Raw genomic sequence first — 60948 nt, forward strand, 5'->3', positions numbered from 1 at the left:
AGAATATATGGATGAGAATATATGGATGGTTGTTATATGAAAGGCATCAGACTTTGTCTGGACAGTTCTAGAATTCTAGTCAACTAAGGTCCTGGGGCCCACAGGTGGAATTTGCAGAGAAGCAGGAAAGGGTTCTCAGAATTCTGGTAATAGAAAAGAGTTTGATGGCTGAACGTTCCCAAGGTGGAGAACAGCTGATGAGGGGAGTGGCAGAGACTCTAGTGCAAGCTAGGAGGGGCATATGGTGGTGTAAAACCTCACCCGCCCAAACGGAGAGGAGGAGGTGCCCCAACTCAATTTGTGAGAGGGCAGGTTTCGCCTGGAAAGTGATGGAAGCTGAGTTCTATGTTTCTTACTCTTCAGCGTGCATCAGAATTACCTCGAGGGCTGCCCTGAGCGTTTGCTTTAGTGTGCTGAGCCCCTGGGGCTTGTATTTTAAGGTCTTCTTGGGGTGATTTGTACCAACAGTGACTAAAGCACTCCACTGAGAAACTCGGGCTGACCACAATATTTGGTCTCCACCCTTTAGACCCTTGGCAACCAGAGAGGGAGAAGATGAAGTAACTGGACCTCCCAAGCTGCAACAGGAAATACAGCAGAGCTGTTCCCCAAAATGCATGCAACAATCAAAAATCACATTATTGAGGGCTCTCTGACCGCAGAGAGAAAAATGTTTATGCTTCATAAAAAAGCAAACAAACAAAAAGAAAAAAACCCTAGATAATTGCCATTATATTTTACTATTATCTACATTAACATCATATGTAAGGAAACAGAGAAAGGATATTGAAAAGGTCTATCTGAAAATGTTGAAATGGCTCACCTTTGATGAAAAGGAAACAAATCTTTTATTGCCTTTGTGCTTGCCTCTACTACCATATTTTGAGCAACACATATGTATACTCATTTGAGTCTTCCCCCTGTTGGTTAGGCAAAACAAATTCAAGATATGCAAGGCTTCTGGAATTTCCAGTGTCCCTCATCTGCATTATAAATGCACTTCAGGCATGTGAGTTTTGTAACTTATCAAGGGAACAGATTTCATTTAGGCTGCTTTTTGGCTGCAAGTTAGAGAAAATGGTAATGAATTATTGTCTTATGTAACAGCAAATACCACAGTCAGCAGTTCTGGGTTTGGCCATTTGGACTTGGCCCATTCGGTGGCTCTGTGTTTAACCAAAAGGATAGCTTCTTTCTGTTTTGGCAGTTTACCCTGGGCTGGCTCCTCTCACTACCCCAAGGTGGCTGCCACAGGTCCAGGTATCACATACCTACATGACAACCTCCAGCAGCAGAGAACTATGGACTCCTCATGCAGCTTATGTCCTGACAGTGAGGAAACCTTCATCAGGGGACTTCAACACCTCTCCATGGCCAGGAGGGGATCATATGCATTTTCTAAGCTGGTCACTGGCAAAGGAATGGTATGACTGACTTAGACAAGTCAGAATTTACTAGAATGACATGGAGGAGGACTGGACAGGAACAAAACCGAAGGTTTGCTCGAAGGAAGATGGCTTCGTGTCAGGCAACCCATCGGCTTTCCTACATAATGCTTCTTCATTTGGTCCACTTGAGTGTGAGAGATGAAAAGTCAAGGTCTTAAGTTTATTCAGCCTCTCTACTCATTCATTCATTCGTCCATTATTTACCGAGTGCCTCTTATAGATCAGAGACTGTGTTAGGAGGAAGGTATACAGTTGTAAATAAGATAAGGAAGACCCTATCCAGGATGCTTGGGTGGCTCGGTGGGTTAAACCCTCTGCGTTCAGTTCAGGTCATGATCTCAGGGTCCTGGGATCAAGTCCTGCATCAGGCTCTCTGCTCAGCAGGGAGCCTGCTTCCCCCTCTCTCTGCCTACTTGCAATTTCTGTCAAATAAATAAATAAATATCTTTTTAAAAAATTAAAAAAGATAAGGAAGACCCCCTTTCCACACAATGCATATATTTTAGCGTGTGGTTTTTGACTTTCAGAGGGGAAGAAAAGTGATATTTTAAAAAGGTGGTCCATGTGGGCGGGAAATAGACCAGAGATAAGCCACAAATGAGAAGTGGGTTGTGGTTCCGGGCTCTGGTTTCAGAGGCAAAGCCAACAGCCAGTCCCCCAATGAAAGACAATTGTGAATGAGTTTAACTTGGTTGGAGGGAACATAGTAACAATCTAGCAAAACTTGCAAAGACCCCAGCAGCCAAAATATGTGCTTGTAAGAGAATTCCCACAGACATAGTCACACTGGCCCACAAATCCCTTTGCACAATGATACTATCGGCGGTATAGTTTGTCACAGCAAGAACAGAACTAATCTAAATGTCCATCAAGAGATGACCCGTCACACAAACAATGAATCCACATAATGGAATAGTCTGCAGTCATTCAGACAGGGCAGATCTGCACCCTGAGCGTGCTGATGTGAAACCAACTCCAAGGTCAAGTTTTTGTTATTGTTGTTTTAACATTCATAGGCAACTCTTGAATGAGCCTCATTTGCAGACAGGGAGGTGAAGTTGGCCAGCTGTCCTTTATGTGATTTTTTGCAGTTCAGTCCTTCAAAGAATGGATAGTGAAATCAAGTCATTTCTCCTTCTGATATTTCTCCTTCTTATTTTTCTTTGTTGTAACGTTATATATAAATGTATGCATATATGGACATTATCAAAGAGAAGGGATATCCTGTGAAGGAAGAAATCAGACAATAAATTTTTTTAAAAGACTATGGAAATTAAAAATCTGAATTTAGGGGAGGGTGGCAGGGAACACATTCTTTTCACAGAGCTGAGACACAGCAGACAACCGTCTTCAAAATCGGGAATGGAAAAAAACCAGACACTTAGCTGCAGAAGAAAGCCCGGGGTCTTGGCTTTATAGCTTTTGATGTCTTTGGAATTGGGCTTGGGCATCAAGTGCCTTTTCCAGAAGAGGCCAGAGAAGATCAGTCCCATTTGGTTTTTAAGGCCTTAGTCAGCCCAGTGGCCACAGATGCTGGAGGGACACATCGTGGTGGGAGTACACCAAGTTCTTCCCCATCCAGTCCTAAGTGTAGCCCCCCCACCCCGCCAAAGTGAACATAACCAGATTTGCTTGTTTGGGGTCTGCTTGTTGATCCCATAGGTTCCTGGATCTCCACTCAGTTTAACTGTTAAAACGCCACTCCCAGACAAGACCTCACAGTCTTTGATTATGAAAGGTTTTTCCACGAGGTCTTCAACAAACTCTCCTAAGGAGTCCAGAGTCTTCTCTGCCAGCCTTTTATGGGTGGTCTCATCCAGAGAGCCAGGATCCCCCGAAGTTCCCGCTGTCCACACAGTCATCAAACAAACACCTGCTTTTTGACATTCACAATGTGATGGAGGCCATGAAGGCTCAAACCAGCAGGCCTGGGTGTGCAGGCTGCTGCAGTCCCCATGTGCAGGCTACCGTGGCGTAAGGCGGGCGTCCTCCATCACCCTGGGAGGTGCCCCGTGGGGCAGGAGTGGGGCAGCTGCAGGGCGCCGAGTGACCACATGCTGTTCACAGTCTGCGGCCACTGCGCCCTCCCTCCAAGTTCAAAGACATGTGGATGTAGAGGACTCGTGTTACCATGTGCGCTTCTGTTGTCACAAAGGACTTCTGCAAAGATGAGAAAGACACTGCCTCTGGGACAGAAACCTGGAGGCCTGGAAACAGTAGTGAAAGGAAGAGATGTTATCACCCTTTTATACCATTTGTACTGTTTTTATCATGAACAGATATTGTCTATAAGGATATTGTGTAAACAGTGGTGCCTGGGTGGCTCAGCTTGGTCCGGGTCATGAGATCAAGCCCCACTGGGGCTCTGAGCTCAGCACCAAGTCTGCTTAGGGTTCTCTCTCTCTCTCTCCCTCCCCTTTTGTCCCTCCCCCTGCTCACACCCTGTGCACACACACTCTCTCTCTCTCAAATAAATAAACAAATAACTTTTAAAAAATGTTTTGTAAGCAGTAAGCTAGAGCTTCAGCTCAGTTCTGGAAGAAGGTGAGGGGTGGGATTGAGTCTGGATAAAGGACTAATAACAGACACAATATCTTTGATGCAGGTCAAGGTCTGTGCAGGCCTGCGGTGCACCCAACAGAGAGTTCAAGTGGTCCCACCATGGGGGAGAAGAAAAATGCCAAGGCTGGGCCACCCTTGGGTATTCACAGAATGGCATGCACTCCTTATCTTTGGAAGAAGAGGGATTTCGGTGGTGGCCACTGAGGAGACCAGTCCCAGGACGAGGTGGCAGAGGGCACACTAAGTCAGATGGGTACAGGATGCCTGGGAGGTTCCGATGAAGAGGTAGTGTCCGTGAATGTGTCAAAGGCACGCCGTCAGCACAGAGCTTGTGTGGGGCTAAAACCCTGGAGTTCTGATGCATGAACTTCCAATTCACTGGACATGACCTCAAGTTTTGGCCAAAGGAGAAGTGAAAGCCACAATTAAGAGGTCTTCTTTACTGCTGGTTTTGCATCTCTGGCAAGATGAGATGTCTCAGGAGGTCAGCTTGGGGGATGGTCCCCAATGCATTCGACCTCTCTGCCTAGGCTCAGCAGGTTCCAGACACCCTACTGCATTCCCAAATGTTATTTAATCTCCACAGAAATCCTGCAAGCTTGGTAACATTATGCCCATTTGGGGGATGGGATAGAGGCTTATGGAGGGACAGTCATGTAGGTCCTTGATGCAAATTCTAGCATCCCCAAGACTTGAACTGCTATCCTCACTCCTTACAGCTGATGGGACACTGTTATGAGCTGGATTACCCCCGGCAAATTCATATGTTGAAATTGTAGCCCCCAATACCTCAGAATGTGATGCTATTGCAAAATAGGGTCATTGCAGAGGTAATTGATTAAGATGGGTCATTAAGGTGGGCTTCTAATCCAACAGGACTGGTGTCTTTATTGAAAGAGAGAAATTTGGAGACAGCCACATGCCCAGGGAGAACTCCATGGACAAGGAAGGCAGAAGCTACAAAATGACAATGATTGGCAGAGAGCCCCAGAAGTGAGGGGACTGGAGTGAATCTCCCTCGCAGCCCTGAGAAGACTCGAAGATTCCTCGATCTCAGACGTCAAAGCCCTGGAACTGTGAGAAAATAAATTTTTATTATTGAATCCTGCCAGCTTGCTCACCCTGTCACATAGGCTCAGGAAACTGACATGGGCAGTCTGAGTCTGTTCTGTCTCCCAGACTACCCTGAAGTCCAAGCCCATGGGCCCTCTTCATGTAGATCTCCATCCTCCGGCTGCTGCTGGAGCTCTGGGCAGAACCCAGACCTGAGCTGGCCAGGCTCCTGATTAAACTCTTTCCAGGAGGATGTCAACAAAGACCCTCTACTATCCCTTCTCCAGACCATCTGACAGGAGAGAGGAAAAGATTCTTGACTGTTCCCCTAAACAAAACTGAGACAAAGGGGCCTCCAGAAGAATGGGGATGTCCTAGAGACGTAAGCACTGCGACAAGCAAAGAAAAGGCAACGACCACCCCCCTGATGTCTCATCTTCCAAAGGGAAGTGAAACTAGACTCAACTCTGGCCACAGGCCTAAGATCAAGGACAGTTTTCCCAAAGGTCGGTTCTTGCCTGGAACAACTGTTTGGAATTAAGCGCCTCAGTAACAGGGCCCCCGGGGGCCTCAGTCTACCCACCCTGAGTTGATGGATATCAAGTTTGGTCGATGCTGAGAAGCCTCAGCATGGGCCACTCACCACCCCTGAGATACACAGAGAGGACTTCCAGCGCCCCCTGGTAGCCCCTCCCTCCTACCTTACAGGTCAGAGTAGGGGAGAGGGAGGGAGGGTTGCATGAAGAGACAACCAGCCCCCCCCCACATACACACGTGCACACATGCATGCCCATGTAAGCACACATGCACGGATACACATATGCACACGGATACACTCACGTGCAAACATGCTCACATACCATTGCACATGGACATACGTGTACACGCAAGGGCACATACATGCTTGTTTGCTCCAAGCCGTGAGAGCCTCCAGATGCCTGCACGGGGCAGAGAGAAAACATTGAGTGGTGGAATAGGAGATTCAGGTTTACAAGCACAAGACCAAGTCGTAAATTAAACTGAACGTGATGGAAATGTTTGAATCAGGACCAAGAGGTCACGAAAGGAGCCACCATCCAGGGGAAAAGGAAAATGTAACACAACATAGAGATGATCAATGACGGGAAAATGAAAACTCTTCCTTGTTCATACTTCAACCAGGCTATCCAGGCCCTTCAAGAGGAGATTCTGTCCACGTTTAAGCCTGGTCTTCGGCCAAGCTCTCGTTCATTCCCGCCTCTCACCCTACAGTTCCCTGTGCTTTCCAGGATGTGCAGTGCTGCCTCAGGCTTCCGTGTCTTGGCTCATTCTGTTCCCTCTGTCCAGGATACCTTTCCTCTCTGTGACTACTTACCAAACTCCTACACATACTTCGAAACCCAGACCAAGTGCCTCTCCTGTCTTGATTGCTCCCTCTCTGGGCTCCCACGGGCCCTAGGATGTAAGGTGTCAAGTCACCTTCAATGTCTTACCCCAGTGGCGTTTCATGTTGTTTTGTTGCAAAGGCGATAGGAGCCGATGGGATGCAGAATAGGGTTGAGAGCCAGACCCCTCGCTGTCCGTCTTGTTATACGGATTGACTGCTGAGCCATGTGGATGTATTTCCTATGTGAAGAAAATTAAAGATACGATACAATAAAAAAAGGATTGGTCCGGTGGCTGTGTGCACTGTTCTACAATAAACGGGAGTGAAGTACTGACAAATGAAACACCCGGGATTCCTCTCAAAGATGTAACGCTGCGCGAAAGAAGGCAGTCAGCACAGTTGGGATGCAGACTGCTCGGTTCCATTTGCACAAAGCTCTGGAACAGGCAAAATGAATGGACAGTCTCAGAAAGCAGGTCCATGGTTTTCAGGGGTAAGAGGTGGGATCAGAGATTGGCTGGGAAGAGGCACAAGGGAGGTCCTTGGGGTGATGCAAGTGTTTTTATCTTGATGACGATGTGGGTACACGGATATACACATGTGTCAAAACTCATTGAACTGTACACTTAAAATGTCTGCATTTATTGCATATACATTATACCTTAATAAAGTTGATTTAAAACAATGTAAGCAAGAGGAAAAAAAAAATGCGAAGCCGTCGGGAGCCTAGAACTGAAGAATCCATTTGTTGTATGTGTAGCCTGGCTGGCGATGGTCTCCCGTGGTTATCAGTGGGGACCGCAGGGCCCCGGGGGAGCCAGAGTGCAGGCTCGGCAGGAAGCTGGTGGAAGGTCCAGTTGGAGAAATCAGAGCCAGGCTGTGAGCCTCCGCTGCCACGCTGGATGTTTACGTTTCAATCCGTAGATAATGAATGGGGAATGACTGGAGGTGTGCCGCTAGACAGAGGTGTTGCAGGGAGGGTCCTCAGGCAGCACTGGGCAACAGAGCTTGGAAGAGGAAGAGGCTGGAGGCGGTGGCCCTACTTTGGCCAGAAATAAACCTCAAACAATTTCACAAGCAAACTTCTCCCCATCTCGACTTGCTGAAAATTGGGCTGCCACAAAGCCTTGAACATTCCCTGCCCTCTCTCCCAACAGGCTCAGTTCCTCATCTGGCTGCTGGCCTTATAAGCACTCCGGCCCCGCTGTCACCTTCGGGAAGGGAGGCTCCTACAGAGAGACTCTGACCAACCCCCGCCTGGGTCCTTGCTAAGGACAGGATGATGGCCAGATCGTTCTTTGTGGTAGTGGCGCTACTGTTGCTGGCAGAGGTCTCTGGCTTCGAAGAAGGGACATCTAATCCTGGGTTCGTGGCCAGAATCACCAGGAAAGGCCTGGAATATGGTAAGGGTGGGGGAGGGTCAGCCATTTTTCTGGTGCCCACTGTTGCCCACCAGAGTGGCGTGGACAGGGGTACTCTGGACAAGGGTCCACAAGCTGGGGCTCTTCCCCTACCTGGCTCAGAAACCTTGGATAGTCTCTCTCTGGGCTTCCGTTTCCAGGTCTTGAGTATCACAGGTGAAGGATGAGACTAGACCCGCATTTTCCCGAAGCGGGGATCAATTCCGGATCAAATCCGGAATTTCTGGAACCTATGTTAAAATACAGATTCCAAATATCCGTCTCTGGGGCAACTGAAGCTAGGCCTGGGAATCTGCATTGTGAACCTATGGCCCCCGGGGCAACTGAAAAACCTGAAGGTTTGACCACGCATCAGTAAGTCCTCAAAAGCCCCACTGTATCACATCATTGCTTCCACGATCTTGTTGAGGAGATAAATAACATTTACCTGGCACTTTGAGTTCACAATCTAATTTAATTCTCACACTCCGGTGGGCATCATCACTATGACCATTCTACAGATGGGGAGAAGTGAGGCTCAAGGAATTTAAGAGACTTGCCTGGGAGCACAGGGAGAAGAAATGGCAAGTCCTACATTCCGTCCCAGCCCGTGTGATTTCAGAGCCCAGCCACTCGACCGTGGGGCTTGGCTGCCTCCCACGGAAGGAGCTGACTCCCACTACTTCCCCTCAGCCCGCCGATTCGGAGTAGCCATCCTGAAGAAGGAGCTGTCTACGATCAAGTTGCCTGATTTCTCCGGAAGCTTCAAAGTCGGCTGGATCAAAAGCGTGGCCTATGACTTTTACAGGTGAGGTCTCCATTCTCCACCGTAGGGGTAGGTGAGGAGGTAAAATGGGGGCCTAGATTTTTGGGAGAAGGGGATAAACACAGAATCATCACTTGGATTAAAGGCAAAATGATCATGACCAGCTCTTGTGACACTTCTGGAAGGTGCTGTATGTTTCTTGAATCATCAGGATGGGAGGGAGAGCCTTGAAAAACATTCACAGACCCTGAGGTCAGTCCTGCAGAAACTAGCCCTAGATTTTTTTCTCTGCCAGAGACCTCGGGCTACTCTCCTGAGTGCCTAAATGAGAGACCTCCTTGAGATACGCTATCCATTCCTCTGAAGACTTTGGAGCTGTAATGGGTCTGTAATGAAGGACTTTAAGTTGTTCTGGAAAATGTGTGCATTTTATTTGCATACTACTTCTTGAAGATGGCATCCACAACTAACCCTAGTGAGGAATAAAACAGGTGGCCTCCGGGTCCAGGTGAACCAGCCCCCGTTCCTCATCTCCCTCCCCATAAGGCTTAACTGACCTTGACCTCCCTGTAGCTGTTAGACAGTCAATCTTAGAGTCTTCACACTTTACTCTTTCTTTAAGCCATTCCTTGATTGCATGGACTTTTCTTCCCCAGGCCCCTAAGTGTCCATAATAGGTTCTTGGGGATCATTTATTCATCCCTGATAGAAAAGGCTGCCTCTTGGAATCCTCCCCAAGTCTCCCAGGACAATTTCCTGAAGGCAGTGAGCAAAAAGGAAGTACTTTAAATTTGCATGTACACACACACACACACACACACACACACACACACACACAATACTGAGGCCACTCCACTTAGAGGTCAAGGGCCTTTCCCACAGCCCTAGAGCACCTCTCGCATCTGGTTTTCACAATAGGCCATTATGGTTTGTTAACATGTCTAGATCTGCCACCAACTGTGAGCTCTTCAAGGGCAGGATCTCAGTGGATGTTTGTTGAGTGAATTCATGAGTGTTGCTGCAACAAGAGCCACAAACTCAAATGGCCACAGGGAGGGGGTGACATAAAGGAGTGTACCATGCAGGGGGACTATCCTCATCACAGACCTGCCCAAAAAAGCAGAATCCACACGAGGAACTTCAGTGGAGGGACTCTAATACAGGGAATTTTCTAGAAAGGTGTTAGAACAACCAAAAAGCCCAAGAGGGAAGAGTGAAGCAGCCCAGAAATTAGCAACAACAGGAAGTCACTAACAACTCCAGAGCCGGAGAGCCTCACACGGAGGACTGGGATGCGCCTGGCTTTCCTGGGTTTGATATTCTGCCTTCCTTCCCCAGACTGAAGATCCATCACTTTGAGCTCAGGAACTCGGATCTGAGGCTACGCCCAAGACAGGGGGTCAGAGCTACCCTGTCCAATAACTACGTGTTTATCAGTGGGAACTGGAAGGTGAAAAAGGCTTTCGTGTGAGTAGTACTCGGGTCAGAATGTGTCTCAGACAACCAGTCTACAAAGAAACAAATCTGACCCTCTCCAAGCCTCCAACCCCATCTGTAAAATTTGGATTAGTAATATCCCACTTCTGGGGCACCTGGGTGGCTCAGTGGGGTAAGCCTCTGCCTTTGACTCAGGTCATTATCCTGGGGTCCTAGGATTGAGCCCCACAATGGGCTCTCTGCTCAGCAGGGAGCCTGCTTCCCCCTCTCATTCTGCCTTGTCTCTGCCTACTTGTGATCTCTGTCTGTCAAATAAATAAGTAAAACCCTTAAATAATAATTATAATAATAATAATAGCCTACCTCACTGATAAAGCTGTGGATTAAGTAAAATAACAGATGGAATGCACTTAGCAGTTTGCCTTTCCGGCACACAGCAGATGCTTAATAAATGCTGGCCGCAAAGTAAAGGCTCAGTTAGGGTACACAGCTAGGTAGGAAGGACCTGGGGACTGGTCTTTTGCCTCCTCTTCCTGGAGGTGACTGATCATACACCGTTTGCTTCCTATAACTCCCGACCAGCACCTTAGATGGGACTTTCGATGTGAGTGTGGATGACATTTCCATCTCAGTTTCTCTGAACTTGGGCAAGGACCCGTCCGGACGGCCCACTGCCTCCGTGGCCCGCTGCCGCAACTCCATCGGCCACATGAGTGTTGACATTTCCGGACAACTAAGGTAAGTGAGTCCACGCCCTTGCTGGCGGTTGTCCGAGACGCCTCGGCATCCAGTCCACCCAGGGACGCTCCTGATGGGGCATAGAGAACAATTTCAGGCGCATCAGGATCAGAGGCTGGCAAACTAAGAGCCTGCAGGCCGATCCAGTCTGCACCATGTTTTCGTACATAAAGTCATCAGTGCACAGCCACGCTCATCTGCTCACATCGGGTCTGTGGCTGCTTTAGGGTTACAACAGCGGAGTAGCTGCAACAGAGACCATGTGGCCTGCGGTGCCCAAAATATTGACTGTCTGGCCCTTTAAGAAAAAGTCTGCTGGGGCACCTGGGTGGCTCAGTCTGCTGAGCATCAGCAGGTCCTGATCTCGTGTTTTCCCCCAGGTCGTGATCTCAGGGCTGTGGGACTGAGCCCCAGAGGGAGCCCCATGTCAGGCTCAGCGCAGAGTCTGTGGGAGAGGCTCTCTCTCTCTCCCTCGGCCCCTTCCCACTACTCACACTCTCTCTAAATAAAGTCTGAAGGAAAGAGAGGGAGAGAACGAGGGAAGGAAGGAGGGAGGAAAGAAAGATGGAGAGAGACAGTCTGCTGACACCTGAGCAAGTGGCCTTGAATGGCAATCCAGCATTCTGAAGTGACTTGCTGGGAGGAGAGACTCAGGGCGTAGCGAAGGAATGAGGCCAGTCCCCAGAGTGACTGCCTTCCCACTCGGTCTGGGTTGGCACTGCCTCCCTCAGATCCTGGCAGGACCCAGAGGCAGCTCAAAAGGCCTCACTGACAAGGACCTGATGACAAGAATCCTCCCAGGAGTGTAAGCGGGGTTAAGGGGTGTGTTCCGCAAGGGATGTTAAACAGCCTGGAGGGACAGTAGGGAGCTATTCCTGCCCCTAGGGCGGAAGGTGAGAGGGGACAGAAGAGTGTCACCAGAGCCCAGAAAGAGCCAGAATCTTGGAGAAGGGGCATGGGGCAGGTGTGTAGTGCACAGCAGGGGCACACGTGGGCATAAGGGCCCCAGCTCCTCCCTCTGCTTGATGCCTGTGCCCCCCATTAGCCAGACAGCAAAAGGGCTTGAGAGAGGAATCTACACATGTCAGCCCCCCAGGACACAGAGAGGAGACAGAGGGCACTGGCGACTGGCGGGCGGGGGGGGCGGTAGATGGCAAACAGAACGAATGGCCAATTGCCTCTTAGCTGGACATGTATTGGCTGGGTGACCATGTTGGGGGGGACAAATGTCAGCAGAAAAGTGGGGTCCTCTATCCCTCTCAGTTTTAGGGGAATTTATATTTTAGAGAACCCAGAGACTTCGCTGGGCATTCATTCAACGGACAGATGTTTTCTGCACAAATACTAAAGCCTTTGAACTCAAGGCTGCCATTTGGAAAAGGAAACTTTGAGTGGAGACTGAATAGCTTGAAACCACTGTGTTGTTTGAACTGGGTGGGCGTAATACCCCATTTCTCAGGAGCAAAGCTGTGAAATCCTGTGTGGTTTACATGCACACACACACACACAGTGGGGGTGGGCACAGTGGGGGCCAGAAAAACATTTTTGTTCATTTGTTAGGGGGGTGATAGCTGCATAGTTGGGTGCTATTGATAGGGACACAGAACCATGAGCACCCAGGTTTTGACCAAAATGGGGAGCTGCTAGATTTCCTCAGCCATTCAGTTAACAAATATTTATTGATGCCCTATTATTCGCCAGATCCTGAGCTAAATGTTAGGAATATAAGATGATGCAAAAGAGACAGGGTCTCCACCCTGGTGCAATGTATAGTCTAGTGGGGGGAAGGAGACATAAAATATTTTAGCATACATTGAATATTGTGATAACGTGTTTAAAAGGAGAGAGTCCAGATGCTATGAATGTAGAGGACTTAGCTAACATCTGGAGCAGAGGCAGTTTCTTCAAGGAAAGGATATCTGAAATGAGCCTTGAATTTTATTATATGTGCTGCCGAAGCGAGTACGAGCCTTGAATTTTAGCCAAAGAGGAGAGGAGAACTTCTGTGGTGGAGGAAGAAGCATGTGCAAAGATCCTGAGGCATGAAAAGCCTAAGCTTCCCAGGAAGCAAGCAGGCATCAGTGTACCTGAAGGGGTGGTGATTGATTAGAAGAAGAGAAGAGAATAAGCAGTAGCCAAACTCGAGTCTCTATCCTGAAGTAAGGCAGTGGGAAGCCACTGGAGGATTTTAAGAAAGGCAGGGATATAATCAGATTGGCCCTTTTGAAAGGTCACTTCCTGGGGCACCTAGGTGGCTCAGTTGGTTAAGCGACTGCCTAGAGTTCACGGCAGTACCTGTGGCAGATTTACGAGATTGGACCAAATTTGGGTGACAAGAGGAGGAATGGAGCCAGGATGACTTTAGGTAGCCTGTGATCCTTGGAAATTTTCTTACTGCTTCAATCTGTTTTTCTTCCACCTCATGTTGGAGGGGTAGCCAGAGATGTTGGAGAGGACAGACTTTTCTAGAAGTAACACCCTCACCCACAGCTATCAGGGACTCCAGCCAGCTTCTCTACACCTGGCATCATTCAGACCCACAGAGGGTCCAACGTTCAGCCAGTCTATGTCCTGGGCTGGCTCAGGGGACAGAATCCTGGAAAGGTCAAGATGCTTTCTGCAGAACCCCCAGAAAATACTTGTGTCCCATTTTACTGCATGAATTGATACATACAGTTATAATACATACAGTTATAATACACACCACTCAATCAGCAAGTATGCAATGGTAAGGGAAAATGTGTGGGAGAAAAACATTTTATCAGACATAATTCCACTAACTTAGTTCACTGATGTCCCACAATCTCTTACCTTCACTCCAGCTGAGAACACGGCGTGCAATGTCTGTTCTAGGCCATGATTCTCACCGAGCACGATCTGTGGTGGGGAAGGGTCTCTCGGGGCAACTTTACCTGAAGCGGGTTAGACTCAAATCACGTGCTCCATGAACGTATTCACCAGTGTCCCCTCAACAGCTAACTCAGGGCTGAGCTGGTAGGAGGAGCTCTGTCAAGGTTTGTTGAATGAATGAGTGAGTGACTACTTGCTAAACTGCCAGGTAAGTGGTTCTGTGGATTTTTTAGGGTATAAAGAATAGGCCTGAATGTCCCCCTTCTTTCTCTTTTATTGAGGTACAAATGACATAGTACTTTCAGGTATACGAGACAATGATGCGATCCTTGTCAATACTGTGAAATGATCAACCACAAGAAGTCTCGTTAACATCTGTCACCGCGCATAGTTACAAAATTTTTTTATTGTGATGGAAACTTTTTAAGATCTACTCTTAGCAGCTTTCAAATATGCAACCCAGTATTATGAACTCTAGTCCCCCGTTTGTGTGTCACATACCCAGGACCTAGTTATAGATAACTGGAAATTTTTTTATTATAACTTATTTATACATGGAAGTTTGTACCTTTTGACCTCCTTCACCCATTTCGGCCTCTGCTCCTGAAGAGCCCAGTGTGTTCTCTGTATCTGTGAGCTTGGCCGTGGTTGGGTTTTTTTGGATTCCGTGTATAAGTGAGATCGTGTGGTATCTGTCTTTCTCTGACTTATTTCATTTAATGTAATAGCCCTAAGGTCCATCCATGTTGTTGCAAATGGTAAGATATCCTTTTTTATGGCTAGCTAATATTCCTCTGTGTGTGTGTGTGTGTGTGTGTGTGTGTGCGCGCGCGTGTGTGCGCGGGCGCGCGCGCGCACGCACGTACACCACATTTTCTTCATCCTTTTATCCATCTATGAACACTTAGGTTGTTTCCATATCATGGCTATAATAAATAAGATTGCAATGAACAAGGGGGTGCAAATATCTTTTCAAATTAGCATTTTGTTTTCTTCAGATAAATATCCAGAAGTAGAACTGGTGGATCATACGGTAGTTTTATCTTTAACTTCTTGAGGACCCTCCACACAGTTTTCCATACTGGTTGCACCAACTGACATTCCCACTAACAGTATACGATAGTTCCCCATCTAGTTGGGTCCTTTCTTGGGATAACATGGGGGAAGTTCAGATCCGTGGGTCGCCCTCCCTTTGGGAGTCCTAGTTAATCATAAAGTGGATCCTAACCCTCTTTCCTCTTTTTCCCCAGCTGGATCCTGAACCTCTTCCACGAAAGAATTGAAAACAATTTCAAAAATATCTTGGAACAAAAGGTAAAAAAAAAAAAAAAAAAAAAAAAGGATGATTAGATTTGTGGTTAACACAAGGATCACCGGCAGGTTCATATTTGGTATTTGTAAACAGCCTTGTCTCGTAAGTGCACCGTCATTTGAATTTGCTTAGCAAAACTTTCTTCATTTGTGGTGCCAAGGCAAACTTCAAGGCTTTCTCAAGTTTGTATGACCACAGATGCTAACCTGGTATTTGGAACTGGCAGAGTGTCGGGTCATCTAGTTGTAGAGGCTGTTACTGAGATAGGGAGAAGTGACCTTACATCCTTCCTTCACAGTATACACAAAAATCAAGTCCAGGTGGTCTAAGGATTTAAATGCCAAAACAAATCCAAAACTTTTTAGGAGAAAATCTAGGATATCTTTCTCACTTTGAGGAGAGGAAAATATTTCTTAAATAAGACTCACCACCCCCACCCCCCCAAAAATGCCCCATATAGAGAACAATAGTGGCTTCAGTACCTCTCAACTCTGGAAAAAGCCGTGGAGGCAAAGAGTGCCTCTTCCATTTATCTGGTGTGTATCTTTGGGCACGGACCCCCTAAAGCCTCATTCTACTCATTTATAAAATGCGGACAAAAACCCCTACCCTGAAGGGGGCTGGTAAGGATTTGATTCGTTAACCACCTAGCACGCCTGGCACACAGGCTGTGCTCAGAGCACTCAACAGTATTGCAGAGTCATTTCTCAACCACATTCCACCTTCTGGAATCTTTGCTCCTGAGTGTATGGGTTCTGCGGTCAGACCCTTGGGTTTGAATCCCAGCTCGGCCCCTTTGTTGCTCTGATGCCATGGTTAACAGGGCTTACCGTCTCTGAACCTTGGGATTCTTGTCTGTGGAACAGGAGTAATGACAGCATCTACCCTGCAGGGCTGTTGGGAGGGCTATGTGATGTCATACACACAGGCACGGACAAGTGCTTCGTGCAGAGGAAGGGCAGAGTAAATCACGCGAGGTTAGTTTCATTGTCATTTATGCCCCAGTAGCCCTGGGCAGCAGGCTGAGGCCAGAGGCGAGCTGAGCTCTCTGCCCTACAAATATAGGAAACATGGTCCAGAAAACGCTGGATACCATGTATCCAGGGGGGATAAGGTAGGTGCCAGAGAGGCTGAGCCCGAGGAGTGATTAATTTCAGGGAATGGGAGCACTAGCTTGGGCACCCATAGGACTGAGAGTGCAGAGAGCTATGAAGAGAGAGAAGACCTCTGACCAGGAGACTTGGGGTAGACGAAATCAGGCCCCCAAAGGACTGGCCACCCGGGTGGCCCTTCCCTTACCCTGTGCCCTAGGAGAGCCCAGGTCAGGCCCACCTGACACAGGCTGGCTTGGTGTTTGCACAAAATATTGATACCCCTGGTGGGGAAGCTTCCCCCACACAAAGCATTGATTTTAAGTGATGTGGAGCTTCAGTGCTGTGCCATGCAGAATGATGGAATGAACGACTCTCCCCCTTTGCAGTCCTTTTTCTTTCTTTTTTTACACTAAAGGGAAATTCTCAGTTTGGGGCCAATGTGTCCTGAACACTTTTAATAAAAAAATGGGCATTTTCCAACGAGGCAACCCGATCTAGCCTGGCTTCCGGAACGTTTTTCCAGCCCCTTGTATTCTTTTTTCCCCAGTTCTGTTGTGTTTATGCCAAGGGATGCCAGTCTTCTGTTGACAAGTGATATAAAATTCCTATAATTTTTACTAAATGAACATAATTTTTAAAAGGCCACTTGATGTAAAGTAAATAGTAAGTGAGTAGGTGGGAAAGGCAAAGCCATATAAATGGTGTAGGAATAGCTGAAGTTAGGAAATCAGAAGGAGGAGGACTTCTGGAATCTCCTAAGCCCAAACTCCTGAGGAATTGGAATTCTCCGAAAACTGTTCTTTTGGCTTTGCTTTGGCGCCATCTGGTGGCTCTAGTGAGTACTGCATGCAGACCAGGCACCGCGCCCATTGGGATCTCTAATTCCCAGATATCCAGGAGCCTGGACAGAAAGAGAGGTCTTGAATATTGAGATGATGGAGACCCAAGAGCTACTCCTACACCTGGAAGCTCTCCTGCTTTGCCCCTCGGCTCTCTAAATGCGTTTATGTGCTATACTTCTTGCCACTTAGCTGCCAAGGCATTGAACTGAGGACCATGACAATAGCAGACCCCAGAGCAGTGCCAACTTGGGCACTACTCACTTTTAATGTGGGTTCCAGAAAAGTCCAGGCACGTAAGCCTGGCCCATGTATGTGGCCAGTCCAATAGGACAGTGACCAAGTGCTGTGTGTTGACAGAAATAGAGGTCTCTTCTCCCTTTCCATGTGCTCCTCCACCTCTCACACACCTGCCTACAAGGTAGGGAGAAAAGCCAGGTGTACTGGAGGGCGGCGGGGGAGGGGCAGCGCCCAGGAGAGAGGGAGAGGGGAACTCATCTGACTTTCTCCCCCGCTGTCGGCAGATCTGCGAAATGGTCAGGAAGTCAACCACCTCCCACCTGGAGCCCTATCTCCGGACTCTACCAGGTTTGGAGGCCCCCTCTCTCCTTTGGGTGCCATCAGATGCCGTGACACCTGCTATCTCCAGACCCACCATCACCATCATCTCCCATGAGCCCCAGGAGAACTTTCCCCATTGAGTGCCTCTCCATCCTATGAAGCTGGATACGAGGTCACCATCTCTCTTGGGGGTCTGTTCTGGAGGTAGGGGAGTAAGGCAACTGAGCGTCGTGACTCGGAAGCATGCTGGGAGCACGAGGTGGGCAGAGGATGACAAGTACAGGGGAGAGGCATGTGTTGGATCCGTCCTGGCCACTTTAACAAAACAGGGATGCTCTGAGATCCCTGTGTAGGGGCGGGGATCCCCCCCCCCCCAGTCCTGTCCCCCTGGCTGCCACAGGGACCTTTTACAATCACACATGAGGTCGGGTCTCCCCCTGTTCTTGGAACCCATGGAACATTCCTCTGACTCTTAGGACACTAAGAGTGACAGGACCTTGCATGGTCTGGCAATGTGACTGGCTACACAGTCCCTATATGCCCTCCAATATTGCCAATTCCTCTAATACACTCTCAGTGTCTCTACTATGCTCCTACTGCTACAAGATCTTTACACATGTCATTCCCTCTGCCAGGAAGGTCCTTCCCCCACCTCCAACCCCCTTCACCCAGTCAACACCCACTCCTCCTTCAGATCACAGTCCAAGAAACACTTCCTCTGACTCCCTGTCCAAATCGGGTTACCACCCACCCCCCTCACCATTTTAGCCTCTGTTATATGACTGATGTCATCCTATGGACTCAGGCTACCTGACAGAGTTGCAATTTTACCTTTATTTACTCAAGTATTTAATTGTCTTTCCCATTCCTCCCCGCAACCCTGGACTGCCAAAGGACAGAGACTCTGACTCCCTCACTCAGCTGTCTCATCAGCCCCTTGCATTGTGCCTGGCATATAGCAGGTGTTCAATAAATACTGAATGAATGAGTGAATGAATACAGCACTCTCTTTCTGACAGAAGGTACCACGGATCAGCCCCAGCCCCATTTCCATTCTCCAAAGGCAACAGTCCATGTGAAAGGAGAGGCTTGTAATTGTGCAGTGCAAAACTCACACAACTGTGTTTGACCACCTTATTCATAACACTGTCTCTTTCCTGTTCCAAAGTTACCCTTATGATTGACCAGACTTCTGGCATTGACTACAGTTTAGTAGGTGCTCCCCAAGTGAATTCTCAAGTCCTAGACACACCCTTCAAGGTAAGTTGCCATGGAGAAAGGACCATAGAGCTAAGCACTGACAGAAAATCAGTGCTACCTCCCAGAGTTGGCTCATACTCTCCTTCTCTAGTCCATCTGCCCATAAGCTCCCATCCCTGGCCAGTGCCCACGGCAGCAGTAGGAAGCTAGTGTGCCCCCTTTTTATTCCAGTCTCTTCCACAGTTCTCTGGGGGCTGAGCCAGGTCCAGCAGTGCCATCTTCCTCCAATTTTATTTAATGATCACTTATCTTAAGGTGCCAGAAACTGACTATGTGTACAAATGCTCCTTTATATGTCATGCCACCTCGATGAACTAGAAGCCATTAGCATCACCCACATTCTGCAGATAAAGAGTTTGAGGCACAAGCTAGGGACCCGCCCAAAGTCCCAGAGCTAGTAAGTGACAGTTAACTTCTAGAATCCATACTTCTCACCACCAGACCACATCCTAAGCCCAGGAGAACACAACGTGTACCTCCCCAATAGGAAGCTGTAATGTAGAAGGGGGATTTCAGGCAGCCGTCAGGGTCTAAATGTTGTAGGGCCAGAAGGAACATTTCAGGACCCCAGGTCCACCTTCTGGAGAGGAACCACTACCTGGACGACCACGCAGGGCACAGGAGGCTTCCCCGGGCTTCCCCTGGACACCTTTTCCTGGCACCCTCCCTGGTAGAAGCCTTGGGTGGGCAATGTGGTCCTTCTGTCTCCAGGGTGAATTCTTTGGCCGAAACTGGCGCTCCCCAGCCCTCTTCGAAGCTCCGTCCATCAGGCTGCCAGAGAAACATGACCACATGGTCTACTTTGCCGTCTCTGAATATGTCTTCAACACAGCCAGCTGGGTTTACCACCAAGCTGGACGCATGAACTTCACCCTCCAAAACCGTCACGTGAGTAGGGGAAGGAGAAGGCTGGGGGGTGGCGGAGGAGGGGGGGATCCCAGGAGAGAGCGTCAGACCGAACTGAAGACCAAGCTTGGGGGTTTCCAGGAACCAGGGAAAGAATGCATAATCTGAAGCCTGCCAAATATGGGTTCAAATCCAGGCTATGCGTGTGGATCCCAACAGTGTCTAGTCCCCAGAGATCGTGTTAGAGATTGTCTGTTAAGAGCTTAGCTTCTGAAGCATGATACACAGTAGCTATTGTTGGGAATATTTCAACAAAAATACAACAGACTGGGAAGTGACACAACAGGTCCTCCAAAGCAGTAGATGCCAAGGCAGCACTAGACTTGGAAGAGTGGAAGAGATGGATTAGGGGAGCGCCCACGAACGATAAAGGGGAGAAGAAGGAGAAGTATGAGGGGAGAGCGCTACCCTACCCACCCACCCACCCCCCCCCCGCCTCCCCAGCTGCAGTGGTCTTGCAACCATGGAGAGGGGAAGACAGGTACCCTGGCCAGAAGTGCTGCCCTGAGAAGTCTCAGCTCAGCTGAGGGAGAGCACAGAGCAGAGCCTGCTTCTCAGAGGAATGCCAGAGCAGCCAGAAATTGGGCGAGCCTGGCTCTAGGCTCACATCCCCTGCGGGATCATTCGAGCCTGACCGCAGACAATTAGGAAGGCTTGACCTGGTGGGTGCTCCCACACTAGACGTGGCGTCAGACCAGTGCTCCTCAGTCTCTGGAGGGAGTTCTGGGCAAGGACTCAAGCCTCCTCCCCATCCCCTCCCGCGGCAGGGGCTGGCAGTGCTCTTAGGCTTATCTGCATTCCAAGCCTAGACACCCCATTCTGAGGTCTCCTTACGGGTGGAGGGAGTGGGGGACCCTCAGGTGAGTCTGCTTCAGGTTCTTCTGCTGAGACCCCCTTGCTGGGGCCTGGAGGACAGCTTTCTCCAATCTGACTCGGTCTCGGTGCTTTTCAATGGCCCTCCTCCCCCTGGATCCATAAAACAGCAGCATCCTTTTCTTTGGGGCTCCTCTGGCAATAAGGTGACCCCCTCCTCCCTTCTGCTGATGCATCTGCCCTCACAGGTGCCGGGCCACAGGCCCAGTACCAGAGTGGGGGCCAGTACCCTTTCCTGTTAAGCCTCTTGCATACACTATCACACGAAGTGCACGAGCGCTGGTTACTTTCAGTTTGGCTCATTGTCTTGATCCTGCCTGTGATCTGACAAAACTCCCCAGTGCCCGGGCGCCTGGGTGGCTCAGTGGGTTAAAGCCTCTGCCTTCTGCTAAGGTCATGATCCCAGGGTCTTAGGATCAAGCCCCACATCGGGCTCTCTGCTCAGCAGGAGCCTGCTTCTCCCTCTCTCTCTCTCTCTGTCTGCCTCTGCCTACTTGTGATCTCTGTCTGTCAAATAAATAAATAAAATCTTAAAAAAAAAAAAAAAAAAAAAAAAAACCTCCCCAGTGCAACACCCAGCTGTGCTCAGTCAGGGGCTGGGGGCTGTGTGGCCCCAGCATGAATGGCTGTCAGCCAACTGTCCTTCTCGCTGGGAAGCCCCTGAAGGGAGACCTGAGCCGTGCCTGCCCACAGCCAAGTGCTACAGGAGCAGCCCAGGTCAAGAGGGAATCTTGACAGAGGAGAGATCAGGGAAGGTGAGCTGTGCGCAGGTGCAGGCAGGGCTCGCCAAGCCCGAAGATCCACAAGTCAGAGGGGTGGGTAGAGAACAGCACCGGGAGGCGGCCATAGCTGGAAGTAGCTTCAATCTAGGTTGTGGAGGTTATGCGCTCTCACTGGTCCTTGAGGGAGCCCCTGAGAAATAATAAGTAACAAAAACAGACAGTAACTAAGAATTTACTGAGATCCCAGGCACTGCGCTCGGTGCTTTACCCAGGCACGGTCTCACTCACTCCTTGCCCATTCTGCATGATTCGTGCTGTGATTATCATCCTCATTTTATAGATGCAGAACCCAACAAAGCTTGCCAACAACCAGCCAGCTAAAAAATGGCGGGAGTAGTATTTGAACCCAAGCTGTCTGACCTCAAAGTCCGCATCTCTAACCGTTACCATGTCCTGCATCTCAAGGAGCCTCCCGCTTCTCCTACTGCAGATTCCCCCGGACTCTCCGATCCGCCTGCACACCAGCTCGTTCCAGGCCATTGCTCCTCGGGTAAGACCTCTGAACCTTCATCACAGAGAACTTGACCTAGACCAGATGTGGAGACTGTAGTCGCACATCAGTGAAGCTGTGCAGAGACTGTTCTCAGGTCCTCCCCCTGAGCCTCTGCCCTCTTTCTCTAGCTGTCCAGGATGTACCCCAATATGGAGCTAGAGCTTGAGACAACACCTGAATCAGCTCCATTCCTCACGTTCACCCCTGGGAATGTGACCTTCATGCCGGTGATAGACATCCAGGCCTTTGTCCTCCTGCCTACCTCCTCTGACCGCAAGCCACTCTTCCAGCTCAGGGTGGTAAGTCTGATCTCCTGGCAGAGCAGCAAAGAGTTACATCTGCTGTGGGGTAAGCCCCTCCCTTCACTGAAGGACTGGGAGGCTGAAGGATGCTGGAGGCTGCTTCTGCCTGCCTGGAGCGGGAGGGAACCTTGCCTTCCCGGCCACAACAGGCAGGCTTCCCAAGGGGGCTCCTCACCAAATCATACGCTGTCAGAGTTGCAAGAAACCTTAAAAGTCATTCACTCCAGCTAAGTTGGATGATTTTAGCTTAGCCATTGCTACATTTGCTATAAAAATGGGCTCAGTTTCACTCGTTTGAAACTGTTATAAATAAAATCTTTAAATCATATGATCTCCCTGATATGAGGAAGTGGTGATGCAACATGGGGGCTTAAGTGGGTAGGAGAAGAATAAATGAAACAAGATGGGATTGGGAGGGAGACAAACCATAAGTGACTCTTAATCTCACAAAACAAACTGAGGGTTGCTGGGGGGAGGGGTTTTGGGAGAAGGGGGTGGGATTATGGACATTGGGGAGGGTATGTGCTTTGGTGAGTGCTGTGAAGTGTGTAAACCTGGTGATTCACAGACCTGTACCCCTGGGGATAAAAATATATGTTTATAAAAAATAAAAAATTTAAAAAAAAAAATGCAGGGGAGAATTGACTCCCCACAGAACCCAGTCTCAAAAAAAAAAAAAAATAAAATAAAATAAAAAATAAATAAAATAAATTAAAAAAAATAAATCATGTTTTAAAAGAAAGTATAAGATGTAAAGAACTCTTAGGACGGCAATGCTCTCCAAACTGATTTACACATTCAACACAATCCCTATCAAAATTTCAGCTGTTGTTTTGTTTTGTTTGTTTGTTAGTTTTGTTTTGGACGAGCCAGTCCTAAAATGTACATGTAAATTCAAGGGACCCAGAAGAGCCAAAACAATTTTCAAGAAGAAAAACGAGTTGTAGAATTCATTGTTCCCTGTTTCAAAACTTACTATAAGGCTATAGTAATCAAGATAGTGTGATATTAGTACAAGAATAGACATACAGATCAACAGACTAGAACTGAGAATACATGAATAAATCACCATATTTTTAGACAAATGATTTTCAGCAAGGGGACCAACACAATTCAATGGGGAGGAATAAGCTTTTAAAAAATGGTGCTGGGGCAACAGGATATTCACATGCAGAAGAATAAAGCCAGACCCCTTTCTGATGCATGCACAAACATTGTCTCCAAGTGGACCCGAGACCCAGATGTGAAAGCTAAAACCACAAAACTCTCAGAAAAAAACCCACAGTACTAAATCCTCATGACCTTGGGTTAGGCAAAGCCTTCTTAGATACAACTCAAAAGCGTGAACAAAAAAATTAAAAATGGATAAATTGAACGTCACCAAAGTTAAAAACTTCATGCTTCCAAGGACAGAATTCAGGAAAGTGAACAGATAACCCATAGAAGGGGAGAAAATATTTGCGAATCGTATGTATGAGAAGGGACTTGTATACAGAATAAATAAAGAACCCTTAACAACTCAGTCACGAAAAAGACAGTTTAATTTAAAAATGGGCAAAACACTTCCTCCTCTGGGAAGAGTGAGTAGATGTCCACTGTCCTCCCTACTCCTGCTGAGTGCAACCCAAAATCTCATACATTGTATGAGAAAATAAATAAGAAAACTCTGAAAGGCAGAGAGAAAAATGTAGATCAGCAAGAGGCCTCCGGATCTAAGGAATAATATGACGCCCTGCATATTCCAATTTGGGACAACCCACAAATACCAACAGGCATGAACAAGAAAGAGCTCCAATAACCTCCTCTCTCTCTAGCCAAAGGACCAAAACAGGGGAAGCCTGGTAAGATAGAAAACTTGTAGACGATCAATAACTGTGGTACTAAAGCCAAACACCAGAGAAAAAGCTATGGCCCTAACCCCACCCAGGCCAGTAAAGACTGACTGGGGATTCCACACTTAGACTGGCATGAGGTTCTAACAACAGCCCCGATGTCCTTGCTGGGGGTGGGGGCGTCAGTGGAACACAGAAAAGAACAAATGAATTAAGATATAGAATAATAGAAATTATCCAATTCAATCATCTGGTTCAACCCCACCCCTTGACAGGCCAGGCTTCATTCTCACACCCAGTTGTCAGTTAGTGGTGTATTTAAAGTTCCCTAGGGCGTGGGGACTCTCTGAACTTCTCTTAGTAGCCTGCTTCAAAGCTCAGCCACACTTACTGGTGGACGGCCTCTCTATCCGAATGCTCTGTGTCTTTAGCTTGGACTTATTTGCCCTTCTCGATGCTTCCATTAAGACCTCTAAAACCTCAGCTCACCTTTCCTAAAGTCAGCGTGGAGCCGCCAACATCCTACAGCCTCAGCGTATAATCCTTAAGTAGCTGCTTTTCGCCCACATGTCCCACATCTGGCTGTGGTTTCTGTTTCTGAAGATTTGTCTCCTGGCCTGAGAGACAGCAGGATTCCTACATCACCTGAGAGTCTGGGGTCTCCCCTTCTGCTTTTCTAGACAACCAACATTTCTGCCACCATCCGTGCGAACTCTGACAGGATCGTTGGTTCGGTGACCACAGGAAGGTAAGAGGCCAAAGGCAAGGGGAGGAAATGCAGTAGGCTGGGGATAACCCAGCAATGACCAGAGCATCTAGTCTGTTCACTGATAGGGCAGGCTTTGACCCCTTGGGGACAGAGATCTCCAGTGGGGCTGGCTCATCCTCTATTCTGGGTCTCCCTTCAGAAAGGCTTGTTGACAATGCCTCAGTGGGAAACCTGGAAGACGGACAAGTTGCCACATAGCACAGGTGACATTCAGGGCCCCATTCATTCTTAGGTCTCAGTGGAGGAGCTGAACATCTCCAAAGGGATTACTCAGGAGCCATAATCAAGTTGGAAGATGTGGGGCTTTGCAAGGACTTTATATATAAGATTAAGAAAAACTGTCAGTACTTTACATGAAGAAGGGAGGGGATTTGGGATGGAGGATTAAAGGTGTCCACGAGCTACTCCTTGCCATTGCACTGTCCGGATACCCAGTAGGCACAGACTCACTCAACCAGGAAGTCAGTGAGCAGGAGGGACTATACCATCAGCAGGGACTGGCACTTGCCCTGGTGGTGTCCTTCTCTGGGGCCCTCACCTGTGCCCCATGTCTCACCCACTCTGCATGCTGCCCCCCGGCTGAGGAGCAGGTCCACTGGGCGCATCAGAGGAACTAATTCCTGGCCTCGGGGTTAGATACCTGTTGGCTGAGAGAGTGCACGGACTCTATCAGAAAGAACTTCTCCTTAAGAGGTCTTTAAAAAAGAAGCTAATGGGGACGCCTGGGTGGCTCAGTTGGTTAAGCAGCTGCCTTCGGCTCAGGTCATGATCCCAGCGTCCTGGGATCGAGTCCCACATCAGGCTCCTTGCTCAGCAGGGAGCCTGCTTCTCCCTCTGCCTCTGCCTGCCATTCTGTCTGCCTGTGCTTGCTCTCTCCCCGTCTCTCACTCTCTGATAAATAAATAAAATCTTAAAAAAAAAAAAAAAAAAGCTAATGGTGAGCATGTGGGCGTTTTTGGAGGTCCCAGATTTTGAGTTTATGCCTCAGCCTGGCTTGGAGGGTCTGCAGCGTCCAAGAGGACTGCCAAGGGCCTTGGACTGTGGAGAGACAGCAAAGTAGGAGGACCTCACACAGGGGTTTTATCAAGGAATTTAGCAAAACTACTCTGCCCCAAGAGCAGAAAGCAAAAGATGGGTCCAGGGGGTGCCTGGGTAACTCAGTGGGTTAAGCCTCTACCTTCAGCTCAGGTCATGATCCCAGGGTCCTTGAGCCTGCTTCCTCCTCTCTCTCTGCCTGCTTGTGATCTCCGTCAGCCAAATAAATAAAATCTTAAAAAAAAAAAAAAAAAGAGAGAGAGAGAGATGGGTCCGGGGCAGTTAGAATCCCTGAACAAGGGCCAGCAGCCAAAATCAGTGGGGGGAATTGGGGTTTGGCTTCCATAGTAATAATACCAGAGGATCCCTGAGTCGCTCTGCTGTTTGCCAGCATCATGCAGGTGCCTCTCCCTCCCATTGTTACTGTCTATTCCCACATTATGCAAATAATGCAGCTCCTGGCATGGAAATTGCAAAAGTATTTTTTTAAAAATCCCCCATAACCCTGCCACATAGAGACTGTCACTACTGATAGTTTCACATTTCCTCCCAGTCTTTTTTTCAATACACTTTTACATCATTGGACGTACAGACTGCTCCTTTTAGCGTCCCATTTTTTCCAGTTATTATTCACACCATCCTAATTTATTTAAGGTATTGAAGATGCTTGGCAACCATAATTTGCAACCATGTCACCTGTTCTTAAACCACTGTGCATGCTGAAAGCCTGAAATGCACAGGAACCACCTTGCAGGGGAACCCTAGGGCTGGCTATTGGCCCCCAGAAATGGCCCTGCCCATAAGCACTGCACTCCCCACTAGGGGAACTGCGAGGAAGTAGCAGCCACGGCTCGGGGTGACACATGCTTCTCTTTCTCTTTGCAGTAAGCTGAAATTGGAACTGAAACATTCCAACGTCCGTTTCATCAACGTGAGTGGTTTTCTCCTAGCACCTCTCGGGTATCTTCTTCAAGGGGGACTTTCGGGGGCTCCAGGAGAAGTGCCAAGGCCCCCTCCCTCGAGAAGACGGCGCTGCAGTCTTACAGGAAGTGGACACCATGTCTGAAAGTTAATCATCTAAGAAGGGCACTGCCTGGGGGCTAACGGGGAGACAGGACATGGACAGGAAGAGCACAAGCTCTGAAGGAAGATAGAGCTGGGCTCTTACACCAGCCGTGCCACTTGCTACTGTGTGACCTTGGGAAAATAGCTTAACCTTTCTGAGCCTCAGTTTCCTTGACTGTAAAATGGGGAATACACAATAGCTACTTCAACCACGTCAAATAGGAACTAGAACATGAAAAGGGGCAATGGGTTTAGGAAGACACTTTGGCAAAACTCTTCACACGTAGTAAGCTCTCAGTATGTGCTCACTATTGTAATAATAGTGGTATGGGAGCACAGTGCCTTACCCAAAGCTCTCAGGGCTGGTGAGCTTCAGAATTGAGATTTTATGAAAGGAAATTTGGAGGAGGTACCCTGGGTGATGGAACTCTAACAGCGGGATCTGGGACAGCCCTCTTTAATCAGATGCATTAATGCTTTCGCAACAGAATTTTAAAATATCCACACAAAGAGGAATAAAGAAACACTAAATTTCCCCACGATGGTTTGGGTCATGTTTTGCTGTAGAATGAGCTGGTAGGTACCGGTGGGGAAGGAAGTCCAGAGATCAGAGTTGAGGAGATGACGAATAAGGAGCTCTCTGTAGTGTGACAGTGACAGTCGTCGTCAACCCATTCTGTAAGTGGGACGGCATGTCGGTGTTTCTGGAGGCTGGGGGCCAGCAAGACGTTCTTCCCTCGGACTCCTGTTCTCATTCATGTCTTGTTTGCTCCCCTCTCTGCTCTGCTCACCCCCAACTCCAGGTGGAGCTGATGGAAGCCATCCTCAATTACTACGCGCTCCACACCATGTACCCCTCTCTCAACGGTAAGAATAAACTGCTCCTGGGGCGCCTGGGAGGCTCCATAGGTTCAGTGTCTGACTCTCGGTTTCGGCTCAAGTCATGGTCTCGGGGTCCTGGGATGGAGACCCGCACTGGGCTCTGCTCTTAGGCACGAGTCTGCTTGGGATTCTTTCTCTCCCTCTCCCTTTGCCCCTCCCCTGTTCAAATGCGCATGCATGCTCTGTGTGTGTGTGTGTGTGTATCTACATGTCTCTCTCTCTCTAATAAATAAAATCTTAAAAAAAAAAAAAAGAACAGCTGCTACTGACTGCCCCGTGCAAATGTTAAATGCTACCCTTTCTGTAGGATTCACCATCAGTCAGTCATTCAACAAGCTGAGCCCCTCTTCTGCTCTGGCTGGGATCCTGGCTATCCGTGAGCCTGCCCTCATGGAGTTTACACTCTGTTGGGAAGGGAGACGTGTAACAGACAGTGACAACCAGTGCGATAAATGCTGTGACCAGAAGCACAGGGGGCTGCGGGAGCTAGCTGGGAGGGGGCACTGAATGTGACTTCCAGGAGGCAAGGGTCAAGTTGAGTCCCAAAGCACAGGGAGTTAGGCCAAGGGAGGAGGGGCATTCCAAGCCGCACCTGGAGTTAGCACCCCTGGGTTTTGGTCCAAGTTAGATCACTGACTGGCCAGGTGTGCTCGATGGAAATAGGGCTTGGCACAGTGGCTGCCTGAGAACCCAGCCGGCCTCCTCCCATGCCAGGACCCTCTCTGCCCAACCTCACCATCTGCCTTTTACCACCATTAGAGAAGAGCAGGGCAGCTGTCCTGGAAAAGAGAAAGGGGGAGAAGACACTGGTCCTCAAGGATGAGTCCCTGGTCAGAAGCCTGGCATGCTCCATCCCAGCACCCATTGGCTGGGAAAGGCTGTCTACATCTGTCCCCTCCTGAAGAAGCTGCATTTACCAGGCATTCACATCTGCGTGCCCCCCCAAACAGAAAACCATCCCTGATTCCAATAACTGACCCCATTTTGAAGTAGCCTGCCCTCTCACTGGCCAGTGGCAAATGCCGTGTGTGTCCATGCCTCCCCAGCCTTCCCCATCCAGCCTGTGTCTTTCTGTTCTTTATCTTCCAGCAAAGCTTGAGAAAGGCTTCCCTCTCCCTCTGCCGAGGGACACCCACCTCAACAGTTTGGAGCTCCAAGTCCACGAGGTCAGTGAGACGTGGGGTCTGAGTGGGGGAGCTCTAAGACCTCCTGGGAGGGCTGCTTCGGGGCTGGTAGAATTAGGGGGAGCCCTTGACTCCTATTCACATCCTGAACCTAGTGTTTATAGGAGAAAATATTTTTGTTTTGAATTTTGGAGTACAGAGGGCAAGTACAGTGACTGTGCAGAATCCTGACTTCCACATGAGCTCAGTTTCCTGTAATTCAGTCCCAATGTGTCAGCTGAACATCAGCAACGGGCCGGGCCCATTAGCCACGTATGGCAGGAAGGGGTCAGATTAGATGCTCCACTTTGGGGTTAATGAGAGTCTCCACGGGGCCACGGGCCAGCCTTCACCTCCGGCCACGGCAGCCAGGGATGATCCTGGAGCAACATCAACCAGAACTTTTAGGGCAAGAAACACATCAGGACCAGGGACAGGGACAATGACAGTTTACTCTGTAACTCCAGAGGTACCAACGTCTTCACTGTTCATAGTTTGTTCTCACGTAATCCTGAACAACATCCTCTTAAACTAATTATGTGTGGGGATTGAATTCAGGCAGAACCCAGAAGTGCATTGTTCTCCTGGGAGAAAAAAGTTTTTGGAGGACAGTGACATTCATGTGTGCCTTCCAGAAATCACGATACTGGGAAATGCAAATACATTCCCAGGGTCAGGCAGCTAGGAGGGACAGTGGTTTCTAAAGTTCTCCCCCGACAAAAGGCCTGGGTTTTGCACTGATCTGGTTTTCGGGTCAAGTGAGAACTTGCCTCTCCCACTGAAGGGTTCTTTTCAGGAAGCTCCTAACCTCCGGCATGCAGAAAATGAGCTTTCTTGTCTGTCCTTTTTGCCTTCTTTCCAGAACTTCTTGCTCTTGGGGGCCAACCTTGATTAGGCTGAGCACTGAGGAAGGAGCAGCCGTGGCTGGAGGAGTGGACGGAACCACAGCAGGGTTTAGTCCTGCCCCTGTAGGGGTCCGGAGGCTGCAGCCTCTCTGCCTCTACTCCCCATGAGGGCCTCCTCCAAAGGGACGCTCGTCACTGGGGAGCCTGGGACACCTGAAGACACACCTGACCATAGGACACGTCCCCCAACTTTCCCCTCCTCCTCCCTGTGCCTCTTCCTGTCCCCTTTACAGCTTTACAGCTGTCCTTAGCCTTACTCTGGGCAGCCGCTAGAAAAAACTTCAGTGAGCGGTGTCCAGTCACGACAAAGCTCAAAGCACCCTGCTCAGCATTAAACATGAACTAAGTTGTACGTGTCCTTTGACGCTGTGGTTACAGAAGAAGTGAGACAATGTGGGCTTAAAGCCTTGTGTTGCCACTTCCTTGGTGTATAATATTTATTGAGATGGGAGCAGAGACTACCCAGCCACTGTATGAACTCTACATTTATTCAACAAACCTTGATTTCAATTTGCTAATGAGTGTCCTGAACTGACTTCTGTGTCTGGGCGTGGTGCTGGGGGGGGGGGGGGTCCAAGAGAGGAAAACACGCGGTTTCTGTCTTCGCCAAGTTTATAGCCAAAAACAGGGGTTGGAAGACTTTTTCTATGAAGGGCCAGAGAGCAAATCTTTTAAGCTTTGACCACACATCGAGTCTCTGTCGTGACTACTCATCACGGCCACTGTAGCAGAGAACAGCCAGACAGCAAGCCAGTGGGTGTAGCTATGTTCCAATAAAACTTTATTTACAAAAAAGGCAACAGGCCAGATCTGAGTGGGGGGCCATGATGCATCCACCTGTGGTCTAAAAGAATAACCCACCATCCAACAGATACGATTTATACCATGAGCACAAGTCTGGGTTTCAATCAGGAGATGTGCTAACATATCCTACTGTCACAAGAGCACAGGTTGGAGCGTGGGCTGGCCTGCTTTCAAATCGTGGCTCCCCCTCCTCGGCTCTCAGCAATTTACGAAATCTCTCTTAACCCCCAGAATCCTGTAAAACAGCAGGAGTAGTGGCCAATGACTGTGCCACCTGAAGCCCCCTACTCACCCTTAAACATGTCGAATGACTAAGTTGTACGTGTCATTTCACATCATGACATGAGGAAGATGAGAGACTGAAATAAATCACTTCTGCTGCCCTTGACTCTGACTTTCAACCTCCAATCCCTCTGGGACAATTCAGCAAGAGTCCTCCTGAATGCCCATGGGTGACCCATCTTCCTTCTCCACCTTCATTCCCGTGGGACCTTTCTGAAGCTTGGCCAGTCTCTGGGCTCCCTCGTCAAGCCTGTGTTAACAGCCCATTCAGGATTTCCCCAACTGGCTATGACAATGCTGGGGTAATTTTCAGCTGAAATCTGTGACCAAAAATTGACATTCACTTGTATTTTTTTTTATATTTTATTTATTTTTTTGAAAGACAAAGATCACAAGTAGGCAGAGAGGCAGGCAGAGAGGAGGAAGCAGGCTCCCTGCTGAGCTGAGAGCCTGATGTGGGGCTCGATCCCAGGACCCTGAGATCATGACCTGAGCAGAAGGCAGAGGCTTTAACCCACTGAGCCACCCAGGTGCCCCGACATTCACTTGTATTTTAAGAGCTTAGCATGTCACCTGGATCTCTGGTTTACTGTAATGGACTGCAGTTCTGAATAAGCTGAGGCCTCCCGTGTGTGTTGTTTGGAGCTGTATCCCCAACACCTCCAGCAGTGGCCAACACAAGTGCATGTTCCACAGTTATGTACAGACCTTCCAGGCATACCTTAACGGCATAAATTATCCTATTTTCCATTATAACCCTACTTCTAGCAATGTGTCTGTCTCATAAGTACATGCTCTTCCTTTTAATGAATGGACCTCCACTCTGACCAGCTCTCCATAGTCCCAGCTCTTAATTCTGCTATGGAAATCTCCCACTCCCGGGTCCACTGGCCCCTCCAGGAAGCTTGCACATTTCCCAGCAATGATCACAGCTCCCTGATGTTAAGCCCTGCTCCTGAGTCACAGTGGTCATCTCAGATTTCCTCAGGCTCTCAAGACTTAGCATGGCTTGTGCTTCCCATGCCGCAGTGTGAGGTAGGCATGACCTGTGCCCGGTGAGACACGCCAAGTGTCTCCACACACGCTTTTTAAGTACTGGCCCATGTTCCGCTGCTGCCCCTCCATAGCCGCCAACATTACCAACCAGTCACAGCTTTCTCAAGTGGACCCAGATCCTTCCCTTGGCATCTTTTCAACTACAACCAGCTGACTAAAGGTGGCAAAAAAACAAACAAACAAAAAAGTCAGGACAGTCCACAGGGAAGGCAGAAAATAAAGACTTGACTTCTAGATGCCTATATCAGGAACTGGCTGGCAGAGTGAACACTTCAGCCATGAAGAACACCTCCCCCGGCAGAGGGGCCCACCCAGGTGTCAACTCATCATGTCAAGTTCAATTTCAAATACAGAAATTGGACAATTAACTCCAGACTTTCATCACGGCCTTTGGGACCAGTTTCCTCATGGAGACCCGGTCCATCTATAACGTGAGAATTAAAAAGTTCACATGCACATCCTTAGACCAGCCTCACATGATCCCAATTACTGATTTACCCCAATTATCTCCAAAACCCCAGCCAAGGATACCCACAAGGTCCACCAATGGCAGCGCTTCATGTTCACTCTCACCTTTATTCGGTAATCTGTCCGCTCAACCTGACATGTATTTTACTCCCCAAGTAAACTGACCAACTTGTCCCAGTTTACCCAGGACCCTTCTAGATTTAACAAGTCAGTCCCATGTCCTAGAAAACCCCTCAATCCCAGGCAAACTAGTGCAGTTGGCCACAAAAGCAGGCATTTACTCATGAGCCAGGCCCCAGAAATCTGGCCAGCTCGCTTCCTCAATGGCATCAGTGCCTACCTCACTCCAGCCCACTGTCACCAGTCCCCTTCCGAAGCCCTGGCTTGATCATTCCTCAAACCTTCCATTCCTTCATGGGCCTGATTCTGAGCCAGCTACGGACACCTGGTTACCTCCCAGTCCCAAGGCAATACCTCAGACTGTGGCCTGTGTGCCAAGCCCCAGGAGCATGGCAAGAGAGGCTCAGGGGCTGAAAACAAGACTGGCCTATGATCCGCTTTTCCACGGCCAACCTCAGTGCACGCAACATGTTAAAGACTTTAAAAGGCAGAAGAGCGAGTCCGTAAGGTTTATTGAACGGGTGGCAGAAAGGAAAGTGATAGGCAGCTGCAATTCAAGAGAAAAAGTCTTGGTCGCTAAGGTCATTCCAGGCACAGCAGAGGGACAGGGGGCTGGCTTTCCCTGTCCATGGCTTCTCAGGGCCCTGGTGTCAAGACTCAGAGCCCTCTGACGTGGACCCCAGCCCCAGCCCCTGCCCTCTGAGCTCCCGTGTGGAGTGCGGAGCTGACCCATGATGCTCCGAGGGAGAGCAAGAGGAGGTGCTCTAAGGATGTGTCCTGCGGGGTCTCCCTGCCCTCCTCTGCTCCTCTCGTGTCTGCTAACACCAGGAGAATCTGAACAAACAAACAAACAAAAACAAAAGAACAAAAACAAGTGAGACCAGTGGTTTCAAGATCCCACCCACAGAGAAGCAAACCAGGCTACCCCTGGCCTGTGGGTCCCCAGCACTTGGCAGTAACTCACCTTGGAGAGACATATCAGCAAACCCAGATCCGAAGTCATCCCGAGGGCCCCTGACTCATGGCCTTGGGACTTACTTCATCAGCTCCAGATCTAAGGCTGACCTACAAGGCAGAAGCAGCATACACACATTCAGTCTCCATTGCCTCCTTCCCCCAAGGGACATCAATGAGAGGGTCCCCGTCAGCTAGGCCTAAGCGTCCAGTTTATGCATGCCAAACTAGATTATCACCAGAATAGAAAGGATAATAAAGGAAGAACATCTTCAAATGTCAACACTGCCAGACCCACTTGAAGGAGAACAAGAAAACATCACGAATGCTTGAGGACACTGTGCGGAGGAACTCCCCCCTCCCGCCCCCCCGCCAAACTCAATCCCTAGGACTCTACACCCAGAAGTTGAATTACCAGGTCTGGAGTGGGGCACTGGGTAATTTTTTTCAGAATGGTCACTACTGTCCCTTAAATCCTCCAGGCTGGCTGAGGAGCCTAGGCCCAGGAACTAGGCTGTGGGATAGGACAAGCCCCTGAGGCAAAGGGGTGGAGAGCAGGTATGAAAGCCAAGGGCACTCTCTTGGGTTCTTCAACCTGGTTCCTGGGCACCAGGTGGTACGTCATTCTCACTACCCCCACCTCGGGGCGAGAAGGGAACAAAACCACCTGGCACAACAGGCTCCCTTCTGCAACACAAGACCCAAATGTAAAGGAAAGAGATCTCACGACCTAGACAGGAGCCCCAACCAAAAGTGGGGGTGGGGTCAAAGGGAAGGACACCTTGACCTCACCTCCAACCTCAGCGCCCTTGTTATCTGAGAGCCAAGAGATGCCTCTCAGGCTACATTATCTCTCAGGGGCCCCAGGCTGTCTCTCTCAGGGGCACAAGGCTATCTCTCCCACAAGCATGAGGCTGTTTCTCTCAGGGGCCCCAGGATGTATCTCTCGGGGACACCAGGCTGTCTCTCCCAGGGACACCAGGCTGTAACTGTCTATGAAGTGAAGGCACCGCGGCGGGTCTCTGGTCCCGGAACACATCGGCAGCACACCAAGCACAAGGCAGCCAGCCAGCCTGCTGTGGATGGATGCCCACACCGAGTGCCCTGTCAGCAACAACATCCCCCCAGGCCATGAACCAGAAAGCAGGCTAGGAAGTCTGTAGTCTATAAATACAGACTTCAAAGATCCACAGGCCTGAGAAATTCTTCTTCAGTCAACCCCCTGGGTCGCCCTTTCCAAAAGAACCCACAAAGCACAGATGAAGTCAGCGAAAGGAAAGCTACAGACAGGGCTATCAGTCAACATACTCTCCTCCATCACTGACTGACAAGAAAACTCCCCCGGCTCTGGCAAACCATGACAAATGAGAACTTCTTCTATTCACTCAGAACTGAGAGAACTCCCCCACAGCCCTACAGCAGGCCCCACCTGTATTTCTCTTTCTCCATTTATCTGACATCACTGACAGCTCCTGGAGAAGCAATCCACTGTGCTCCAGAAAGTGGGAGCAAAGACAACACACACAAGCAATGAATTCACACACTGTCCTGTGTTCTCATGGGCTAGTCTCTACTCCCACAAATTCATAAAGCAGATCTCATGATTTGGGATTCTCCCGTGTGCCCTCAAGCACTATTATGAACTTAGTCTAGAGTGAGGTCCACATAGAAACATATAGACTGATTTCTGACATGGGGATCTGTAATATGAAATGACAGAATATGCCCCCAGAGGTCAGGGGGCTAGCCCAGTCACGCATCCCAGGGGAGCCAGAAAAGGCCCAAGCTCTGAAGGGCATGGCAGAAAGAAAGCTAAGGTGGGACACGCCTGGGTGGCTCAGTGGGCGGTATGCCTGGGTGGCTTTTGGTTAAGTGTCTTGGGTTTCAGCTCAGGTCATGACCTCATGGATGGCAGGAACGCACCCTGTGTTGGGTGTGGAGTCTGCTGGAGTTTCGCTCTCCCTCTCCCCCACCCCCGTTTCTCTCCCTTGCTCCCTCCCCCTCTTAAATAAATAAATCTTTAAAAAAAAAAAAATGCTTTCTGCTAGAAAAGATCAAGATCACATAGTCTCGCCACCACCATGACAAAGTCCCTCATGGCTATCCCAGCTGTTTTTCAGAGGAAGTGGAGATTGAAAATAGGTTACAAAGCTACATGGGTTCAGAGGCCAGCCCAGGGATCTCTGGTGCCTAAAGCTACATGCTTTCCATCAGGGCGCACCAGAAAGGGGGGGCCGCCCCGGGGAGCCCTCACCTGAGGTCCATCCCCTCTCAGCACGTGAGGGACTGCCCACAGCAGGACCTGTGAGCGCACTTCCTCAGTCAAACCCCAGGGCACAAGTATGTGACTTCACGAGTGCACAAAACAAACTTCCAGAGAAGGATCTGGATGCCTTACCTCGGGCCCCACAGCCTAGTCCCGGCTGGGAAGACAGCAGAACTCACGGAGTTTCTGCCCACGCAGACCCACATGCAAGACACAAGGCACATGTGAACGCTCACAGCAGGCCCAGGCGGGCACAACGGACGGCAGACCACGGCAGTCACAAACGTGGCCTGCTGCTACTAGTATCTGAAAGGCCACACACTACTGCTTCAGGGACAAGAACAACTTTACTCTGGAAAGGGGTCTGTGGATCACCTGTGACAGGAGTAAGGTCAGTGCTAACCTGTGCACCTGAGAACAACCTCTCACATAGAACAACAGTCTATGTCAAAAGGTTGTGGAGGCCAGGTTTTGGGGAGCACGCCACACTGACCAGAAGCGACGAGCATGGAGCAGGAGGGGCAACGGGGTTGGGGGTTTGGGCATGTTCTCCATCTAGTGTGTAAGGGCAGCTTTCATATATATGAACCATGACACGTGCCGCCCAGCCGGATCACCACTCCCATTCCCTGTCCCTCAATCTAAGGGCTGGGGAACACCGCCCCCTGCGGACCGTGGGCCCAGCCCATGACCAGGATGAGAGAGAGACAACAACCCCAGGGAGAGAAGATTCCTCAGCCTCGACCAGGCAGGCTGGCTCAAGAGCCCCGCCTCCACACTGACACATCACAATGGGATAAGCCCTCTGCCTCACCATGTGGTACTTTGGTCTCCTCTGTCTTGTGCTTTTTGTTTTGTTTTGTTTTTAAAAGATTTTATTTATTTATTTATTTATTTATTTATTTATCTGACACTGTGGGGGGGGGGTACAAGCAGGGGGAGTGGGAGAGGGAGAAGCAGGCTTCCTACTGAGCAGGGAGCCCGATATGGGGCTCAATCCCAGGACCTGAGATCATGACCTGAGCCAAAGGCAGACGTTTAACGACTGAGCCACCCAGGTGCCCCTCCTCCATCTTGTTTTGTCCAAGTGCTATGTGTCAGGCACCAAGATGGAGCCACTGCCCTGCAGATTACAGCAAAGGGGCTGTGAGAAGCAAATCACCAATGTCCAGTGGGACCAGGGCTGAGGGTATGGGAAAAAAGTGCAATGAGGAGACAGAGAAAGCTTCCTGGGGGGAGGCCTGGGAGAAGAGGGACCCCACCATGATTCTACCACTGGCCCATGAACAGAAACACCCCAAGGAAGGGACCTTCTTGGCCAAGAGGGCATTGGGTGGGCCACACGGTGCCAGGTACAAGGAAGTAACACAAATCAGTGGGTAAAAAAGACATGTATGAAAGCTCCAGAGTTTGGAAGGGACGGGATGACCCCTTCTAACACGGGGAAATGCTTTCAGCAACTCCTCTCCCTGCACTATCAATGACCAGGGCACAGGCAGCCCACGATCACTTTCGAATGCAGGAGCAGAAAAGGGCATGAGTGAGCTGAGAAGGGAAGCCTTGGCTGGGCAGCAGCCTGAGAACTGGGAACTGGCCTGAACTCGGAGCCTGGCACACAGGCCCATGACCAGACTGACAGCCTGATATCCCAGAAGCTTCCTCTCCCTTGCACAGGTGATTTACCAAACCCACCCAGAAATAAAGTGGTGATTGACGATGTAGAGATACTGAGGATTTGTGGTTCTGGAAGACTGAATCTGAGTGGTCATATAACGTGTGTTCAGCTCTATACCAAAGAGGAATCTCGGTTTGCCTCTAAAATGCAGCCCTCTGACCATCCCAATGCGCCACTTTCCACGTCACAGGAGCCTTCATCAGGGGCTCTCAGGAACAGAAGAGGGCCCAGACCTGTGCCCACCAGATCCAGGGGACACAGACAGCTAGAAACACTGGGAAGTAGTCTTTCCCTGCACTCATCCCCACCCCACCCCCCGCCCCGCTCACCTGAACACCTCAGGCTTCACAGCCCACACAGACTTGAGCTCTAGAGAACCAGGCAGGACACCACTTACCTGGGACCTCCCAATCCAGGTTCTCTCTGAGGTCGCCTCTCACATACGTGGAACCGCAGTCACGAGACATTCCTGCAGGGGACAAGAAGCACTTGGCACTGCTTTACCTGTGTGGGAAACCTCTATGCTCACGAACAAGAAAACACTGAGGGAGTCTGGGTCTTAGGAGGTAAATGCACTGAAAGTCTCCCTCCCGGCATCTGCCTTGTGCTGTCACGTAGGGCTGTCCTAATCTGGAACCCCTGAACATAAAGAAAGCCTTGCAACTTTTCCTTTGCCTGCATCACCAGTGACCAGGACACAGGCAGCCTGTAATCCCTTCAAACATAGGCAGAAAGCAACACATGGCTGCGGAAGTTAGAGACCCGAGTCAGAAGACCACAGCAGTGGTTCCCACAACCTACTCAAGACATGCACTGAGGCAGGACCCACGCTCGTGCCCCCTTTATAAAACCTCACAGAAACAGAAACCATCCTGAGCCAGGCACAGAGAGCACGCCATAAGACAGCAGGTGCCTAGAGGCCCCTAAAAGGTGGGGAGGAAGAAGTGTGGGAAAGCTCCAGAGTTTGGAAGGGACAGGAAGGGACCCTCCAAACACGGGGAAGCGCTTTCAGCAACTCCTCTCCCTGCACTATCAATGACCAGGACACAGACAGACCATGATCACTTTCGAATGCAGGTACTGAACAGGCAGAAGGTGAGCCAGAAAGAGAAGTTCCTATTAGCCCCCCAGCTGCTCTGCCAAGCTCAGGACCCTGGGCATCATCCTTCCTTCATGTAAAGACTCCATTTCCCACGATTAACGGGAAGACCAACTCCTGGAAAGAACCCTATGGTGTTCATTCACCCCACACATACTGCTTGAGTTCCTACTATGTGCCACCCATCCTGGGCTCAAATACAAAGGACACACAGGAGACCCTCTGTCCTCCCAGAGCTCTAAAAAGAAACTGAAGCTCAGGACAAGGAAGGACCTGAGCCAAGGTTATCCGGCGGGGCCACCGGCTGAACCAGCATCTGAACCCAGACCTCTCTGACCCCAAACCCACACTTAGCACACCAAGCCCCCTTCTGCGCAAGCGCTTTGCAAGAAGCGTCTCAGAACCTGCTCTCCAGGATCACCTCCCCCCCTCACCGCGATAAGGCAGGAAGGTAACCAGCCCCTGGTCAAAGGGCTCGGGCCCAGCAGCACTTACCCAGCAGGCCTCACCCCTGCACGCAGGGGCGGCCTCAGACGCGGCGGGTCAGGATTCTGCGGGACAGAAGCGGGTGCTGCCTGCCGCGCGGCCCGCAAAGCAGTCCAAGGGACAGTCTCCATCTGCTTCTCCGACAGCCGCAGAGTCCGCACGGCCTGGGCACGCAGGACAACAGGGAAGGGGCTTTAGTGCCAGGGAGGGAGCAATCACACGCTGCCCCTCTGGGGCCCTGCGAGCGCCCCCAACTGAAAGCTCAGACAACAGCTCTGCCCAACCGGGATTTTCACACTCTCGGTTAACGACAGGTGACGGCGAAACGGGTTCACGCTCCTCAAGTTACTTCGGAGGCAACCGATGAATGGTTCTGGGGGACTCAGGGTCCGGAGGGTGGGTGCGTGCGTGCAAATCGCGGGGGCCCGGGCGGGAGATCCGAACCGAGGCCCCTTTCTCGAGGACCCACCTCCCGAGAGAACCGCACCCAGCGGAGGGACCGGACACGGATCCAGGAGCGAGGCCCAGAATCCGCGCTGACCTCCGCCGGCTCTCCCCGCCCCCTCGGGCCTCAGTGCGGGGCGAGGGGGGGGCGGGGCGCAGAGCACGCGCCCAGCGATCCCCGCAGTGGACTCACCTCCGGCGCCCAGCGATCCCCGCAGTGGACTCACCTCGGGCGCCGCGACCTACGACGCGGAACAGCAGCGCTGACAGAGCCGACAGCGCAGGAAGGTGCGGATGTCTGGGGATTGCGGGAGATGGACCCCGGCGGCGTGGGCCTCCGCGACTGGCAGCCGCACAGCAGGACACGCCCCAACAGCTCGGCGCCGGCGGAAATACAGCTGGAAGGCGGGCTGCGGCCTAGAGCGGCGTCTCCGGGGGATGGGGGTGGGGGCTGATACCGCGCAAGCGACCCTGTCGCGCCCCCTGGTGGCGCGGAGCTCAAATTCTGACTGTAGGGCTTTGGATCATTTCCAAGACCAACCTAGAATTTTGGAAATAACATCCCCTCGCTTTTCTCTTTATTCTGTTTTTGCCACTGCTTTGTCATTAACTTATAGAAATAGTCTTCCACGTGAGGAGCTGTGATTAGCGCGAGCTCATGTTGATTTCAGGTAGTCTGGACAATAGGGTTCTTGCCTGATGGATGACACTTTCTCAGTACCTAGTTTTATGACTGGCTCAATTGAACCAGTGAATGAATTCTGACCATATATTTCAACATCACCAGGTTAAAATATTGTTCTGATGACTTGAAAGCAGAACGTGAGAGTGACAAGGAGATAAATCTAGAGAGATGGGCAGGGGCATTGTTCAACTTTGTCCCCAAAATGAGTCCTTGAAACAGAAGGGAATTGATCAGATTTGCAGAGGCAAAGACAACAGACAGAACCCCCCGTGCTCCTGAGAGGACACTGCAGACAGGCTTGAGAAGGGGCTCGTGGTTCCCAAACCTCCCAAACAGTGCCTGCACCCTGGGTCATGTGTGTCCCTCAAACCTAAGGTAACCCTGCCACTAACTCAACCCACATTCTGAAGTATAAACAGCCCACCCTTGTGCCCAAGGAGGGAGTCCCCCCAGTCCGATTCCTGGAACAGACTAGGTCAGTACAGAGCAGAAATCCAGTGAACTCACTCCATATTGCGTACCTGGGAGGAGCCTGTGGGATTCCAAGACTGTGGGAATGTTGGGGAACTCTGTGATGGGTAGGGACCATGGATGCTACACTGGGCCATGGGGTCAGGTGCACACACTTGAGGCCCTGGTGCCCTCTCCTGCCTCCTGTTCTTGCTCTTATGCTCCGTGTGACCTTGACTGAATGACCTAAATTCTCAGCCCAGCTTGAGGTTTCCTTTTCTGAAAAATGGACAAAAGCATAGCTTACCCCTCAGAGCACTGCTTCGAGAATTACATGAAATGATTCTATCAAAAGCAAAGCACAGAGCAAATGGCCAAGCATGGTAGTTGCTATACTTAGTATTTCTGAGAAAGCCAAGGGCTTCTGTCACTGAGAGGACACTGTGGGATTATTTATGAGGCTGAGAGAATGTGCTGTGCTGGAAAAGTCTGAGACAGCGCTGTCCGTTGAAATATAATGGTAGCCACATACGTAATTTAAAATGCTCTGGGCTGCCTGGGTGGCTCAGTAGGTTGAGTGTGTGCCTTCAGCTCAAATCATGATCCCAGAGTCTGGGGATTGCCTGGCTTCAGGCTCCCCGCTAAGCAGAGTCTTGTTTCTCCCTCTGCCCATCTGCCCCAACTTGTGTGCTCTCTCTGAAATAAATAAATAAAATCCTTAAAAATAAATAAATAAAAATAAAATGTTCTAAGAGCCATATTAAAAGGACACAAAAAAGGGTGAAATTCATTTTAATAGTACATTTTATTTAACCCAATATAACGAAAATATCATCATTTGAGCATTTTTAAAATATCTTTAAATTACTCATGAGATATTTGCTGTTCACTCTGAGAAAGTCTTCAGAATCCGGCGAATGTTTTAACACTGACATTTGACATTTCCAGCCCCCGTGGCTGCTGGCTGCTGTGTTCATCAGTGCAGGTCTAAAGCCATCTGACTTTGATCAGCTCTTGCAAGCCACAGGAAAGAAGCCCAAGCAGGAGGCTGAGAGCATGTCCCTTCCACAGCGCCCAGCCCAGCCTGGGACATCCTAGGAGGAGAAATGCCTCCTGCACGGCTCAGGCTGGAGGCCTTATTGTCCCAAACAGGAGATTAAGGCAAGGGTGTCCTAAGAAGATTATAAAAGGGCAGAACCACGATTCAATCCGAGATTATTCTCCTGCACCCCTTGCTTCTGTGATGTCAGGGAGGGAATCCAGGGCAGATTATTTGCGCATCCCCAGTGCCTAGAGGAGGCTGGGCATCTAAGAGGTGTGGCTGATGCTCATTCATCGTCAGCGTAACCGGATGTTAAAATGGACATTTCAGCAAGGCACCAAGGAGGCACCACGATATAGGAATGAACTTCTGAGCAACAACAGATTGCTGCTGTGGTAAGCAAGCTGTGGCCCAATCCTGGCAATTTATGAAGGTTCCATCTGATAAAATGGCAGCTGCCCCCCAAGGAAGGTGTTGGACCGGATGCAGAATTTAGGAAGGAAATAACTGAACAACGACTGCTCGTGACGCTGACTTCTTTAAGTTGAGGGTATGAACAGTACAGTTAGACATTAAAAGGAGGGAGAACTATGAATTCTATTTCTTAAAATAGTTCCACCCCTGCCCCAAAGAGGGAGAACAAGAGGAGTACCTGAGTATCAGGGGTTCTGGCAAAAACACGCGGGAGCTTGATATATGTTACCTGGAGTTAGGGAGCACAGGGGAGCCTGACCTGACCCACTCCTCAGTCCAAGGTTCATCAGTTTATTCAGCAGGTGTAGCATCTGTGGTAGTGATGTTGGGTAGTGGCTGGAGGAAGACAGACAAGGACCAGGGAACTGAACTCACACCTGTTCAAAAGCAGAATGTTTGTGGCCATAAGAAGCCTCAGCGCTACCCCTTAACGATGCGCAACTGCAGCACGCATGCGCAAAAGCCCCAGCCCGCCGGCTACTGAGGGAGAATGACCTCTCCGCTGGGGGGGCGCTAGAGGGCTCCAACTCGTAGATCTTGACTACCGCCTGTCCACAAGAGAAAAATCAGACTGCGCCTGCGCGTAGTGGTTGGCCTAGAGCATGCGTAATGACTTAGGGATTTCCAGAACCCTATATGAATATTCCACCCTATGATTATAACTGCCTGTAAGAATCAGAATCCTAATTTGAGAAACAAGGCGGAGGATTATAGGGGAAGAGAGGGAAAAATGAAATAAGAGGAAACCAGAGAGGGGGACAAATTATACCAGACTCTTAACCTCAGGAACAAACTGAGGGCTGCTGGAGTGGAGGGAGGGGGGAGGGATGGGGTCGCTGGGTAACGGACACTACGGCAGGTCTATGTTGTGGTAAGCGCTGTGTATTGTGTAAGACTAATGAATCACAGACCTGTACCCCTGAAATAAATAATACATTATATGTTAATAATTTAAAAATTAATTTTAAAAAAAAAGGAATCAGAATCCCACATCGACTCAGCACCACTCAGATTCTCCTAAGTGCACCTGCACAACCCTCTCTTATAATGTGTACTTTTGCATTGCAATAAAGCTTCTCTGCTGTATTTTTCTCTGATTAGTCCTTGAATTCTTTGTCTAGGGGAAGTCAAGAACCTGGCACCAGCTGGTGGTTGAGGGCTTAGGACCTGAGAATGTCCACCTGCTACCCAAGAGCTCCTACCCAAGAGGGTGCCTGCTAGGGTTAGGGGATCCTCAGGAAGGCCTGTCTTGTTCATATCCCTGTTCATATCCCTAGGACGACAAAGGGTGGGTCCTTGGGTCCTCCAAAGAACTTCTGCAATAGAGGCCAAGAGAGAAAGACCTACATAAAATACATGCCCAGCCTGGAGAGAAGTGTCCCCTTCACTGTCACCTTTATTCCCTCTGTTCTGATCCTGGAGATATTGGCGGTAAGAGAATGGACAGAGTCCTCTTAGTGAAAAGAAATACATTTGGATGAGGGAGAAGTGCCCTGTCCCCTCTCAGCAGATAGCAGCACACCCTGTGCTTGACACCAGATGGCAAGAGAAGTCTTCCCTATAATTATGGAAAATGTGACTTATATATACTAGACTGATCGTTATCAAATGGAAACAGTGTTCATAATTTTAGTGATAAAGACTTACAACCTAAGAATGATCAGAAAAGCTATGAGGTGTGCCGATATTTTTCTAAGGATAGGGAATAAATACTTCCATTTAAGAAGTCTAAAGAGGCAGGTAAAAAAAAGTATGATTACATACCAGGAGTCCTGCTTTCAACATAATGGTCACATTAATAAAGATTTGGGCTATAGCTGAGAGGCCAGCACTCCACCATCCTGGAGTTTGTGACCTCACAGTGGCTAAGAGATCCCTGTGTGTGGAGCCCCTTCCCTTGGGGAGATGAAGCTGAGGCTTGCTGGACAGACTGTTCCAAAGAGGTGGTGCCCAGGGTCCACGCTGGAAGTCCAGAACCAACCTTTTGAGGCCTGCAAGAGCTCCAGGCCCTGTCCCTGCATCAAGAATGGTCACCATGCTGGAAACCATCCTGTATCTGTTCATCATCCTCATCTGCTTCTTGATGCTCATCTGTTACTTCTTCTTTCGGAAGGATTAGGCTATAGCTCCTGCAAGGTGGGACTGAGGCTTGATGGAAGCCATGGCAAGTCTAGCCTCTCAGGACCTCTCAAGCACGACGGACTCTTTCTAAGCTGCCAATGGCCTGGGTCTTGGCCTGTTTTGGGGTCTTCAACAGCCAGGGACCTTCACTGGACCCTTCCCACAAGGACCAGCTTCCACCTAGGTCTCCATCCCTCCTTCTCCCTAGGTCCCCTAGCTGGGTCCTCCAACCCACACATTCTCTCTCGTAATAGTTTTGCTTCTGGTTCATTTTTGTCCTGGGCTGTGGACCACTGGTTCTGGAGAGGTACTCAGTGTGGGTTCAGTGAAGGTATAAATGTCTCTGGTCTCTGCCATGGGGACAGGCAGAAGAAGTGGCCCACCCCCTCCAGAACTAGCAAAGTTGGGCCATGATGAACTAGAGTCCTAGCTGAAGACTGATGTTTTAGCAGGAACACTGGACTTTCCTTCTATCCATCGTGGACGATCCTTGAAAAAAACTGTCTTGACTACTAAATCTGGATGGTCGCAGCTAATTACCCTGAACAACAACCCTGTACCTTCCTTGTTAACTAAATCACTGAGATATATGTGGCTTATTACTTAAACTTTGCTGGCTTAATTTTTTTGCTTGAATACTTGGGCATTCCGGGATAATATTTGGCTTTGCCCCGATTATCTTTTGCCATGGTAACTGACCACATCAGTTCTTCACTCTTAAGACCTTGGATCTTCCTGGTCAAGGGCATCGGACATCCCTTCCCCCACACCCCCACCCCTGGCTATTTCTCTGAAGACTTCCAGGATGAAGGCAGAAGAATGCTTCTATGATTCCATCATTATGTATAATATTGGTAGATGGTTTACGTTATATATTCTATTTTTAGAGTTGTAAGAATTTTTAAAAGTTATGAATGGGTATTAATTTTTATCAAGTGATGATGATGATTATGATAATGATACTAAAATTTATTAAACAGCCTTACTGTAACCCAACACCTATTTTTTTCCTATTTTTTTAAAAAAACACTTACAGTACTGAGTTTCAATGTATTATATTACAGACCTTTAAATTTTTTAATTGTGGCAAAATACACATAACATGAAAGTCATCATCTTAACTATTTTTGAATATTCAGCTCAGTAGGATTCAGTACATTCACACCATTGTGGAACCAATCTCCAGAATTTTTATCTTTCAAAATTGAAACTGGATCCTTGAAACAACAATTCCCAATTCCTGGCTTCTCCAGCCCCTGACAGCCACCATTCTCCCTTCTGTCTCTGAATTTGACTACTCCAGATGCCTCATATTAGTGGAATCATACAGTATGTGTCCTTTTGCGTCTGGATTATTTTACTTAGCAGCAAGTCCTCAAGGTCCTTCCATGCTGTGGCATATGTCAGAATTTCCTTCCTTCTTAAGGCCAAATAATATTCCATTGGTGCGCTTGTGTGTGTGTGTGTATCATGTTTTTTTAATCCACTCATCTGTTGTTAGATACTTGAGTTACTCCAACCTTTGTCTATCGTGAACAGTGCTGTTATGAGCACAGGTAGACAAATATCTCTTTAAGATTACATTCCTAACTGTTTCAAGAATATACCCTTAAGTGGAATTGCTGGATCATATGGTAATACTATTTTTAATTTTTTGAGCAATTGCTATACTATACTATTTTCCATAGCAGCTGCACAAATTTGCATGTTTTATCTATTTTAAAGTTTAAAAACTGAGGTTCAGAAAGATGAAGTCACTTGTTAATACAGCTAGAATGTGGTAAAGAAAAGGTTTAGGTATGTCTGTTGTATTAATTTCCTAAGACTGCCATAACAAAGCTCCACAAACTGAGTGGATGACAATGACAGAAATTTATTCTGTCACTATTCTGGAGACCAGAAGTCTGAAATCAATGGTCAGAAGACATTCACAAGACAGGAGCGCAGTTACTGCCCTTTAAGGGCACTGGGGGCCACTGCTGTTTCCACCTGAAGTTGCCAATATATTTTACATCTACATTCATGAGATGGACTATAACTTTTTTTCCTTCCTTGCTTGCTTAATTTGGGAGTCATGGTTAATCTCTGAACTGAGAACAACTCCCTCCTCTTCTATTATCTGGAAGACTTCGCAAGGCTGAAAAGCTGGGTATGATGTTTTCTTTGTGGAAATATTGTTAACTACTGATTCAACACTTTAAAATGTTCTAAGAGGATTCAGGTTTTCTGTTTTTCCTTAAGGCAATTTTGCTATATATTTTTCAGGAATGTGTTCCTTTTATGTAAGTTTTCAATTTATTTTTCTCTGATTTCTTACTCTCTGCTCTGACTGTCCTCTGACCGCTCTCTCACTCCTGAAAGTGTTTGCCTCTGCTGCCCTAAATGTGACCCCAAGATCCTGGGATCCAGTCCCCCCTCAGGCTCCTTGTTCAGTGGAGAGCCTGCTTCTCCCTCTGCCTGCCTCTTCCCCTGCTTGTGCGTGCACGCTCTCTGAAAAATAAATAAATATCTTAAACAAAAAAGAAAGAAAGAAAGAAAAACACTGTTATTCCCTCAGGCAGGTCCTTGCTGTCCACCCTGGCTAAATATGTCCCCACTATTATACTACCCTGCTCCTTTCCTTTGTAGCACTTGTCATGATTTTTTTAAACTCTTTTTTTAAGAGCTTTTAAGGCAGATGTTTAACCAACTAAGCCACCCAAACGTCCTGATTAGTTATAATTTTTAATTATTGCATTCGCTGTCTCATTCCTATGAGAATATAACAACAAAAAAATCAGAAACCCTGTCTTCAATATATTTCCAATGCTTAACCCTGTCCCTGATACGAAGTTGCTGCTCTGTAGATTTTTCTCGGGTGTAGATGGAAGTCTAGATGAACATATAGATGTATGAATGGTCAGATGTGTGGGTGAGTGGGTGGATGGATAGATGAAAAAGCTGGTGCTCCCTAAAGTTTCCGGATAAATGGATGGAGTGATGGGAAGATAAAAGGATACTTGGGTACTTGGCCACGCAGGTTTTCACCTCCTATCCACGAGGGGGCGCGAAGAGACCGCGCGTGCGGGTTCAGCTCGGGAGACGCCGCTCTAGGCCGCAGCCCGCACCCAGGGGCATTTCCGCCGGCGACCGGCTGGTGGGGAGGTTTCCTGTGGCTGCAGCCGCCTTCCCGAGCGGTCCCGAACCGTCCGGAACCGTGCTGCACTTTCTCTCGTCGTTCCCTCTGGTCCCGTCGACTCCAGTCCTGGTGCCCCGGGTGAGTCACTACGGGGCGGCGCAGCACAGCCTCAGGGCTGCATCCCCCTCTCCTAGACAGGAGGGGAAACTGAGGCCCAAAGGGGCGGGGAGAGCCGGCGGAGGTCAGCCCGGATTCCGGGCCCCGCTCCTGGCTCGGTGTCCGGCCCCTCCGCCGGGTGCGGACCTCTTGGGAGGCGGGTCCTCGAGAAAGGGGCCCCGGGTCTGATCCCCCGCCCTCAGCTCGCTCGCGGGAAGGACTCGGATCCCGCCCGGTCCCCCGCGATTTGCTCGCACGCGCCCACCTCCGGACCCTGAGTCCCCCAGAACCATTCATCATTTGTCTCCGAAGTGACCTGAGGAGCGTGAACCCGTTTCGCCGTCACCTGTCGTTAACCGAGAGTGTGAAAATCCCGGTTGGGCGGAGCTGTTGTCTGAGCTTTCAGTTGGGGGGCGCTCGCAGGGCCCCAGAGGGGCAGCGTGTGATTGCTCCCTCCCTGGCACTAAAGCCCCTTCCCTATTGTCCTGCGTGCCCAGGCCGTGCGGACTCTGCGGCTGTCTGAGAAGCAGATGGAGACTGTCCCTTGGACTGCTTTGCGGGCCGCGCAGCAGGCAGCACCCACTTCTGTCCCGCAGAATCCTGATCCGCCGCGTCGGAGGCCGCCCCTGTGTGCAGGGGTGAGGCCTGCTGGGTAAGTGCTGCTGGGCCCGAGCCCCTTGACTAGGGGCTGGTTACCTTCCTGCCTTATCGCGGTGAGGGGGGGAGGTGATCCTGGAGCGCAGGTTCTGAGACGCTTCTTGCAAAGCGCTTGGGCAGAAGGAGGCCTAGTGTGGTAAGTGGGGTGGGTTTGGGGTCAGAGAGATCTGGATTCAGGTCCTGATTCAGCTGGTGGCCCACCGCATAGCCTTGGCTCAGCTCCTTCCTTGTCCTGAGCTTCAGTTTTTTTTTAGTGGGGAAACTGCCAGAGCTCCAGGAGGACAGGGGGCCTCCTGTGTGTCCTTTGTATGGGTGGCACATAGTAGGAACTCAAGCTGTATGTGTGGGGTGAATGAACACTGTAGGCGTTTTTCCCAGGAGTTGGTCTTCCTGTTGATGATGGGAGACGGAATCTTTACATAAAGGGCTGATGATGCTCGGGGTCGTGGGCTTGGCGGCACAGCTTTCTCCTGCCTGGGAAGATGGCAGGCTCCTAACATGGGCTGCCTGGGTCTGGTCACTGATAGTGCAGGGAAGGGATTTCCTGAAAGTGTTGCCCCGTGTTTGGAGGGCCCTTTCCTGTCCCTTCCAAACCTGGAGAGTTCTCACACTTCCTCTTTCCTACCACCTTTGAGATGTCTTCTGTCACCTGTGCCAATGTCGTGCTCCTGGGTGGTGTAGGCAGAGGATTCAGGGAAGGTTGTCCTGTGTTTGGAGTGTGCACATCCTCACCTTCCAGGAATTTGCCCATGTTCCAGCTTCTCCACAGACACCTTGGGCCTCTAGGGCCCAGGGGGCAGTCATGGGTGCATTAGTGTTATTGTTGAGGCTTGACTTATGTCCGTGCTATTGGGAACCAGTCTGTGCATGTTACTTGAGTTTTCTTCAATGTCCAGCAGAGTGACTGCCGGGCAGCCAACACACACCCCCATAAATCTGGCCTTGGCATCCTTCTCAGCCTGGTCAATGATGCATTCATCAGCACTGGCCACCTGTCATAGGCCATGCACTCTCTCCCTCTTTAGAGTAACTTCTACCCTTTTTATGAGGAAATAGTGTGATTGTTGGGGAAATAATCAGCGTATGTTGAATGCTTACTTTATTTTCTGATAGCTACTGTGCTGAGTCCTTTCCTGATGCTTCCCTCGCCCTGCTGGGAGCAGGGATAAGTTGGGTGCCCATTCCTGGATTTTTGTCTGTTGCAGGTGAGCCCACCATGTGCAGAGGCATCATGGGAGTTCTCTCAGGAACATTCTAGACCCCAGTGTCCTTGAGGTAAGATTTCTTGACTTTTCTCTAGAGTGTGGTTTCCTTGCATCTGGTACAGTCATGTGTGGGTTCCTAGGGGCTTCGTGTGAGGGTATCGGGGAACTGAGAGGCGAGAAGGTAATGTTTGTGAGTCCCCAGATCTGCTCCTCAGTCCCAAACAACCTAGATCACATGTGGCCCTTGCTAAGTTCTCAGTGGCTGCTGCAGAGGAAGGGTCTCCAGAGTCCCACTGGGTAATGAGAGTTCTCTGGGGTATCTGCCTTCCATCCTTGGAGTAATGGCAGAAGCATGTTTTAATGGGAAATGGGACCCACACATCAGAGACTCTTGTCCCTGGCTTTGAATCTCCTTGTGCTGCTCTCTCAGTAACCTATTCAGAACCTTATTTTCTTTATTGAAGAAGCACACTTACAATAGAGGTGATTTCCGTGCTGCTTAATACCACAGGATTCCTGTCATTTCCAACCCTTAAGATTTTCCTAGCGTTTTTGCTCAAAGTGACTTCTCTGATTCCACTTGGCAGGGAGGCTCTATGGGGCTTTTGTAAGAATGGCCGCTCCTGAGGTCCTGTGCTCCGCTGGGTGGTTTCCCCAGATTCAGTCTTTTCCAAAGGCCAGTAGCATTTGCTGCTCTTCCTAGGTCTCTCTCTGCCCTTCATGCACCTGCATTCAAAAGCGATCATGGGCTGTCTGTGCTCTGGTCATTGCTAATGCAGGGAGAGGAATTGTTGAAAGCGGCTTCCCGTGTTTGGAGGGTCCATCCCTGTCCCTTCCAAATGCTGATGCCTTCACACACTTCCGCTCCTCTCCAGCTAGTGCTCTCTGGTCTCAGGCATTGAGGGCTGCTGTGTGAGTCAGTGACGGGACACAGGTTTGGTGGCCCAAATGGATGTGATGGCCCAAATGTGATGTGATGGGAAATAGGAAGGTATGGGGAGGTGGGGCAACACGAGGAGTTTGACCTTGGGGTGAGCACAAGCGACAGATGTGCCGGATGTAATGACAGTGGAGGGAGGCTGCAGTGGTGGCCTTCACTCCCAGCATGGGCGGTGGGTGGGGTGGGTGCTTCGTGGGAGGAGCTTCTGAGCTTTAGCTCTCCAGCCAGCTCTTTGCCAGTTGCTCTATCTGCTCGTGCCCTGAAAACACCCATTTTTAAAGACTGTGTTTATTTTGACTCTTCTCTGTGAGCATTGAGATTCATTTCTGAGCTGTGTTTGGTGTGAAAAAAGCCGGTGTGAAATCAGCTCATGCCTGATTCATTGGGGCATTCTCATTGATAGCAGCTTAAAGATGAGACCACACTGGAACCTAGTCGTCTGTTATGACCACCTGCTGCTCCGTGGCGTCCTCCTCACTCCAAGAGTGCTGCCTTGAATCTGGAGATTGTTGGAGGAAGCCAGAGGGGATGGAAGCACCGGCCCTTTCGGGGTGAGCTGGGTCCCAGCTGCCCTGGGGGGACCTCCTCATGGTGAGTTCATGCCAAGGGGCTAAGTCAGCCTGTGTTTTTGATACAGAAATTCCAGGCTGCTGTTCTTATTGGACTTTCTCCTTTAGATGATGTCGGGGTTGATCGTGGACGCTGGAGGGGCATGGTGAAGAAGGACGTTGCCATATGAAGCATTGCCAGACCTCCTTGCCCGGTTGCCTCAGCACAGCGTGGAAGGCCTTTTCCGTCTGTGTAAGCAGGCCCGAGGGAAAGCCCTGGCACTCTGGAAGCTTGAGGTCCAGAGCTAGAGACTTTAGCTGTTTCTGCCGCTCCCCCAGAAGCTGTCACCACGCGCTGCTGACCAGGAAGAACACCTGGTCATGGGCCATGTTGTCCAGCAGCCTCCACGTCTCCCCGCCTCCTCCCCCTGTAACTTTTTAGAACCAAGAGTTTCCTGCACAGTGCATCCTTGTCCCCTCACCCACCCAATAAATTTTGAAACTGTCCTGCTGCTTGTTTTTGTTGTTTTTCTTCTCTTTTGAAGCCCATCCCTCCATGTGCCAGCAAGGTAGCTATAAAGAATGTGAATCATGAACAAACCTTCCATTTTTTACTCACCGACCTGTTCCGCTTAGTGCACTCCCGAGGCACGCCTAGCACTAGGCGCTGGGATGTAGAATTTGGACTAGGGGTTGAACAATCCCAAGTGCTTCTGGGGGGCTCAGGTTTGGGAGAAAAGGAAAACATTAGGAGTGTTGGCTGAAGGACATCTGGGCCCAGGCTTTGGAAAAGAATATGACAGTGAGGAGGCAGGAGTGCCCTGAGTGCTGGCGCTGGGGCTCCCCTCTGAGCAGGGGCGGGTGACGAGCAACACCTGTCCTTTGGTGAGCTCTGTGGCTGGGGTAGGCAAAGGCCTGGTGTCAGGATGTTTATTGCTGTCGCCATGAGGTAGATTTGGTCTCTGAGAGTCATGTTCAGTGACAGTGGTGTGCCTTGCAAACCTTCATGGAAATTGAAATCATCTTGATTGGGGCAGAGGTCAAAACCAGGTGGTGAGGCCTACCTTTGTGAGTTCAGCACCTTGACAGTTTTGGTCCACAGGAGGCATTCTTGGGGCTGAAGCGTCTACACTGCCCACCAGCTCCACCAGAGGCCCTTCTTTCTCCCACTCCCCTCTCCCGAACTCCTACCCGAGGACCTGATGTCACCCACTCTCTCTTGAAGGTCCCCCACCTACTCCACTCTCTGGGCCAGTGTCCTCCCACCGTGGCCCTGGTCCCCTCGTGAAAAATGAAAGCGTTTTCCCCAGCTCGGCCCAAGTTCCTTTCCAGTGAAGTTTCACAGCTGGATGTTGCCTTGCTATTGTAGATGTCCTTTCTCTCACACCAACCAGCCCCTCCTTGCCAGGCACCTTCCCGCCAGCTTTGGGTAGCCCCGTGCCCTGCATTCCCTTCCCCTTTCTTCTGTTTATTTTCTCACGTTTTCTTAACTGCCTCCCTGCCCTGCACCTCAGTCCTTTGGCATTTCTGCTGCCGGTTGGTCCATGATCTGCAGGAGGGGGCAGCGACGAAGCGCTGGGGAAGAAAGGAGGAGGTGACATTGCCATGGTTGCTGAGATGGCCAAGGGAGGGGCGTCTTGGGGCTACGGAGGCGTGATCACTGACCGTGGCTTGGCCCAGCATCACCAAAATGTCCTTCCCAGTAAGCTGAACTGGTCAGGTTGTGGAGTGTCAGCCATCGCTACCCTGTTCCTGCAGCCCCTTAGTACAGTGGCGGGCCGGGGAGGTCAGAGAGGTCCTCGTGGCGGCAGCTGGCACACAGTCCACACTCAGAGCGCAGCTCTCCTCAGTCAACAACTTACTTGCTTTCAAATTGTGACCGATCCTTACCCCAGGCCCAGCCTCTTGGTCTGCCCTCCCCTGCCCCCTGCCCCCCTGGCCCCCTCTGAGCCTCGGCCCTAGTAGCATGGACATTCCATTCTCCAGGGAACCTGCGGGGCCCTCCTCACTGCCCACGGTCTACGTATCCATCCTTACCTCACTCACCACGCCCTGGGATCACCAAAGTCCGCAGCCGTGCTACTACGGGAGGCTCCTGAACGTGCTCTCCTTTTCCTGGCCTCCCTGCTTGGCATGCGTCCCCCGTGTCAGAGGCTGGACTTGACTCAGCTTGTGTCACTTCTTTCAGGAAACCCTCCTCGGCTAAACCGCAGCCAGATTGGATTCCCTGCCCTTCCTTCCCTTCATACCCAGTGTCAGTCACCTGCAGTACCATTCCAGATACTGGTCAACGAAAGAAGGCAAAAGAACAAACCCCTGCCTTCATAGTACTTAACATTTTAGAGGACAGAGACAGACCATAAATAAAGTACTAAAGCATGTAGCATGCTAGAGATGGGCTAAAGAGAAAAACAGGGAAGGGAGACAAGAAATCTGGGGCAAGAGGGGGAGTGGCACTTGAAACTGAGCCTCACCTGGCCGGTGTGACTGGAGTCAAGGGAGGGCCTCTCACCTCTGGATGTTTATGGCAGCCTTGCTGCCTCCATTACAGTGTAGATGGGGTGGTAGGAAGCTTTCCCCTGGGGTGCCAGGCCCAGGGAACTGGGGGCACAGGAGGCCGAAGAGGACACTGCCATGCTGCATCTGGTTATGAATGGCTGTCACATGGTGAGGGTAGCGACCCACTCAAGCTGGTACTGGCTGGTCAGTCTAGGCTGTGCGTGTCTTGAGGGTAGGCTCCGCCTGTGTCAGCCCTGCAGCCCCTCCCCATCCTCCACCACAGCTCAGTGGATAGGAAAGCCCAGCCACCCAAGGCCAGCCCTAACCCATGACTTTGTTCTTGGACCAAGAGCAGGTTTTCCTCTCTGGGAGTTGTGATTGGTCACAGGAACAGAAACTGGAAGAGACAGAGGGATTGAGTCCCTTTAACCACAGGATCTCAATTACAGAGCACTGGGCTCCTGTTGCAGGTGAGGGACCATTTCTAGAACTCTTCTAAGGGGAGGAGGATATTTCAGTTTCCAAACCACATCTGTGTTCTGCAAGGCCCAGGGTCCAGTTTGCCTGAATTTTTGTGAGATGTGGCCAAGTGACCAAAACTCCTGTCTTTCTTTTCTTTTCTTTTTTAATGATTTTATTTATTTGTCAGAGAGAGAGAGAGCACACAAGCAGGGGGAGCAGCAGGCAGAGGGAGAAGCAGGATTCCCACTGAGCAGAGAGCCTGATGCGGGGCTCATTCCCAGGACCCTGGGATCATGACCTGAGCCAAAGGCAGACGTTTAACTGACTGCACCACCCAGGGGCCCCCTGTCTTCCTTTCTTTCTTTTTCTTTTTTTTTTTTTTTTTTATCAGAAATCTTACATTTACCACCACCGTGCCATTTGTTACAAGCAGGATTCAAGTGAGCCTCTGCCACTAACAGCCTGACGGGTGCAGTGACTGACACATGCAAGGAGCTCGGTCAGCATTCAAGGGCAAGGAAGGAGGCCAAGAATGGTCTTGACCATGTGCACGAGGAATAGCTCCTGGAGGCCTCTCTGTCCCCGGGACTATAACTGCCATGTCACCAGGATAACTAACTACACCTGGGAAGCAGCCTAACAAGATCATTTAGAGCCTGTTGAATTCTCAGTGTCCCTGTGAGACGGTGGGGCTGGAGCATGTCCTTTTGCCTCCTTGGACCTCAGTTTCTGGCTCCGTACTTTGACCATCAGCACCCACCCCTGCACAGCAAGGACGAAATAAGTTGATGCACGTTCACTGCATAACACAGTGCCCACCTTCTGCTGTGCTCTCGCTAAACGTCAGTCATTTTTATTGGATGAGCATGTCTAGCTTGTTGATGGTTAACATGGAGAACATATCATGATGACAGACTCATCTGTTAATGTGACACCACAAATACTTCCTTCTTTGTTAATTTGCAGAGACCCCAGTAGGACTGGTATTAATCATCGCCACCACTGATCAAACTTTGATTAAATGCCACACACCGTACTAAGGAAGCCTATAGATGTTATTACCTCATTTAATCTTCACAACAACCCAGTGAGGTCGATTTCATTATCTCCCTTTTTATAAATGAGGAAACCAAGGCTCAGAGAAATGAAGGGACGTGTCTTACTTCTGATGATTGGCTCAGCTGGTTTTCTATCGCTTGGCATATTAAGTAGTGAAAAATGTTGCAGGCTGATTTCATAAATAGCATGAGCATATCAGGTTGTCAGATGCTTGTTTGTGCTGGAAAACTAGAAATTAGGGTATGTTACTATTCTGTCCCATCTGCTTCACACTGCCTATTTTCCAGTCTTCTAAAATATTCTCCATCTAAATCAACAGCTTTTAGCATTGAACTTGTGAACCTGACATGTACAGAGACAATAGGCATGTTTCAGCCAACACCAGAATATCAACTGTTGTTGACCTTTATTGTTGTTGCTTTTGCATTAGAGACCTTACATTTGCCATCACTGTGCTGCTACTGTAGAAGAACAGAGAGCCAGAAGAATGAAGGTTTACTCTTCCATTTAAAAAAAATACTGCCAGGCACTATGCTAAGAATAGAGATACAGTGATGAAAAAGAAAGTTTCTGCCCTGAGGATCACACACAAGTACCTAAGATAGTAAGTTTTATTAATCCACATCCCACATTTCTATGAACCGTCACTGTATGCTCAGTCTTGCTGTAAGCTGGGCGTGCAACTCTGACAAAAGCAGAGGAGGGGGGCTCATTGAGCTTATAGTCTAGAATAGCAATATCCCACAGAAATACAATGAAACCCACAAGGGTAATTTAAAGTTTCCCTAGTAGTCACTTAAATAAAAAGAGGATGAAATGAAGTTTAATACTGTATTTTATTTAACCCAACATATCAGAAAATATTGTCATTTCAGTATATAACTAATATAAGAACTTACTAATTAAATATTTTACATGTTTTCCCAAACTAAGTCTTTGAAATTGGGTATGTATTTTATGCTTATACATCTAAACCCACATCTGGGTTTCGATTAAGCACCTTTAGAATGTTCAGTTGCCACATACGGCTGGTGGCTACATTATTAGACAGTAAAGATCCAGGTGATGAGAGGTTCAAGGCTAATTCCACCTAAGAAGAGTGTCCTGAGGATGTCTTCTCTACAGAAAGTTTGCTGCATTCTGCAGAGTCTCAAAGAAGCTTCTCTTGCCTAGGTCCCCCATTCTCTGGTACCCCACCTGGAGATTCTACATCCTGGCAGAGAAGGGCTGGGTATACATTCACTGTGCCTGATGGAATCCTCACATGTTCAGAGCCTTCTGGAAACAGGACACCAACTTCTGTAGTGCTTATCTGGTGCAAGCGCCACCTCCTGGAATTAAGCTTAGTGTGTCCAGAGTTTGTACATTCGGTCAGCCACTACTTGTTTATTGAGCACCTACTAAGTGTCAGCCTCTGGGGTAAGCAATGGGAACACACACTGGTGAATACAGGCCATTGTAAACTCACAGTCCTGTCATGATAAATGAGTAACCAACAAATGAAGAAATGTAATAAATGCTCTGAAGGACAAATGAAAGTTGCCATGGGACTAAATGGGGACACTGGAGATCTATCGTGGGGGGAAGGGGTCAGAGAAGGTCCCTGAGCAAGTAGAATTACCTGGGCAGTGGAGGAGTGGTGCACGGGCGCAAGCAGCTTGGGGGACATAGGAGGAGATGGAAGAGGGTCAATGTGGATGGCATGCAACACAGAGAACTGGGGCAGCATCCTGGAGTGAGTGTGACAGCACTGGCTTTCTTGTGCCACACATACCTAGTTCAAGCCAGCTGCATAGCTTGGGTGACAAGTTTCACCCTCTCTGGGCCTTGGTTACCTCCCTTAAAGGAATGCGGTAAAGACATATGAGAACATTGATATAGCAGATGCCCTGATTCATTGTGAAATTATTGACCTCCTTTATCATTTATTAAAGATTCTTCTGCACCATATCAAGATGGCCAAATTTTGTGTTTGTTTCCTTGTCTTGGGGACATTGGGGTTGAAGGCGCCAGAGCAGTTTTTTTTTTTTTAAGATTTTATTTATTTATTTGACAGAGATCACAAGTAGACAGAGAGGCAGGCAGAGAGAGAGGAGGAAGCAGGCTCCCTGCTGAGCAGAGAGCCCGATGCGGGGCTCGATCCCAGGACCCTGAGATCATGACCCGAGCCGAAGGCAGCGGCCTAACCCACTGAGCCACCCAGGCGCCCCTCCAGAGCAGTTTTTAGAGAAGTAGAGACAGACCTTTCCCCTTATTGTTTCCCTTACTTTATTTTTACTAGAAGATTTGAACAACACACGCAACAGACTTGAGTTTTAAAAAGAAATCTTTTCTTTTGGAATAGTTTTAGATTTGCAGAAAAGTTAAAAACCTAGAAGACAAAGACTTCCTATACACCCTTCACCCAGCTTCCCCTAACAAGCACATGGCTTCATGTAGCCACAGTATAGTTGTCACCATTAAGAAATTAATATGGGCACATGACCATTACCTGAGCTCTAGACTTAGTTTGGATCTCACCAGCTTCCCCTGCATTGTCCATTTTCTGTGCCAGGACCCGATCTGGAACACCATGTTACATTTCATCAGTGTGTATCCTTATGTCCTCCAATCTGCAACAGATTCTCAAGTCTTTCCTTGTTTTTCCGGAGCTTGACAGTTTTGGGAATGTCAGTATTTTGTAGAATGTCCCTTATTTGCCTTTCTTTGCTGGTTTCTCATGACTAGAATGGGGTTATGGGTTTGGGGAAAGAATTGTCACAGAGGTGACGTTCCTCTTGTCACATATCAGAAGCACATGATATCAACATGACTTATCCCTAGTGATATTAGCCTTGATTACTTGGCTAAAGGGAGGCTGCCAAACTTCACTGTAAAGTTCCTGTTTCTTCTTTTCCAAAGATTCTGGTCTTCGGAATACAGGCATGATTTTAATACATATTTTAGAAAACATGTTTAGAAATCTTTGCCCAACAGTGAGAGAGCATATATTTTCTCAAGCACATTTGGAACATTTCTAAATATTGACCACAATGTATGTTGCAAAGCAAATCTCACATACCAATGCATCAGTATGATATAGACTACAATATGTGACTACAACAGAAAGGCATAAAACCAAAACAAACTTTAGAGAATATTCAGACTTGAATTAAATGAAAATACTATATATCAAAACTTGTTGAATGCAGCTAGAGCCTACACAAGGAGTTTATAACCTCGAATGCTTTTGTTGAGATTTCCCACTAGTAAGGGAATGTGTGACCCATCACACAGGAGACTTACCTGTATTGACACCTGTAGACAGGAATTCAGAGGGTTCAGAACTCCCTACTGTTCTGGTCTTTGACACTCCATAACCATGAGGGAATCAGAAGGCCAGCTTTATTCCCTGGTAGCTTTATTGGGGAGGTCATTAAGGGTCAAGATGGGATTCCTTGAACTTCCTTGGAATGGGCTCATCAAGGGCCACTCCTCACCAGAGAAGGATGTGCTAGGAAAACCTATCCATTTCCTTCCATTTTCTGTGGCATTGGCTCAGCCAAGCATCCCCAGCATCTGTTTCTCAACAGTAAACTACGATGTGAATGGCTCCCATGAATTGTCCAATGCATGACTCGTATGTGGCTGTCCTGCCCACTGGGTGAGGATGTGCCCTGGGATAAACCCAGCATATGTCCCTCACTGTATGCAAAAAAACCCCAAATTGAGTGTGAAGTCAGCAAGTCCGCATACAGAGAGAGAGAGAGAGAGGCAGAGATGCAGAACAGGAAGTCTGGTGGCATTCCAGGCCTGGTTATGTGTTGTGTTGGCCCAGTTTGACCCCTGTCTTCCCCTTCATTTGATTCTTTAAGTTTTCCAAAAGTTATTTCTTTTGGAAGCATAAGTTAGGTTTTGTCACCAGTGCATCCTGGCAAAAAGCCTATTTCTTCCTTAACTTGCCTCCAAATGGCCAGTTATTACGGTATTCCATGGACGCTTTGCATTGGGTGCTGTGGTCAATTTGCTTATCCAGGCTGACTTTTCCCCGTATGACCCTGGGCTGCCTAGCTAGATTCCGGCAAACAGGCAGCATGTCAAGTTCTCAGAATAAACAGGTTGTGATGGCCCTTGCTCATGGCATTCAGACAACAGTCCATTCTCAGTGGCTTGCCCTTATTTAGTCACAAAATTTATCTTCTGATCTTAAAAGAGCAGGCACACTCGCTCCAAGCAGGAAAGGAGTATATGTATGAATTGGACCTTTTGATGGGAGGGGATGATCTGGGCACAAACAGCTACTCCAGTGAGGCCCAGGTTGGCAAGCAAGACTGCCTGGAAGATGGTGTTCTCAAGAGTGGAGGAAGTGAGCTCAGGGAAACTCGAGGGGGCTTCTGGGGGAAGAGGACACTAGCCAACGCAGCCCTAGTATGTGCAAGGCCTTGAGCAAATGTTTTTTGCGTGGCTCTTTTCTATATAAGCAATTTGCTTAAAAATATATCACAAAATTCATGGGCCCATGTGGAGTATAGTGGTTCATTAGTGGTGATTTAGAATAATGGCTAGGGAGGAGGTCCTGGGGCTGTATTTATCATCCTATCAGGGCACAGGAAAGTTCTTGGTAGTATCCAGACACGATCTCTTCCAGTTCAAGTCTAAGAATCATCCCTTCATTTTTTTACTATAAAATTTGCCATTATTGCCTAATTTCATATTTCCCACTGCAGGAAGTATGCTATTTGGAACCTGTTACTTCTGAAGCAATATAACCTAACTTTGTAGCCTTCTAATACATTTATTTAATGCTTATATATTATTACTCATGATGCTGCATCATCCATGAGCGGGGGTGTCAATACACTGGTTTCCAAGGACTCAGAGATTTTTCCTGGGACTCATTGATGGGAACTACAAATACTAATCTCACCCAGAATATGCAAAAAAGAATATGCATGATAATTTATTTTCTGGTCATGTTAAATTTACCTTTTGGAAAATTGTTTCATAAACATGGACAACACATCTTCCCATCATGTCTTGAACTCTTCAGGCAGTAACCACTGTGTTCCTAAAATGTGATTGCTTTCAATGCTGACCACACTCACCTTCCACATACCACCACCAGCAGGGAGTACAGGAAAGGGGTCTGCAAAAAGAGCAGTCCCATTCATACAAGATACGTCCACCCTTAAGCCACTTCTGTATGGCTTAAGATGATGAGAGCACCACGCCATCAAGTCCATTAGAGGTAAGAAAGTACATCAATGGGAAGAGCATGAGTATTGCAGAGCAACATTTCAAGTTGTTGGAGGAGATAGGCATAGCAACTCCTGCCAAAGGGGGTGAGGTGACATCCCTGGGGGCCAGCTGAGGAAGGGACTGCAGAGCACACAGAGTAGAAGACCTCTGCTGCTCCCCTCCCCCATCGCCCTGGCTGCAATAGGTCAGAGCAATCTGAACATGCCCTGAACACAGAGGTGCAAACCAACACTTGGGGCCACATCATGCAACTCAAGCCCAAGCATCTGCAGTGGACTGTTGGTAGCTCAGAGTCCTAAATTCAATGCTCAGAGTCCTGGTTTCAATGTGAGAGAGAGTCACCCAAATCATCATGCCAACACCATTTTGGGAGCCCAATCTCACACAAACTGGTGAAAGAAATTCTGCTAGCAAGAGTGAGTTCCTCACCAGGCTATCCTCCTGGAACCAGAACTGGCCATGAGACTTGAATGATTCCATATATATTAGTCCTGGAGCTCTTCAAGGCATCTGGTCAACCTCACACATAAGTGTTGGGGGTGGGGGGTGGTAAAACAGAAGGCTGAAGAGGTCTTCAAAGAGTGGAAATAAAGACTGAGACTCACAGGTGATGGACTTGGTCTGGGAGTGCATCACCCTGCCTGGAAGGCAGTTCTGGCTCTGGCCAGTCTCAACCGCTGGAGTGAAGCTTAGAAAACTTCAGGATGGAAATTTCTAGCTTACAAGACCCATGTGGGGCCTTTTCTGAATTGGGGCACCCTTCCAAGGTGGCATTGTTGGCCTTGGAGGGGCGCTTGGAAAAGTCTGAGGAATACTGATCCGATATGCAGCACTCCTTGAGGCACGGGGTCTGGGACAGGGGACTTCTTACCTAGATCTAATGATGGTACTGCCAATAGCCACTGGATATTATTCACTAAGACTTAACAGTAGAGCAAGAAAGTGGG

General features: G+C 49.2%; 2 protein-coding genes, 2 long non-coding RNA genes and 1 pseudogene across 6 annotated transcripts; 2 read left to right on the top strand and 3 right to left on the bottom strand.

Annotated features, from left to right (window-relative positions):
- Positions 1-2898: 2898 nt before the first annotated feature.
- Positions 2899-3504, bottom strand: LOC309872311 (frataxin, mitochondrial pseudogene; annotated as a pseudogene). Its single transcript has one exon. The product of its transcript is annotated as a frataxin, mitochondrial pseudogene (transcript).
- A 3998-nt stretch (positions 3505-7502) lies between these two features.
- On the top strand, positions 7503-30885 carry LOC309872309 (lipopolysaccharide-binding protein-like). 2 transcript variants are annotated; one of them, XM_082746321.1, is made up of 15 exons: positions 7503-7832; positions 8523-8637; positions 9934-10062; positions 10615-10770; positions 14871-14934; positions 17390-17453; positions 18595-18686; positions 19398-19574; positions 21678-21737; positions 21869-22039; positions 24555-24622; positions 26564-26609; positions 27547-27610; positions 28715-28791; positions 29651-30885. In XM_082746321.1, exons 1-15 carry the CDS (start codon positions 7709-7711, stop codon positions 29681-29683), a joined length of 1440 nt encoding a protein of 479 aa, XP_082602447.1. In that variant the 5' UTR covers positions 7503-7708; the 3' UTR covers positions 29684-30885. The 2 variants fall into 2 exon arrangements, 1 of the variants encoding a protein (XP_082602447.1); XR_014315774.1 differs by lacking the exon at positions 24555-24622 and having other exon boundaries at positions 7594-7832.
- A 2033-nt stretch (positions 30886-32918) lies between these two features.
- Positions 32919-39774, bottom strand: LOC309872312. The gene is made up of 5 exons (XR_014315775.1): positions 39575-39774; positions 38913-39067; positions 37716-37787; positions 33388-33488; positions 32919-33257 (listed from the first exon to the last, which is right to left on the bottom strand). It is a non-coding gene; the product is annotated as an uncharacterized lncRNA (long non-coding RNA).
- A 1536-nt stretch (positions 39775-41310) lies between these two features.
- Positions 41311-43452, bottom strand: LOC309872348. Its single transcript, XR_014315801.1, has 3 exons — positions 43393-43452; positions 42228-42375; positions 41311-41654 (listed from the first exon to the last, which is right to left on the bottom strand). It is a non-coding gene; the product is annotated as an uncharacterized lncRNA (long non-coding RNA).
- A 3554-nt stretch (positions 43453-47006) lies between these two features.
- On the top strand, positions 47007-51248 carry LOC309870660 (uncharacterized protein; the record flags this gene model as incomplete). Its single annotated transcript, XM_082743023.1, has 6 exons — positions 47007-47030; positions 47139-47375; positions 47891-48045; positions 49256-49325; positions 50599-50786; positions 50873-51248. The coding sequence occupies 4 exons, from the start codon at positions 47007-47009 to the stop codon at positions 49257-49259; spliced, it is 420 nt and encodes a 139-aa protein (XP_082599149.1). The 3' UTR covers positions 49260-49325; positions 50599-50786; positions 50873-51248.
- Between the last annotated feature and the right edge of the window lie 9700 nt (positions 51249-60948).

Source organism: Mustela nivalis (genome assembly GCF_964662115.1).
Source record: "Mustela nivalis genome assembly, chromosome: 8".
NCBI classification, from domain to species: Eukaryota; Metazoa; Chordata; class Mammalia; order Carnivora; family Mustelidae; genus Mustela; species Mustela nivalis.

Coding starts and splice junctions, on each gene's coding strand:
- LOC309872309 (XM_082746321.1), top strand. CDS start 7,709: ATGATGGCCAGATCGTTCTTTGTGGTAGTGGCGCTACTGTTGCTGGCA. Junction 10,063..10,614: donor AAGGTGAAAAAGGCTTTCGT/GTGAGTAGTACT, acceptor ACTCCCGACCAG/CACCTTAGATGGGACTTTCG. Junction 28,792..29,650: donor TGGAGCTCCAAGTCCACGAG/GTCAGTGAGACG, acceptor CCTTCTTTCCAG/AACTTCTTGCTCTTGGGGGC.